The sequence below is a fragment of the Cryptomeria japonica genome, chromosome 1, assembly GCF_030272615.1.
Source record: "Cryptomeria japonica chromosome 1, Sugi_1.0, whole genome shotgun sequence".
NCBI classification, from domain to species: domain Eukaryota; kingdom Viridiplantae; phylum Streptophyta; class Pinopsida; order Cupressales; family Cupressaceae; genus Cryptomeria; species Cryptomeria japonica.
The window spans coordinates 568,061,909-568,133,997 of NC_081405.1; positions in this window are offsets into that span (position 1 = coordinate 568,061,909).

Sequence of the window (72,089 nt, forward strand, 5' to 3'; positions counted from 1 at the left end):
GTCTGGTGCAGGAAACTAGTATGAGCAGTAGGTTACCGGTATGTATACTAACTGGTAGTATAGGTTATGTAAGACAATGAGGTCCAGGATCATTGTGATGCAGAGCATCATACAAACCAAATGATCAATAGGATCCTTTATGATCCTTTCAACATTCATTCAATAATATCTTTGAACAAAGGCAACTTATAAAGAAAACCACAACATTGCTGTCTTCAAGACAGTCTTTAAAGATTGAATTATTTGACCAATCAAAACTCCAAACCAAAATTTCTGGAAAATACAATGTTTGTAGATAACTACATTATCTATCATCTTATAAAATCTTAAGGTCTGATAATCTCATTTGATTCCCCAAACAATTATTTTTTAGACTATAAATTCTGATCCATGTCTCTATCATAATCCAGATTTAAAACTCCAACCCCTGCCTAGGGCATCATATATCTTTCTCAAAACAATTTCAAATGATACCAAACCAATTCCATCTGAAGAATATATGAATCTAGTTTTTGAATATGTAAACTATTTATTTTTACCAATCATAAATAATTATACCATCACAACTCTTTTCCTGCAACTCCATTGAAGAGGGTTTAAAACCAGTCTTCATTAAAAATGTCATAGATTCCATAAATCATCATGAAATTGAACCAAACAAAAATGAAATGAAATATTACTCAAATATCTTTCCAATGAATATAATTAGAGTTCTTTAATCTTCCATATACGTTCTTACCACGCATTTCACTATGACTGTTCTCAAAAATCCTGAATCTGCAAATACTAACTTTCACGAAAAATCTCATAACTTCCTCCATAGTTAATAAAAATTGATCAAACCAAAAGTATAGGAAAGAGGATTCAATATACTATCTAAAAATTACTATATTACATGGTTTCCAGGCCTTACATGGCCATACAAGGCCTGGAAACAACAACTTAACAAAAAAAACAAATCAAAATAAGAGATTCAAATTCACTCAACTGCTCCAAAATGTTCTCCTCTTTCTCTATTCTCTCCAATATGATTTGGTTCGACCAATACATCATATTTATACATATTTAGGTAGTTAGAAACCACTTAACCACCCTTATGACCTTTCATCTTCCTTCTGACAACTTTTAATGCCTTTTTGCATTGTTTCATGCTTTACAATTTTTATGCATTTTGACAACTTTTATGACACTTAATAAAAATGACTCCACACTTTGTAAAATCACCCTAGACATGTCCAAATAACCTATTTAAGACCTTTTACATGATTTTTAGCCTTTATTAGACATTCTTTCATATTTTTGTCTTCTTGATCAAACTAGGACCTTAACATAACAATATTAACAATGTCATATAAATGGCTTCACATAGCCTTACATTTAGACTCAAATACATCACAAATGAATCAAATATATTTTAATACATGATATAAGGACTCTTAAACTCATTTATCTCTTGTACTTTAGGTGCCTCTGCACCACATTGCATTAACTTTGGTAGCATGGCATGAGGAGTTTATGTCTTAGGTGGTGCTAGTGAAGACCTAAATGACATATGTTGGCCTGGTTGTTGATCATGTATACATGCATCTTTTTTGGGCTAACCGGTTTGATTTATGGCATGATAATGATATTGTATGGTATTGTGTACATCTAGGATTATGTCATATGATGTGGTGGAATTTGTGGAACTGATAGATCATCAGTTGATCACATATGCATAGCTCAATCGATATATGGTGTAGATTGGAGCTCCAATTTTTAACTTGACAGGCAATGAGTGAGATCTATGACTCAGGGGGAGTAGAAAACCATGTTTTCTGACCTGTATCAAACTTGCTAGACACAGGGGGTGTGCATGTGTATATGGTTGTACCAGTATGATTGTGTCTCTGGAAGTATTCGAGGTTGTGAGATATTTCAATGCCTATTCAATTGAAATCACAACTAGACCATCAAGAGTATTGCTTGCAAAGAGGGAGAGTTACCTGCACAAGAGAACATATAGTTAGTATCAGAGAAGATACAATTGGTATCAATGTTAGCTTCAATACTTGGTATCGGCAATTTGGGGTCAAATTGGCTTCTGCATATCAAAGGGAGATGATGTAGTCTAACTGGTAGGTATGTTGTATTTATTGACATGTGCCTTCAATTGGTTTCAGATTTGTTTATGCATGTGTTTCCGGTTTGCATATACACTTTGTTGCTGAGCAATTCGTGTCAATTGGTCGTTGAGGTCTCCATCTCAAGTGATGTGATTTGAGAGGATGCAAAGTATGATGGTAAAAGGAGGATATGCATTTGATAGACACAAGGCAGAGAGAAACCCTATCAGTGTCCTTTGCCATTGTTGTCAAAGGAGGAGAGAAATTCAGTAGTATTCCACATACTATATGTGTGAGAATCCATGGAACACACAAAGGAGGATATTGATTATGTAGTATGCCATATGCTACATGTGTTAACATCAATGCCAAAGGGGGAGATTGTTGACATTGTGTTGTCATTGATGTCAACCCGTATAGGATGGCAATCGGTATGGGAGATTGATGTGTACTACTGTCATTGATACATACCAGATGTGATGTCTTTGATGTCACCTAGATTAGCAAGTAACTGGTAAGGAAGAGAAAGTCATCTAGCATAATGGTCATTGGCATCATCGGTACACAAGTTTATGTTGACTTGTGTTGAAGATATAAGGACTGCAGACCGGTAATTGACATGTTGGCAAAGCATAGTTGCCAACCAACAAGAGAGAAAGATGATGGGTTGTTGATTGTGATGAAGATGGGGAAGGTTACAAAAATCATATCAAAATTGGAAGTGAAGTATGTGTAGGACATCGATATATTGTATGTATGTGAAACAATAGGACTCCCATCAAATAAAGATGCAGTCACCAAATGAAGAGATGACTGATAGTGAATGTGCCCAATCAGATCATATGTGCCTATTTGAAGATATGCATGCTCAAATAGGGAAGCCACATTGGTGCAATGCAAGATGACCATGACAAGGATCCAGTCCCACAAGTAAGTGGAGATTATCTCCTATTATGCATAGAATGCATCACAGTCCTCCCAGATAAGACAAAAGAGTAAAAGATAGGTGATTGAAGGCTCCCACCAGATGAACTGGTGAAACACTAAGTTGCCTTAGGTGCATGAGATCAAAGATATGCACCATATCAGCTGGGTAGAAATGATGAGTTGTCAGTATAGAGATTAAAGGTTATGTTTGTAACTTTGACAAACCAATTGATAAGTGAACTGGTCTATTGAATGAAGAAGGAAAGGTTGAGCATTTGTAGATAGAGGATGTTGCCGAAATGTAGATGAAGTTTGGTGCCACCAGTGTGTATGGTATCTTACTAGTATACATGCAAAAGATGCTGTCGGTATAGATGTAGACAAGTAAGATGACAAAATGTAGATGCAGAAGGCTCCCATCTGTTGATGATGTGCATAAGGTAAGTTGGAAAGTATGCAAACCAGGCTGAGTGTTCCACTAGAAGAGAAGCGGAGTGCAAGACTAAAGACATACCAATTAGGGTATAATTGATAGGGTTTGTGAACTGGTAGATGAACCCGGTTGTGTGGTTGGTCGGTGATCCTATCTAAACTAACATAGGAAACTAAGTTGAGGTGGATGCTGAAAAATGAGACACATGGAGGTGAAGTTTCATGCATGAACAGGTCAGTGTGGCGTGTCGGTGAAGTTGTTTGTGATTGGTCCAACATTTATGGCGACTACGAAGCTCAAGGAATGAAGGCAGAGGATTGTGGCTCGAGATCAAGGAAACAATAGAGATCCACTATAGAATGATCTTTCAGATCAAAGAGGGTGAAGGAAATCACTTTATGCACGTGATTGATCAGACAAAAGGCTGAAAATCATGCTACAAATGGCTAAAGATAGAAGACATGATTCGCAAGGAAAACAGTTGGGCGGTGCTCATTGATTGAGTGTTGAACATCGATCAAGGACATGATATCAGATTGGATATGATATGTCACAATTATCAGAGACCAGATTGGATAGAGATACGGTGCATGGTGGAAACCCTAGCATGCCAATGTTCAAAGTCATGTTTTGGCAAGAAAATATGGCTATAAGAGTGTGATCCAAAGATGTAGTTCATGTTTTTGCATGTGAGGGAAAATCAATCAAGTTATCAACACAAATCAAAGAAGAGACTGAGTGAGTGAGTAAGAATTGGGTTGAAGAGTTCAATCAGAGAGAGTGAGGCAACCGCTATCTTGCCATTGAGTCTGATAGAGAAGAACCAATAGAGAAGAATCATAGAAGATTAGAGAGAAGGTAATCTAAGAACCGATGATGGGATGGGGTTTGGGATAGACTAGCCTAGTCTATGCTCTTGGATCCTCTCCTTGGATCACCAGGTGTTCTAACCAACCCTAGGGTCTCTAGGACTTCCTCTACTTGTGGAATCCCCTAACCTTGCCCAACCCACCCACCAACAACTTGAAAAACTACTCCTAAGGTCTCACCTACTCATGAGTTTCAAGGAACCTTTACTTAGGCTAATAAGGGTTTGGCTTGTTCCACACCTCCCTAGGTCTTAGCAAGGATAGATCAGGTCTAATACATGGTTTTTCCACCCATTCATGTGCCCCCAAGAGGCTTCAAGCTTTCAACCCCTTACCAATTTCACTATTTTGTGTTTTCCCTACAAAATAGGGCTACAAGGATTGTGACCAATTAGGCCTCCTATCCGGTCCTTTAGGGCTCCCTCTTGCAAACGATGCATTTGCTTATGAAACCTCCCAAAAGACCTGCTATTAATTTGGAAAGGACTCAAGGATTTTTCAAGTTTTAGGCCTCCAAGTGTCCATACACTACCCTAGGTGGATTTCAAGATTTTTTAAGGGTTTTAAAGAGGGTTTTTAGGCCTGCCAGGGTCACATTGTTGGTCTATTGCTCTTGCCACCTTGTCTGGATTGGTGGAAGCTCCTCCTTCACACCAATGGTGCTCCACTCACCCCTCTACAACTCCTCCAATGGGTGCCTCCTCCTCTGACCTTCCCTGCTCTCCAAGACCTCTGCAACTTAACCCTTCCTAGTCGGGCACTATCTAGTCTCGCCTAGGAGTGGGTCTTTAGATGGCCTCCTTCCATTTTCAAGGGCCCTTCTTGCTTTGAATTATAGTACAGGGTCTATACTCTCATTCCCCATGGTTTCATGGTGATTCCACAATGGGGAATGGAGTTATGAGCCCATTGACACAAACCAGTCCAAAACTGGACAGTGAGAAGCAAGTTTACAAACTATTTACAAACACACACAACCTGCAAAATAAAACCTAATCTAAATGCTCACAATTAAGGTAAATACACCATACAAGACACTCCACATAGTTTTTCTCAAAAATCAATCCACTAACAATCTTCTTTTACTCCATTTGTGCCGACTGGCAACAAAATTGCAGTCATAGTCAAGTCACTTTGCTTGGGTCGTACAACATCTGACATCCAACCCATTACCTTAGGGTTTGTAACTACTTATAATACCCTCTCCTCGATCTATGTGCCCATATTAGGGTTGTCCATGCTAAACTAAAGATTTTGACCACTAGGTGGAAAAGTTGCTTCACAACTTTGAAAAGTTGTCATGCAACTTTTGCAACTTTTGAGCAACTTTCTCAATGTTGCTTTTCTTGACTCCTAGACCCATATTGTGCTAACCTAAGGACACCAACATGCTAAGAAGGACCCCTAAACACCTCAAAGGCACACATACCCTCTATTTCCAAAACAACTCAACTTTTGACTCATGACCCTAGGACCTCAACTAGGACCCTAACTAGGACCAATGAACACATGGCTCTTATTGTATATACAATGGCTTCATAAAGAAGCAAGAACACAATAAAAAACAAATGGTGGGAGTCCTTTGAAGGGTTCTCCTACACCATACTCCCCCTCTGCAACAATCTAAGGAACTAGGGGAGTGAGGAGAGTCGGATCAATGCGAAGCTTCTTGAACTTGCTTTCTTCAACCCAAGTAGCTTCAGACATAGGTTGATCTGCCCACTTTACCAAGTGCTCCATGTAGACCTAGTGTCTAGTAGACTTCTTCACCCTTGACTCAAAGATCTCCTCTGCCATGGGCTACTTCACTTGAGGTAAGGCATTCATATCCAAGTCTTGCAATACCTTGGCTTGATTCTCAGTATGCCCTTCTATCTCACCCTTGTACATGATCAGATCAGCAATATTGAAGATTGGTGAAATGGCTAAGTCTGAAGGAAGTTCAACATTATAGGCATTCTCACCATATTTTGCCAAAATTCTACAAGGTCCTACCCTCTTCATTTGCAGTTTAGTAGGCTTGCCACTTTGCATTCTAGCTTTGCTCAAATGGACCATCACAAAGTCACCCACCTTGAACTGAACCTCTCTCCTTTTCTCATCCATTTTGGCCTTCAGTTTTTGAGTGGATTCAAGGTTGGCTTTCTTGACTTTCTCTTGGACTTCCTTGATGGTTTGAGTGAAGCCCTCTGCCTGGCTACTCTTCATCTCCATGGAACCAAGTTCCCTGAGTTCACACACTCCTCTTGGATGTCTACCACAGACAACCTCAAAAGGACTTCTTCCAGTGGTCCTATTTACACTGTCATTATATGCATACTATGCTTGAGGAATGATTAGGTCCCATGTCTACCCATACTCCTTAGTTAAACACCTCAACAAGTTGCCTAACACCTTATTGATGACTTCAGTTTCACCATCAATTTGTGGATGGTAAGCTGAGCTAAATGAGAGATTAGTTCCAAGTCTCCTCCATAAAGTTTGCCAAAATTGGCCCATGAACTTGTTGTCCCTATTTGAAACAATGCTTAAAGGGAGTCCATGAATCCTAACAATCTCCTTAAAGAAGAGATGTGCAACATAGCTAGCATCATGTGTAGTCTTACATGGAATGAAATGGCTCATCTTGGAAAATTTATCTACTACCACATAGATGTTATCCATACCTATCTTTGTCTTGGGGAGTCCTACTACAAAGTCCATTCTTATACACTCCCAAGGCCTATTTGGGACCGGCAATGGTTGATAGAGACCAGCATTGCTTGATCCTCCTTTTTCTCTTTGACACACACCACATTGCTTCACATACCTCTTCACATCTCTTGGCAACTTGGGCCAATAGTAGTACCTCTGCACTAAATCTAAGGTTTTGTTGACTCCAAAGTGTCCACTTAAACTACCATTGTGTTTCTCTTGGATGAGGTTTTCCCTCATGGACCCTCTTGGCACACACAACTGATTACCTTTGAACAAGAGACCATTTTGGAGAGTGTAATCTGCATACTCACCATGGAAATGGTTCTCAAACTCCTTGCAAACCTTGTAGGCTGATGAGAAGTCTTCATCTCCTTCATAGAGGTCCTTGAAACCTTCTATTCCTATGCTCTGCAATTGTAACTCTTGAACTGTCAATAACTTCCTGCTTAAAGAATCTGCCACCTTGTTGAGTTGCCCCTTTTTATGCTTGATGGTGAAGGTGAAGGATTGGAGGTATTCCATCCATTTCAAATGTCTATTGCTAAGATTCTCTTGAGTGTTAATGTAACTCAAAGCTTGGTTGTCTGTGAACACCACAAATTCCTTTGGGAGTAGGTAATGTCTGCATTTTATTAGAGACTACACTAATGCATACAACTCTAGGTCATATGCTGAGTACTTCTTCTTTGCTTCATTGAGCTTCTCACTGAAAAATGCCATAGGTCTTCCCTCTTGACTCAATACACCCCCTACTGCAATTCCACTTGCTCACACTCCAATGTGAATAGCTTGTCAAAAGTAGGTAGGAGTAGGATGGGTTTTGTGGCTACTTCTTGCTTCAACAATTGAAATGCTTTATCATCCTACTCAGTCCATTTGAACTTAGTTTTAAGGCCTCCTTTTATGGTGTCAAGGACTGGTGCACATATGCCACTGAAGTTCCTCACAAACTTCCTATAGAATTGGGCTAAACCATGGAAACTCCTAACTTTAGTCCCTGTTCTAGGTGCGGGCCAATTTAAGATTGCCTCCACTTTGTTCGGATCCATCTTCAAGGTTCCCCTACACACCACAAATCCTAAGTAGACCAGATCTTGCTTCAAGAAGTCACACTTCTCTAGGTTGATTGATAACTTCTCCTCATGCAACCTCTCTAAGACTAACCTCAAATGCTCAAGGTGCTCCTCTTTGGTTCTGCTATAGATGAGAATGTCATCTAGGTACACACCACAAACCTGCCTGTGAAGTCTTTTAACACCTCATGAAGGTGCTTGGGGCATTGGTGAGTCCAAATGGCATTAAAATCCATTCATACAATCCTTCTGTGGTCTTGAAAGCAGTCTTCCACTCATCTCCCTCCTTAATTCTAATCTGGTGATAACAACTTTTAAGGTCCAACTTGGTAAAATACATAGCACCTCCTAAATAGTCCATCAGATCCTCTATTCTAGGAATAGGAAACCTATACCTTATGTTGATCCTATTGATTGCCCTTGAGTCAGTGCAAAGTCTCCACTTGCTTCCCTTCTTTGATGCTAGCACTACTAGGACTACACATGGGCTGATGCTCTTCTTGATCAGTCCTTGTTCGAATAACTCCTACACTTGCCTTGCTACCTCCTTGTTTTGGTCAGGTGTGAGCTTATATGCAGCTTTGTTAGGTAGGGATGCACTGGGAACAAAGTCTATTTGATGGATTATAGACCTTCTTGGTGGGAGCGTTGTAGGTGCTCCATCACTCACTATGTCCTTATACTCTTGCAACATTTGCTTCACCTCCTTGGGTACCTCTGCCTACAACTTGTCTTCCTCCTCCTTTGGCTTCACAAAGTTGGCACACTTCACTATCTCCTCCTCATGTAGCAAGTGTAAGAACTCTTTACCAGTAGCCAATAAGACACTAGGTGTTCTTGAAGTTCCCTCTTCATTCTCTGTCAAAGACTGAATCTTAAAGGTCTTGCTATCCTTCTTGAAGGAAATGGAGTTCTCCTCTCCATCATAGATCACCTTCCTATCAAATTGCCAGGGTCTACCTAGCAATAGGTGACAGGCATCCATGGATAACACATCACAAAGGATCTTATCCTTGTATCCCCCAATAGAGAACTCTACCCAAGTCTGTTCATTGACAAGAACACTCTGCTCATGATTCAACCATGTCACCTTATATGGGTTAGTGTGGGGTATCCTTGTGAGTTTCAACTTCTCGGTTGCCTTCTCTGATATTATGTTATCAGTTGACCTTGAATCAACTATCACCTTGCAAACTTTACCAAGGATCTTGCATCTCACCCTAAACAATGCTATCCTATGCTTAGGTTCATTCTTAACTAGCTGTCTTATCAAGACACTATTGAACATTAGATTTTCTCCAATCTTTGATTCAATAGGGTCCACCTTAGGTGTCTTTCTGCTTGAAGAGTCTTCATGTGCATAAGCAACCCTCTTTCCACTATTTGATGAGATAGGCTTGTCAGGGCATCTATAGGCTGGGTGTCCCAATTGTCCACAGTTGTAACATTTCATAGTTGCAAAGTAGGAGTTACCGCTACCAGTACCTCTACCCCTACTTGGACCACCTTGTGCCCCTCTTCCTCTAGAATAGCCTCCTCTGAGATTGGGTTCACTACTATGCTCTATCAACTTGGCTTCTCCTTGGTTCCTTTGCTCATTTGCCTTGCCTTGGTAACCATCTCGGTGATTCATTTATTCTCTACCTCTACGTCGACCCCTGGTATTATAGTCTCCTTTCCTTTTGTTCCTCTCTTCCACCTTGGCTGATGACATTTTTGGACAGTGGTAGGAGTCCATAGGCTTATCTCGTCTTGAACGTTCCACTTTAGGCCACTTAGATACCTAGCCACCTTAATAGATTCATCTTCTTGGACTTTGGATCTAAGACAAAGCTTTTGAAATTCTTCGGTATAGGAGGTCACATCAAGGTCTTTTTGCTTCAATCCCTGTCTCTTCTTATGAATTTGGACTTCATAATCCTTTCGTAAGTAGTTCCCCTTGATCTTACTCACCATGGCCTTCCAATTAGCAATGGGTAGCTTCCCCATGCTAACTCTCTCTTCTTGCAAGTACTTCCACCATGTCAAAGCTGCTCCCCTTAATCTTGATTTGGCAACCTTAACCTTTTGAGCCTCTATCACTCCCTCACACTCAAAGTGGTTCTCCATACCCTCAATCCATTCCATGACAATGTCAATGTCCATCCTTCCACTGAAATATGGCAATCCTTCAAAAGCTTTTGTGTTCAAAGCCTTAATAGCCTTTACAAATGGTTCTTCATTGAACAAGGGATCTGGTTCAGGTATACTGTCATCTATGTCTATAGTTTTCTTCCCTTTATCCTAGGTGTCTTCACGCCAAGGTCCTTGTGTCCTCTGATCCACCACTTCCTACAGCTTATCCCTTATCTCACTCATAGCTTCTTCAAGGAGTCTGTTCTTCTCCTTCTGCTCTTCTACCTCCCTAGCCAGCTTTGCATTAGTGACCATGGTGCTCTCCCCTACTGATTCACCAGAGTACAAAGACATACACGGTCCACCAAATCTTTAACTTGCTCTGATACCAATCTAATGGGATGGGGTTTGGGATAGACTAGCCTAGTCTATGCTATTGGATCCTCTCCTTGGATCGCTAGGTGTTCTAACCACCCCTAGGGTCTCTAGGACTTCCTCTTCTTATGGAATCCCCTGACCTTGCCCAACCCACCCATCAACAACTTGAAAAACTACTCCTTAGGTCTCACCTACTCATGAGTTTCAAGGAACCCTTACTTAGGCTAATAAGGGTTTGGCTTGTTGGACACCTCCCTAGGTCTTAGCAAGGATAGATCAGGTCTAGTATATGGTTTTTCCACCCATTCATGTGCCCCCAAGAGGTTTCAAGCTTTCAACCACTTACCGATTTCACTATTTTGTGTTTTCCCTACAAAATAGGGCTACAAGGATTGTGACCAATTAGGCCTCCTATCTGGTCCTTTAGGGATCCCTCTTGCAAACGATGCATTTTCTTGTGAAACCTCCCAAAAGACCTGCTATTAATTTGGCAAGGACTCAAGGATTTTTTAGGTTTTAGGCCTCCAAGTGTCCGTACACTGCCCTAGGTGGATTTTAAGGTTTTTTAAGGGTTTTAAAGAGGGTTTTTAGGCCTGCCAGGGTCACATTGTTGGTCTGATGCTCTTGCCACCTTTTCTGGATTGGTGGAAGCTCCTCCTTCACACCAATGGTGCTCCACTCACCCCTCTACAACTCCTCCAAAGGGTGCCTCCTCCTCTGACCTTCCCTTCTTTCCAAGACCTCTGCAACTTAACCCTTCCTAGTCGGGCACTGTTCAGTCTCACCTAGGAGTGGGTCTTTAGATGGCCTCCTTGTATTTTCAAGGGCCCTACTTGCTTTGAAGTATAGTACAAGGTTTTTACTCTCATTCCCTATGGTTTCATGGTGATTCCACAATGGGGAATGGAGTTATGAGCCCATTGACACAAACTAGTCCAAAACTGGACAGTGAGAAGCAAGTTTACAAAATATTTACAAACACACACAACCTGCAAAACAAAACCTAATCTAAATGCTCACAATGAAGGTAAATACACCATACAAGACACTCCACATATTTTTTCTTGAAAATCAATCCATTAACAATCTTCTTTTACTCCATTTGTGCCGATTGGCAACAAAATTGTAGTCACAGTCAAGTCACTTGGCTTGGGCCGTACAACATCTAACATCCAACCCATTATCTTAGGGTTTTCAACTACTTATACTACCCTCTCCTCAGTTTGTGTGCCCATATTAGGGTTGTCCATGCGAAACTAAAGATTTTAACCACTAGGTGGAAAAGTTGCTTGACAACTTTGAAAAGTTGTCATGCAACTTTTGAGCAACTTTCTCAATGTTGCTTTTCTTGACTCCTAGATCCATATTGGGCTAACCTAAGGACACCACCATGCTAAGAAAGACCCCTAAACACATCAAAGGCATACATACCCTCTATTTCCAAAAAAAACTCAACTTTTGACTCATGACCCTAGGACCTCAACTAGGACCCTAACTAGGACCAATGAACACATGGCTCTTATTGTATATACAATGGCTTCATAAAGAAGCAAGAACAAAATCAAAAGAAAATGGTGGGAGCCCTTTGAAGGGTTCTCCTACACCAACTGACAATAATCAAATAACAGACACCTGACTGAGAGTAGAAGACCAATGGTGGCCAGCAACAATGTGATCAGAGAGCAGTGAGCAGAGAGAAGAACTAGCAAAGAAGAAGAAGAGGCTGAACTAGTAAGGTTGCAACATAAAGAAGGTGAGCAAAGCACCGACATAGATCTGTGTAGAGGTGAACTAGTGGAGATATTTGCATAAGAGTTACAAAGTTCTTTTGTAACAAAGACATTACTTTTGTATCTGACATGTTTACTATAGATCACTGAGTTGGAGCTCAGTGTAGGGGTTGGTGCTCCTTGGGTTGGTTCCCTAAAGAAGGAGTTGTACTCCTTGGGTTGGTGCCCTAAATGTTGTAATTGATGTTTTCATTGTGAGGCTGGATTGGAGTAGTAGTCTCCAACAGTATTTCTCACCAAGGTTTTTACCATCTTGGGTTTTCCTCATACATATGGTGTTATGTGGTGTCCCTTTTATGTGTGGTTGCATTTGTGTTATCCTCCCATCTAACTGGCATGTCTGCTCTATGTTAAATCTATTAACTAGTTTACACACATAGGATAGAAAAGGGTTAAGTTTGGAAATCATTGATTCACCCCCCCTCTCAGTGACATCTTGTGTTCAACAAGGCATACATTCCAGAACATAGCATAGTTCACCAGAGCAGTCACCAAAGACAACAAAATCACTTCTAGACTAGGTAAGGAAAACCAGGCATTCAAAATGATGGGATAGGGTTTGGGATAGACTAGCCTAGCCTATGCTCTTGGATCCTTTCCTTGGATCACCAAGTGTTCTACCCACACCCTAGGGTCTCTAGGATTTCCCCTACTTATGGAATCCCCTGACCATGCCCAAACTACCCACCAACAACTTGAACTACTTCTCCTAAAGTCTCACTTACTAATGAAACTCAAAGAACCCTTACTTAGGCTAATAAGGGTTTAGCTTGTTCCACACCTTCTTAGGTCCTAACAAGGATAGGACAGGTCTAAGACATGGTTTTCTATCCATTTATGTGCCCCCAAGAGGTTTCAACCTTCCAACCCCTTACCAATTTCACTATTTTGTCTTTTTCCTACAAAATAGGGCTACAAGGAATGTGCCCAATTAGTCCTACTATCCGGACTTCTAGGGATCCCTCTTGAAAATGATGCATATGCCTGTGAAACTTCCCAAAAGACCTACTATTCATTTGGCAAGGGCTCAAGGATTTTTCTGGTTTTGGGCCTCCAAGTGTCTGTACACTGCCCTAGATGAATTTTGAGGTTTTTAAGGGTTTTAAAGAGGGTTTTTAAGCCTACCAGGGTCACAGTGTAGGTTTGTTGATTTCACCACCTTGTCTAGATTGGTGGAAACTCCTCCTTCTCATCAATGGTACTCCATTCACCCCTCTACAACTCCTCCAAAGGGTGCATCATCCTCTGACCTTCCTTGCTCTCCTGGACCACTGAACATTAACCCTTCCTAGTTGGGCACTGTCTAGTCTCGCCTAGGAGTGGGTCTTTGGTTGGCCTCCCTACATATTCAAGGGACCTTTTTGCTTTGAATTAATGTACAGGGACTGTACTCCTATTCCCCATGGTTTCAAGGTGATTCCACAATGGGGAAAGGAGTTAACATCTCATTTTCTCAAAACAGTCCCAAACTAGACAATGAGAAAGTAATTTACAAAATATTTACAAACACACCACACTTGCAAAACAAAACCTAATCTAAATGCTCAAAATGGAAGTAAATACACCATACAAGACTCTTAACATAGTTTTTCTTGAAGATCAATCCATTAATAATCTTTCCTTACTCCATTTGTGCCGACTGGTAACACAATTGCAGTCACAGTCAAGTCACTTTTCTTGGGCCATACAACAACTGACATCCAACCCATTATCTTAGGGTTTTCAGCTACTTATACTACCCTTTCCTCGGTCTATTTTCCCATATTAGGGTTGCCCACGCTAAACTAAAGATCTTGACCTACAAGGTGGAAAAGTTGCTTGACAACTTTGAAAAGTTGTCATGCAACTTTTGCAACTTTTGAGTAACTTTCTCAATGTTGCTTTTCTTGACTCCTAGGCCCACATTGGGCTATCCTAAGGACACCACCATGCTAAGAAGGACCCTAAACACCTCAAAGGCACACATAACCTCTACTTTCAAGAAAAAATCCACTTTGACTTATGACCCTAGGACCTCAACTAGGACCTAAACTAGGACCAATGAGCACATGGCTCTTATTTTATATACAATGACTTCTTAAAGAAGCAAGAACACAATCAAAATCAAATGGTGGGAGCCCTTTGAAGGGTGATCCTACACCATACTCCCCCTCTGCAAAAAAATAAGGAATTAGAGGAGTGAGAAGAGCCGGATCAATGCCAAGCTTCTTGAACTTGCTCTCTTCAACCCATTTAGCTTCAGACACAAGTTGACCTGCCCACTTCACCAAGTGCTCCATGTAGACCTGGTGTCTAGTAGACTTCTTCACCCTTGACTCCAAGAACTCATCTACTATGGGCTGCTTCACTTGAGGTAAGACATTCACATATAAGTCTTGCAGTACCTTGGCTTGATTCTCAGTCTGTCCTGCTATCTCACCCTTATACATTATTAGGTCAGCAACATTGAAGACCGGTGAAATGGCTAAGTTTGAAGGAAGATCAACCTTGTAGGCGTTCTCACCATATTTTGACATAATTCTATAAGGTCCTACCCTCTTCATTTGTAGTTTAGTAGGCTTGCCACTTTGCATTCTAGCTTTGCTCAGGTGGACCATCACATAGTCACCCACCTTGAACTGAACCTCTCTCCTTTTCTCATCCATTTTGGCATTCAGTTTTTGTGTGGATTCAAGAATGGCTTTCTTGACCTGCTCTTGGATCTCCTTGATGGTTTGAGTGAAGTCCTCTGCTTGGCCACTCTTCATCTCCATGGAACCAAGTTCCCTGAGTTCACACACTCCCTTGAATGTCTACCATAGACAACCTCAAAAGGACTCCTTCCAGTGGTCCTATTCACACTGTCATTATATGTATATTTTTCTTGAGGAATGATTAGATCCCATGTTTGCCCATACTCCTTAGTTAGACACCTCAACAAGTTGCCTAACACCCTATTAATGACTTCAGTTTGACCATCCGTTTGTGGATGGTAAGCTGAGCTAAATGAGAGATTAGTTCCAAGTCTCCTCCATAATGTTTGCCAAAAATGGCCCATGAATTTGTTGTCCCTATCTGAAACAATGCTTAAGGGAAGTCCATGAATCCTTACAATCTCCTTAAAGAAGAGATGTACAATATAGCTAGCATCATGTGTAGTTCTACATGGAATGAAATGGCTCATCTTGGAAAATCTATCTACTACCACATAGATGCTATCCATACCTGTCTTTGTCTTGGGGAGTCCTACTACAAAGTCCATGCTTATACATTCCCAAGGCCTATTTGGGACCGGCAATGGTTGATAGAGACCAACATTACTTGATCCTCCTTTTTCTCTTTGACACACACCACATTGCTCCACATACCTTTTCACATCTCTTGGCAACTTGGGCCAATAGTAGTACCTCTGTACTAGATCTAAGGTTTTATTGATTCCAAAGTGTCCACTTAAACTACCATTGTGTTTTTCTTGGATGAGGTTTTCCCTCATGGATCCTCTAGGCAAACCTAAGTGATTACCTTTGAAAAAGAGACCATTTTGGAGAGTGTAATCTACATACTCACCATGAAAATGGTTCTCAAACTCCTTGCAAACATTGTAGGCTAATTAGAAGTCTTCATCTCCTTCATAGAGGTCCTTGAAACCTTCTATTCCTATGCTTTGCAATTGTAACTATTGAATTGTCAACAACTTCCTACTTAAAGCATTTGCCACCTTGTTGAGTTGCCCATTTTTATGCTTGATGGTGTAGGTGAAGGATTGGAGGTATTATGTAGTGTCCACCCTTGACTTGACTTGTTTGACTAGAGTTGAGCTTTAATTCATGCATGATAGACACTATTGGGCATAGGCTATTTTAGATGATTTATAGGATGTTGATACTATCATTAATGATCGTTTGATTTATTAGACACTATATGCTTATTATGTGATTGACTATCGAAAGATTATATTGATCATGTGATTTGATGAGCATAATTGTTGATGGATTTTACATGCCTTACTATAATCCTGAATTATACTAATCATGCACTGGATGATGTTTTTATATACTAACCATATTTAATGATTATCTATGATGAGTTGATCTTATGATGTGTTTGATTGTTGTATGACTGTCTTCGGGATAGAGACAATTCCACATCACTCATTGTGAGCGGGATATGTCGTTGCAATTCTCTAACCCTTGTCTGTTATAATATATATATGCATATGTCGTATCGTTTCTTTGTGGGTGCAAGATTTGAAGGTACCAGACACTGACTCTGCCTGGCTCCACAGGTCTGAGTGTGTCTTTAAATCCCAATGGTATGTGGTTCGGAGTTGGCACAATTTCCCCTCACATACTCTAGGTCTAAGTTGTTCACTATGAGTCATCAGTGTCTTGGTGCAAGTCGTCATGATAGTTAATAAGCTGGGTTTCTTCTGTGTTGTGAGTATGTTAGTATTGGTTGATTATTCCTCTTATGTTGAGATTGACTATTTGATTATTGATGCAAGATTAAATAATTCATGATGTTTATTTTAATTATTTTGATTAATAGCGATTTGATTATTTGGTTATCTAATGTTAAATTAAATTTATTGGATTCTTGCCTTTTTGGTTATTTGATTATTTGATATTTAAATGTTTATTTATTTTAATGATGATTTAATATTTATTTAATTTTTATTGTTTAGCTTATGATGTGTTTTATATTTTATTTGTGATTTGACCTTTATTGGTATTTATTTATTTGTTTAATCGCCTATGGTTTAATATTTATTTGGCTTTTAATGTTTATCTAGTTCATTAATTCATTTATGAGCCTTTGGTTTATTTAATTTAATTTCCCCATTTAATTTATTTAATTGTGGCTCATGTTTTATTTATTAGTTTGACTTTTATATTAAGTGGGTTGTATAAATAATAAAATGATAAAACATTCCCACCAAATTGTAAAAAACATGATTTATATTTACCTTACCTACCCTCTTCTCTTATTGGTTGAATTTAAAAAGGGAGGTAAAATTATATTATATGGCTGGGTTGGTAAAATATATTATAGATTGGAATATTTTGATTGGCTGAGATTGAGGCTAGGGTTTTTGGTTAATGTTTGTCTTTTTATTTTCTTTTCCGTGAATTTTTTGTGGGTTGGTTCCTCTCTGGAAAATTTTCTCCAGCAAGTTTTCTTCTTGGTTTTGGTTTTCTTCTCTCTTGCATTTTGGCTCGAGCTTGGGTTGGATTTGGTTTGACTGGTGGAATCTCTTCTTCAGCTTCTTCCATAACACGGGTTGCAGGTTGGAGATGTATTCTACCTTTTTTATATTTTATTTTATGGTTTTCTTGTATGCTCCATGTCTGTAGATTGAATGTGTGAGCTTGGGGAAATAAATCTAAAATTTGTATAGTGAGGAAGAAAATATATGCAGGTATAAATTTGTTGTAAGGTTTTATTCTTTAGTTTGTGGGAAATATTTGTATTTATGGGTTTGCTGAAAGCCTTATGTGTCTTTCTGAGTCTGTGGTGCATAGAGTTTTGATTTAATATTGGCCTTCAAGTGTTTATTATTTATTTAAGGTTGAAGTGAAATTTATTTATTGGGTAATATTATTTCACCCATTAAGTAATTAAAAGGGGGTAATTTGTATTCTTTTATTTAAAAGTTATTTTCACCCCAGGTCAATGGTTTAATTTATTTTACCTACCCTTGGAATTGATTGGCTAGAATTTTATGGTAGGTAGAGAATATATTTTATTTTCTTGAACTTTGGGAAGCTAGGTATGAAATATAATATTTTTGAAATATTTTGATTGGAGCATGGTTTTGCTTGGTTTTGTTTTATTTATTTTTATGTTTGATAAATAGGCCTTCCTGTGCATTCATGGGGGTTGGCATCTTTGGTGAATGAATTTCTGAGATTAATTTTAAGATTGTTGGTGGTTGGATTTAAATTGGATTAAAGGCTTGGACTAGTTTTTCTTGTAGTTTTTTCATGTAGGTTAATTTTCTAGTTGCTTGATTGTGTGGTACTTTTTGGATTAATTCTTGTACCAGAGGCATTGATGAGGGTGTTGATGATTTATAGTTTTATATCTGGTTTTATTTGATGTATTTTGTTGGTTTCAAGCATATTTACCTTCCTATGTTATTGGGGAAAGAATTGTGCTTTCATCCATATTGATGTGCTATGGTTGGTGAGTTGGAAGTGTTTCTATTTTGGGGCAGCAAGTGAGTTGGCCTTGCTATGGTTTTACTTTCATTAATGGCAAAAAATTTAATGGCTTGATATGCCTTTGTTTATTGCTAGCCAAGAGCCTCATTTTGTTATATTGATGGTGTTGTAGCCTTGCATATGTTGTGTGAATATGTGTGGAAGTTATTGGCTGCATTGAGTATTATTTTAATGTATTTATGTTGGTAGAGCCTCTTGTGATGTGTTGTTGGGCCATGTTAGGAGGAATGGGCTTCCTTGTGATGACTAGGGTCATGAGAGATAGGCTGGCATGAGGTTCCTTGTAAGGATGCATGAAGTCTAGACCACCAGGGCATATTAGAGTTTTCCATGATTTGTAAACAATTGATAACATTGATAATGAATTAATTGGGATGGGAAAATTATAACTCACTTAAACAGGATAATGAATAGTTTTGAGCCTCCTGACTTATGTCCTAGGGAGGATGTCTTAGGATAAGCATGAGAAGGCCATGAAGACAGTAAGCTAATCTCCCTTGGTCTCTCATAGGTTGAGATGGCTCCACATGTCCATCAGGCTAGTGCCTTGTGTTATTATGTTATTGTTTTATGAGGATGGCATGTGATGACACTCCACTCCTACATGTGTTCCCCCTATTGATTTATGGTTATGCTTATTGGATTCATTTATGTCCTCATGAGTTTTATGCCTCTGGGAGTTTATTCTTGTGGCTCTATGTGAGTTCTTTCTTAAGAGTCCTTGTTGGTTAGTCTCTTTGGTTTTGAGTGTCAGCCTAGATGTAGAGTGTGTGTTGGGACCTTGTGTCATATCCTACCATGGGGGGTGGTTCCTTTGGTTCCACATGGTCGGGTGGTTGGAGCTTTTAAACCATTGGGATGTTCCTATCTTTAGATTCTTCTTGCGTGGATGAGGATGCTTCTTTAGATGGTTCATGGATAATACTTGCAACAAGAATGTAAATGATGATGTGATTTATGTAATGAAATTCTTATGTAACGGTTGTAAAAGAAGTCATGTATATGAGAAATGACTATGTTGTTCTAGTTATAGTGATATCTTTTGATTATGGTAGATGATTGCAATGATGAACCTTGAGTGGTATTGTAACGCATTTATATTAAATGAAATGGATGCATGAGATATGGATAAGTATTGTTGTTTGAAACTAAATGATGTATTTTGTATTCTTGATGAACCATGTTAAAACTAAATCGGGTAAATGTTATGATAATGATATTAGATTTGAAATGATTCCTTTAACTAATGATTTAAGTAGAAGAAATGTTATGTCTTGATAGGATGTATGAGTTTGAGTAATGTTGGAAGATATCTTAGCACATGTTTATGAGTTGTGATTAAATAATTTGAAATTATATTATCATACTTCGTAGACAATGATCTAATGATTGAATCGAAATCCTATAATGCTTGGAATGTAATTGAAGGTTCCTTATGAAATATTTAATGGATGTTCTTAGTGAATGAAATGCTAATCTTATTAATGGAAATTACTAGTAAGTGTATGGGAAGATGACTAAATGAGTTCTTGTCTTTTAGGAAAGGATTAGAATGTATCATGTGTTATAGTTTAAGAATTATATCTCCATTTGGTGGATGCTATTAGTGGTTATGGAATTAGGATATTGTATCATAGTTTGTATTGAGATGATTTTGTGTAGTTACCTAATTTGTAATAAGATGATTGTTGGTTAATTGATATAGTGTAAGAGATTTTATGAGTATTAAACGAGCTATGGGTTAAATGTTTACGGAGACTTTGTGAGTATTGCATTATGTGCTTCTAGAATCATGATGAAGTAATAAGTATGCTAGGAGCATAGAATTATAAGTGACTATGTAGGAGTTAATAGTAAATTGAAATTGTGTTAATGCAATGAAAGGGTTAATCTTGATATATGGATGATGATGTTTATAGTCAGAGGTTGGTTAATGGTAATAGGAACATTTGGACTTGGTGTATAAAATGAATCTAAGTGAAAAGGGAAATAGATGTGCATTGAAAGATAGAATCTCAAGTTAAATAAAAGATTAAGTAGATTGCATATCATGGGTGTTAGGTATTTCTATGTTACACCTATGTGTGTATAGTGATTAAGATTATGAGGTATTGATCTGGAAGAAAGTAAATGCTTATTGCTTATGTAGGTAGATTAAGTAATGGCATTGAGATACCCTAGGGAGTTAGTAGTATTGAGTTATTTTATTCCGCTTACATAATTGTTTGAATAGCTTGAGTAAATTACTCTATGTTCATAATACTTAAATGTTGTTGTGTGCTCGCTGTATTGCTTATGAGATGTTATGTGTTATATTGTAAAAAAAAATTTAAAATAGTGTGTTTTTAGCTATATTTCTCTAGGGTATTTTGGCAGGCATTACATTTGGTATCAGAGCCCATGTTGCAGCGCTGGGATCTCTGGTTAAGGATATTGCTATTAGTCTTTTGAATATGCGTTGATGTTCCTTTCAATCAAGTTAATCTTCTAGATTTGTGTTAGAAGAAGTGTTATTGGAATTTTTGGAATCTTAGATATCTATGCCTTGTGTTTCTCTCTAATTCTTTTTAGGAATCATAACTTTAAGTAAAGTGTGTATTTATTCCATATGTATGTCTCCAGAATAAGAGAAATGTCTATGTGTTCTTACTTGCTTTGTAAATTTCTAGTGCTTACTTGAATGATTAGGGTTGCTTTCCTTATACATAATTAATTATGTTGTAGAGTGAGAAAAGAATGTGTGTATCCTCTTAACTAATGTGATGATCATAAAATTAGTATGTTATGTTGTTCTTCCTATGAATAGAAGGATGAAGTGTTTGTATTATACATTTAGGAAGAATTTGGTGTAGATCATGATGTGAAAATCGAAGGAATTGTATGTGGTGCTTAATAGAAGTAGTTGGAATGTCTTTTTCCTTATTTTTAATCTCTTATGTGAAATGTAAGGAAGTTAGTTGGTAATGTAATGATTACCCTGTAGAACTATTGGTTGTTTTGGTATATGTGTGATTTTGTATGTAATAAAAGATTGTTTGAGGAAATAATAGCTATCAAAGGATTTGGGATTGCTAGTTGCATGTGCATTGCTAGGAGATCTTATGGAAGTTGAAATTGTATACCTTTAAAAGTGGTAGCTGCATTTGGCATGACTAGGAAATTCAAACTGTGTTTGTATAAATTTGTGTGTATTGATTTGTGTGGCAATATCCCTTCCTTTCTCTTCTCTCCTTGTGGTAAAAGATTCAAATACTTGGGGGTTATTGATATTAAGTAGAAGGATTGGATAATAAATGATGAATATGACTTGTAAACACTAAAGGGAAGATTAGATGAAGTTAATTTGCATTGGAGATGAAATTTAGGTATTGCATTCATGATCCTTGTTCTATAAGGGAAGAATTGATTAAATAAAATATCCCATCATTTAATTAGGAAATGTATCGTGAAACTAAAAGGAGATAAATATGTGTAGTGAAGCAAGGATTGGTGCATTGCATATGTAGAAATTGAAATGATATCATTGTGTCTTCATTTGGTTTGGCAAGATAAAAGTTTTAGCTTTGTGTAGGAATTGTGTGGCATTGAATACATATTTCTCTTAACTAGATGGATAAATTAAGAAAGGTTACTATATCATTGCCTTATTTGAATTTTAAGAAGTGCTTCCTTAGAGAATTCTAATGAGATAAAATAATAATTAGTTATATGAAACTGTGTTGGGATTCTAAATGCCAATTTTTCTTGAAATGTTGAAAATACATAGTCTATGAATGATAGCAATCAAGTAATAATAGGAAGTGATTTTAAATAGAATGATGTGTGTGTTCTTGTAATTTAAGTGTTATTAGATGAAAAGAAAACTAAGTTTTGGAAGTGGGACTAAGATATTCTTAACTTAGATAACTAGAAGTATGTCAGAAGATTATTATTGGTAAGAGTAGAAATTGATATTAAACATTGGATTTTGTAATGAGACCTATTTTCCTTGTTTAAATATATGATTGACTAAATTGCTTAAAGACCTTATGAAGGAATTTCTAATCTTCTATAGGTTATTAGTTGTGCATTAATGGAAATAATGTGTGTTGTAGTTTACTATCAAGTGAGTAATTGAATCTCTAACCTTTGTTTCTGTTATAACTTGGTGAGTACGATCATGGTAGAGATAATATATCTTGATCATTAGTCATGGTATGAGTATATTCCTTGTGCATGTGTGAGTGCGTAGTTTCTTTATCTCTTCCTACCTATGTCAACTTTCATAAAGGATAATTGCCTATATTTTTGAAAATTTGAATTGCTTTAAAAAAATAATGAAAGTAATACGGACATATGGATAAATAGAAGTCTTAAATATGGCATGCACCCTCTAACACATTCAAGGCATTTCACCCTTGGATGTTGTGTAGCGATTACTCCCTTTAGTGTGACTAATGTTGGTCACCTCATGATGTGAGTTGGATGAATCATTTATTTTGCCTTGAGTTAATTTTTTATTTATGTGATGTGTCATAAGGATTAATGTGTATTGTTTTTAGATTTATTTACTTTTGGATGACCGTTGATTTCTTCTTTCTTTTATTTTTCCCTTGTGGTGGCACTTGTCACTTAAATTTTTGGATTGATTTCGCCGACAACTTTTCTTCTCTTTTAATTTAATGAATTGATTTCATGATATTTCCTTTGACCTCCTCTTTTGTTGTCTATGGTGGTCATTTTAAGTGTCGATGTATTTTGGGCCCAATCTTGAGCCAGTGTTGTCTCTATCATGTTCATTTTGAACCTCTAATAGCGTGTGTGAGGGAGGACATCACGGAAAAGTGTGCTAGGCTAAGAAAACAAGTAGATAATGTTGTTATTAGCTGAGTAAATAAAAAGTGTTAATAAGGTGAAATTTATTGGTAAGTTTCTAAAAGTTTATAGTAGATAGAAGTGCCTTGGAATTGTGAAGTCTGAAATTATGGAATAGTTAAATAAAAAGAAGTTGCTGATTTCTTGCCTTCAAATCTTTGTGTACACATACTAGATTAAGGATGCCCTTTGAATGATTTGATTGGATAAGGAATGCATCTAATGTTTGTATAAAGTGTAGCGCAGTGTAAGCATGGTGGAAATTAGGACATTTGAATGTCATGGAATTTGTCCTTTTAAATAAATAGGTTATTTATGCTTGGTTATTGTGTGAGGTCTTGAGTACATTTAATTTGAGGAAGCTTAGTTCTAAGAAAATTTCACTCATTTAGGCTTATGGCATGATTTGTTCAAGCCCAAATTGGACAACTAGTTGTTTCCCAACACGTCGCCTTTTCTGATAACGATATCTCTCCTGATAAGCTCCCTCATAATGATCCATTACATCTCGAAGTCTTTGTCCATAATTGCAAAATCTGACGAGTCTTGATAGATGGCGGAGTAGGTCTTAACATCTCTACCTTGAGAGTGGTCATTGGTCTTGGTTATACAGAAAATGACATTGATTCTTCCAGAAGGATAACAATCAAAGCATATGATGATGCTGAGTGCCCATCTAAAGGGGTAATTTCATTTCCTATCAAAGTCGGTCCAGTGACAAAACACTTTCTTGCAGGTCCTAGACCTCGATCTCCCTTACAATATGATTCTTGGCCGTTCGTGGATCCACGCAATGAAAGCAGTTCCATCTACTTATCATCATTGTTTAAAATATCCTTACAATGGGACTGAGATAACAATTCCAGGAGATCCTAATCCATTTCAATTTTGTGCTAATCTAAAAGATTCCCTAAAGCAACAAGTCCCAGTCAATAGAGAGGCCCACTCACATAATTATGTGGATCCTAATGAGTTGTTAGATGTTGTCAAAGGAAAATTGAAGATACAGGACCAAGGATGCGGAGAGTATTCAATGGCTCAAACATTCCTTATTGGGAATTTACCAATATCTCCAAAATCACATGGCAAACCACATTTGTTGCAAAAGGAACCTAAGATAGTCATTCAATATCAGCCCCCCACTACATTTACAAGGTGGGGTGAACTTGACAAAGAAACTTTGGATGATGATGTCATAGATTGGCTTTATAAGGATCCAACCGAGACACCACCTGTCAGGTTACCGGTGGAGCGGCATGGCAAAGGGTTTACTATGCTATAGAAAAAGGGATATGATGGCTGCAGTGGCTTGGGCCCTGACAAGAAAGGAAGGCTAGAACCTATTATACCCAAGATGCGACCTCCAACTTTAGGGTTAGGTTTTGTACCATTGCGAATTGGACCCTCGTCTACCAAAGTGACTATGTGTGGAAAGGGGCATGACTCTGATGATGAAACAACACCTGAGGATACCGGACCCAAAACTGATTCCAATGAATGGGAGTGGAGTTCCTTTTCTTCTAGCTCCTATGCCCTTGATAATGTTTTCCTTGACCCCGAGGATTTGCCCATGGAAGACAAACATGAAATAACTCCCCCTCCTAAAACATGTCCTAATGCTTGGATAGAGTCATTCTGGGACCTAAGTTCTAAATTAGATACGAGCAGTTCAGACAGTGATACCACAGACATTTACATTTTTACCATCTCGGCCCTCTCTCTCCTTACAACCGATGATGAAATGCCTCTTGTCTATCCTCAACTTATCCAACATGGCCAACAAGAACCACTCACATTAGATTTTTTTCAAAATGACAAAGCAATTGCCGAATTTCTGGGACTCCGAGAAGGCATACCACAAGGAGATCATAAAGCAGGATTTACTATTGATCTAGATTCCACAACACATTTTGGGGAGTCAACTCCATCTTCTAGTCATAAGAATGAAAAAGAAAAAGTAAAAAATCAAAAGAATAGGTCTTTGAGTGAAAACTGTAAGGCACTCTCTGATCATGAAAAAGTAAAAATAAAAGACGTACCTGCGGGTGAAAACCTCTCTGAGGCACCCAAAGGTGGAAGATTGGACATACCCCTATCAAGTCAGGATAAATCAACATTGCTTGTGGAAATGACCGAAGAAATAAATTTGGCTACACCTGAAAACCCTAAGGTTATTCATTTCGCTGCTTCTCTATCAAAACAAGAAAAGATAGATTTTGTCAATTTCTTTCTTGAGAAAAAGATCAGTTTTGCGTGGTCCTATGCAGATATGCCCGGCCTTGATCCAGAATTAGTCCTTCATCACTTGCCATTAAAATCAGATGCCAAGCTTGTCAAACAGAAACTCAGAAAGATGCATCCCCAGGTGGCTCTCTTGGTCAAGGTAGAACTAAAAAAATTATTAGAAGTGATCTTTATCAGACCCATTGATTATGCAGACTGGATTTCAAATTTGGTACCAGTTAGCAAAGTAACTGGGGGCATCAGAATCTGTACGGACTTTAGGGATCTCTATAAAGCATGCCCTAAAGATGACTTTCCACTGCCAAATATAGACATCATAGTTGACATGATTGCTAGATATGAGATGCTATCATTGATGGATGGTTTCTCTGGATATAACCAAATTCGCATTGCTCCTGAAGATCAACATAAGACTGCATTCACTTGTACTTGGGGTACCTACTGCTGGAATGTGATGCCCTTTGGTCTTAAAAATGCTAGAGCAACATATCAAAGAGCTATGACAACAATTTTCCATGATTTTATGCATACTTTGATGGAAGACTATGTTGATGACTTATTATGCAAATCCGTCACAAGAGATAGTCATCTAGCCATCTTGGGTCCAATCTTTGACCGAATGGAAACCTACAAGCTCAGACTCAATCCAAAGAAGTGTGTCTTTGGTGTCACAGCCAACAAATTATTAGGGTACATTGTTTCTCACAGAGGCATCGAAGTCGACCCTGCCAAGGTTAAAGCAATAATGGATATGCCTCCTCCTGCCAATCTCTGTCAACTAAGAAGTTTGCAAGGAAAGCTATAGTCAATCCACCGGTTTATAGCTCAATTGGCAGACAAATGTCATCCCTTCCAGCATTTATTGCATAAAGGAGTCACTTTTAAATGGACTGAGCAATGTCAATCAACATTTCAAACTCTTAAGGATTATTTGCTGTCACCACCTATTCTAATGCCTCCTATAGAAGGGAAGCCATTCATATTGTATATTTTTGCAACTGAAACGGCACTAGGAGTTCTCTTGGCCCAACAGGATGAGAAAGGCAAAGAGTGGGCTATTTATTATATCAGTCGGATACTAGTGGGCTATGAGTTGAATTATTCAACTATTGAACGAGCATGTTTAGCAGTGGTCTTTGCAACACAGAAGCTACGACACTATATGTTAAATCATCAGACACTGTTAGTTGCAAAAATTGATCCCTTGAAATACTTGCTTAGTAGGGCAGCTTTGACAGGTCGCCTAGTAAAGTGGGTTATGATCCTCAGTGAGTTTGATATTGAGTACATGGAGCGAAAGGTAATAAAAGGACAAATCATAGTGGATCAACTTGTCGAGGATCCTATTTATGATCATCATCCCATGTTGACCAATTTTCTGGATGAATCAGTCTTTGCTCTCACATCTTCTAATGAATGGAAGTTATATTTTGATGGATCCCATACCAAGTTCGAGTCCGAAGCAGGTATATTGTTTGTCACCCCTCAAGGTGATGCTATTCCAAAATCCTATAGAATAACTTTCCATTGTACCAATAACAGTGTAGAATATGAAGCTCTGGTCATAGGACTCCGAGTAGCAGTCCACTGGAACATCACACATTTACAAGTCTATGGAGATTCTTAGTTAGTCATCCATCAAGTGAATGATGACTACGAAACAAAAGATGAAAAGCTTATCCCCTACAAGCATATGGTAGATTTCTTCAAGACAAAATTTATGGCTATCCATTTCAGTCAAGTTCTAAGAATTCAAAACAAATCGGCAGATGCTATGGCAATGATTGCTTCCATGTTAAATATGCCCCACAATATGGACAGATGTGAATTTTTGGTCGAACAGTTGCTTGTCCCTTCCTTTGAAATTTCGACGACAGATGTGATGTGTGTTCTTGTTGGTCCTAATTCCCCATGGTACAATGACACCTATCAATATTTGAAATCCCAAACATTACCACCTAATCTTTCCTCTAACCAACGCCGAGCCTTCATCCGACAGACAACCAAATATATCATCATTGCCGACACCCTTTACCGTCATTCCTTTGACCATACCCTCCTCAGGTGTTTGGATTCTGATGAAGCACAAACGGCTTTACGCGAGGTTCACGATGGTATATGTGGAGGCCATTTCAATGGTCTGAGCTTAGCCAAAAAGTTGGTTCATGCTAGGTATTATTGGCCCACTCTGGAAAAGGATGTTCATGATTTTGTCAAGAAGTGCTACAAATGCCAAATCCATGGAAATTATATTCATGATCTTCGTGGCCCTTTCTCAATGGGGATTGGATCTTATTGGCAAGATTCACCCGACATCTGCAAATGGACACAAGTTTATCATTACAGACATAGAGTATTTTACAAAATGGATCGAGGCTATCCCTATGACCTATATCACTGGTGTGCAAATTTCAAAATTCCTACTAAATTATATCATATGCAGATATGGGGTTCCCCTTGCAATAGTCACAGATAATGGCCGTCCATTCAAGAACAAAGATGTCAAGGAAATTTGTGAAAAGTTTCACATCCAACATCGTTTCTCCAGTCCATACTATCCATAGGGTAATGGTCAAGCCGAAGCATCAAATAAAACCATTATCAAGATCCTGAAAAAGGTTGTCAATGCCATTGGTCGAGATTGGCATGTACAGTTGAATCTAGCACTATGGGCTTATCGCACTTCTATCCGCACACCTACTGGTGCAACACCTTATTCCTTGGTGTATGGTGCTGAAGCCATTTTACCCTTGGAAGTGGAGATTCCTTCTTTGCGTGTTTCCTTGCAACATCTGATTGATGATGAAATGCACAGAGTCTCTCGGTTGCATCAACTTGAGATGTTAGATGAGAAACATCAGACAACCCTAACACATTTGCAAGCATATCAAAACCGTCTCCGTCGCTCTTATAATAAGGAGGTCAAAGGGTGACACTTTGAAGTGGGAGATCTGGTTTTAAAGCCAAGCCCCAAGAATGCACAAGCTACTGACATCATCAAAACAAAGTTTGAACCTAATTGGGTTGGGCCTTTCATAGTTACTGTAGCCTATGGCTCAGGGGCATATCAGCTTACAACCCTAGAAGGTGAACCTTTGTCAGATCCAGTCAATAGTATGCACCTTCGCAAGTACTGGGCATAGTTTTCTATTAGCAGTTCTTCAAATATGATCCTGAAAAAATACAAAAAAAATTCAAAAAGTTCAAAATACAAAAAAAAAAAAAAGTGAAAAATTGAAATATCAAATAAAAAAGTGAAAAATTGAAAAATCAAATAAAAAGTGAAAAATTGAAAAGAACAAAAAAAAAAGTAAAGAAAAATAATTTGCCCTCTAGTGAAAACCTGACAAACAGGCGCTTTGGGCAACTACCATGGTGAAAACTTGGCAAACAGGCGCCATGTGTAAAAGATTATTGCTCCGTCATCTATCATGACCCTATAGCTTTAGCATGCTTATCCTTGTCCTGACCTAATGTTCTGTTCCAGGCCTGTGCATGGTCAACATCATTGTCTTTCATACTTAGTTTTCCAGTCCTTGTGCATGTGTTTCGGTCCTGGTCACTATATATATTTTTCAAATGTTCATTGGGTGCGCGCCCCTTGTCATGATCAATTACTGGAGCTTTCAACTCGCATAATGTCTTGAAAAAATCATAAAAATCAAATAATGTCCTAAAAAACTCATAAAAATCAAATAATGTCTTGAAAAAATCATAAAAAAATCACATAATGTCTTGAAATAATCCCTAAAAATAAAAAAATGTCTTGCAATAATTCAAAAAAATCAAATAATGTCTTGAAAAAATCCCTAAAACGTCAAATAAAGTCCTGAAAAAATGAACAAAAAAAAGGTAAAAACTCAAAAAAATAAAACATAAATGATCCCTTTGTGCATAGACAGATCGCTGAGCATACCTCCAATGACACTCGCTTCAAACATTGTGCTTTAATGAAATCACACATTCATAGATGAACTGTTCAACCAAGCATTCAAATTGATCAACATTGTCTTATCAATCGAACATCAGCATCAACATTATCTATCCTTGTCACATTATCATGGGTCTTATATAGGGTGTGGTATACTCGAAACCAGACTATGTCTTGTCTTAGATGGGGTACCGCATTCCCTGAAACTAGACAACATGATTGTCCTATCAACACTTTCAACTTTTGACAATGAAGATCAAGATGTTTGTTTGACTTGTTGAAATTAGTGAGTCTTATCATTTATTGATTTATCTTTGATCATGTTCCTATGTTGCTCGATGATGTCACTGAGTGATTTAGAGTGACCGGGATGGTTCATGGTCCCTTTTGTTTTTTTTGTTGTGTTTGCTGTTTGTGGAATGTTTGTCACAAACTGGGGCAACTATATCATTGGGTGTCTATGATAAGTACATTCGCTCTGTGAATGCCACACATACCTCGACCCTTGATGTATGCACCCTAGGATGCTTCACTCATTCCTTGTGTGTGATGTGTCTATCTTACACAAAGGGATTGCATTATTGCTCTGCCCTTCATTGCCATGTTGCGCCGCATCCATTTTGCCATATCAAATAAAGGTTCTCACCTACTTCTGTGCATTGGTGAAAGCAAGTTTTTCTTCATCTCTAACTGTCCCCTGTCTGATTTCTTCTTACTAACATTTCTTCCATCAGTTTGGGCAGTCAGTTCGGTCTAGTGCTCCGATCTCCAAAAACATAAGCAACATCCTGCATTCATTGATTAGTACATTTGCATTATACACAACATTTTATCTTTTTCATTTTATAAATGCATCAAAAGCACATAAAAGTATATTCATACATGTTCCACAATGGTACATAAATAGTGCATAAGCCATCCATACATGGAAAGTAACCATAAGCCATAACACATTGCATCCCATCATATAGCTGCATATCATATCATATTTCAAAAAGTATCAGAGTACAAAATTGGACTGTCTGTCTTAAGTATGGCCCACGGGATGAATACATAATGTCACACTACATATGTCTCTATCATAAGGAGCACGTGCCTCTATCACTGGGTGCTTCCTCTATCCTCCTCATCCCTACCATGTCTCAAGGATGATGTCCCTCCTATCCCTGGTCCTGGTTGTGGTGGTTTCCTAGGTCCACTCACCCCCATGCTGCTCACTGACCTCCGAGAGCATGGCCTGCTCTCTGTCCTCGACTGTGACCGATATGATGTTGCTCTCTGCTCTGGTGGAACTGCACTCTCATATAGTGTCCTCAACTAGCGTATCTCATCTCTGGTCTCTACCAACATCTGTGCCATCTCACGTGCACTAGCATCCCTAATCGACCCAATATACTCCGTCACTCTCTGCTCTGCTTGCTGTGCCTGGGCTATTGCTGTATCTTGAGCCGCTGTCAGTCTAAACTGATCCTGCTCTGTTCTCAAGATAACATTCTATCTCTCTAATGTCACAATGTGATCATGCTAACTCACTATGGTGGCCCTACATATCTCCATCTCCTCTATGCTAGCTATCTTCAGCTTTATGGGTATATCTTGCAATGACTCCTAATCGGCTAGATCTGGCTCATCCTCCTCATCCTCATATCCATCCTCATCATCCCCTCCATCCTTGTCATTCTCATCACCTCCATCCTCATCATCCTCCTCATCCTCATCATCTCCATCCTCGTCATCCTCATCATCCTCATCATCTCCCTCCTCCTCTCCAGCGAGTGGGAAGTCCTCCTATCTCCTAGGTACCGGAATATCAGGATCTATCAATGGTACAGGCCACCGTCGTGCAAACCATCGCTCATACTCCTCTGTCATCCTGGCATCCACAACATTTGATCTCCAATCCCACTATCTCTGTTGTAGTTGTGTGAAGTCGGCATATGCTATGTGTGGCTGAATCATCCTCCCCCACTGACTCGTCTCTCTGTGAGATTGGGCAAAGTGTGCAGTCCCTCTCGGTACATCCTACCTCTCTCCAAACTGTTGTCCGACTCTCTCTGGCAGGTACATCTCAATCACTCTCTGGTGATTCACTGGTTGCCCAATCAGGTATCTCTCCTGTCTGCAATACTGTAGCTCATCACTATCATCTGACCATACAGGGCAATCTTGATATGGCCTCCATGTGAACTCTCTCAATCTGTCTAGCTCATGTCGCCAATACAGTATGTATCCGAACGGACGCTATCTCAACGTACCCCCATAGCAGTACACATATGGTCGATGTGGTACTACCTATCTCTCTGCAATCAGTCGACATATGGCTATGTGCTCAAATGCCCATACCTATAACAGTGTGACTCCACAGCTCAATGTTTGCACCCTCTGATATGCTATCCGATGCAGCTGAAAATATAGCATAGCAAGCACGCATGGTCCCCATGTGTACACAGTCCCCTCTATTGCCATCCGCTCTAGCACTCTTCCCCAACCAATAGGGAATCCATGTCCTCATCTGTCCCCTGCTAATAGGCATGCTATAACCACGACTATCACCACATATCGCTGATCGTACTCTGTTGCCATGGTCTCCCAGCCAATCTCCCTCTCTATGATATCCAGATCATCTACGTCGCACTTGAATAATCTGCACAACACATCTCTCCCTGTCGCTGGATCATATTTTATCATCTCCCCATGAATCGGAATGCAGAGGATACGCCACACGTCCTCTAGTGTCACAGTCGCCTCTCTAGTCGCCAGATGGAAAGAGGAAGTCTCTGAATGCCATCACTCTACCAATGCGGTAAATAGTCCTGTGTTTGCCCTAATCTCGAGCATGAATGTGATATAGTATAATCCAAGTCCTGCTAATGTGTCTCTATCCGTGCTCCTGAGTCCATGTCATAACATGAAGCATTCAGGTCGGTTCTCTCGTGTAATCAATGGATACTGTCGACTATGCATCACAATTGGGGCACACTTTGTCAGTTTTAGGGTATTCTCCTAAGGGCTGCATTTCCTTGTTTCATGCACAAATCAGGGTGTCTCTAATCTATTTTGACCTATCCTATCCTTATCCCCCTTTTCGGGATCATCCGCGTGCTGTTTTCGGTAAAATTAGGGTCCTCAGTGCACAACTGTGCCTGTGCAACATCAATTTGCGCCTGTGTACCCTACACAGGCATAAATGTCTAGTTTTGACTTCCCTGTGGGCCCCACAATGTCCCGCAAGCAAGTAAAATTGATGAAATTGACAATATGGGTTTTTGAGATACATACCCCTGCTCCCGCATTGTCTGGTTGTCTGTAGGTGCATACACGTTCCCTGAGGTGATTTGCCATTGGAATGTTTGCCATCTCTCTGCAAGGGTCCTTTTTCAGAGCAACAAATCCTCCACTTTGGCTAGTGCAAATGAGCTATTTTCCTTCTCCTTGTCTCCTTTATAGCACTTTGTCAGTGCATAGATGGACATGCACCCTCTCCATCTTCTGCTGGTCACGGTCTTTTGCACCTTCAACTGCTTGTCATTTGTGTATCTGATCCCCGATTTTCAAACCGTTTGATCTTATCATTTTTTATCATTCTTATCGATCAATTGGCCTCTTTTCTGGATGTTTCCGGCGAATTCCTCGAGGGGGCATGCATATGTCATCATTATTATCTGGGGCATTTTCATTATTGTTCTTTGAAACAGCGCTTAGAATCACATTGCCTCAAAGAGGGGCAAAATGTAGACATCTAAAAATGGTCAACGCTTGTAGAGTCATATTTTAACATTTGCGCAATGCCTTATTTTAGGGTTTTTGCATCGCATTAACATTTCTTCTATGTTGCGCACTTGGTCTTTATCATTTGTGAGCATCGAGTCCTTCTTCTGCATTCTTCATTTGTCTCAATTTCGAATTTGGTCTTGTTGATAATAATTTTCAATCATGATTTTGGTCGATCTTATCCTGTCGCATCAATGTGCGTGCTCATTTGGCATATTTTGACATCGTCAATTCGATTTCATTTTGGACATCATCAATCCTAATCGATGATAGAATTAGGGTTTTGTCCTCTTGTCGATATCATCATCTTTGCGATCGATTTGTCATCGATCCTTGTCCTTGTCAATCTCGTCAATTTTGCGATCGATTTGTCATCGATCCTTGTTCTCTTGCCAATCTTGTCATTTTGCAATTGATTCGTCATCGATCCTTGTCCTCTTGTCAATCTCATCAATTTTGTGATCGATTGTCATCGATCGTTATCCTTTTCAATCATGTCAATTTGGATCAATTATTGTTCCTCGTCAATTGATGCCTATCAATTTGGTCTCCTTGTCAATCTTGGTCAATTTGTCATTGATTTTTGTCACCCAATCTCAATCATTTATCAACATTGGTCCTTTTTCAATCAGAATCATGATCGAACCTACATCAATTATCTTTTGTCAAGACCTAATTGTCGTCCTTGCATTTCTAATTCATCTTCTAGGATTTTATGATTTATTCATTTAATCTTGTTTGTCATTTTCCCTCTAGGTTAAAATAATTTATTTATTTATCCTAAGTCTTCTTGTCACAATTAAATATTTATTTAATTGGCTAATTAATTCCCCTCCTTTTTGTGAATTAATTAATGAATGAAAAATTATTAATTAATTTACCTAATTTTCCAATTTACTAATTTCTCCTAATTCCTAATTTTCTAATTTTCATCAATTTCTAATTTCCTAATTTCCAGTTCATCTAATTTTCTATTTTCTCCTATTTTTCTAATATTTCCCCTAATTTCATGGGAATGACATAGCAATTTGTCATAATTTGTCAATCAATCAATTTTGACATAGCAATTTGTCATAATTTGTCAATCAATCAATTTTGCATAGAAAGTGTCAATTTTGTCATAATTTGTCATATTTGTCATTCTTGATTTGAAATTTCCTTTCAAATCTCTTGATGCTAATCTTGTCATTTCTCCAATTTGTCTATAAATTGGATGAATTTCTTCAATCATGGTCCCTGATCAATCAATCACGCTTCTAGTATCTTTATGCTGCCTTGTCAATCTTGCTTTCATATTATGCTTATGCACTTGTAGGTGATATTAACAAACAAAGCAATTTGAAGGAGAAAGGACGATGAAGAATTATAAGGGAGATATCTGCATTTGGTTTGCTTTAATTTCATTTTGAAGATCTTGTCTTCATGTTTTCTATTGAGTGTAATAGGATTTCTTGTCATTGCAATTGAGTTTTCGTGATTGAGCTAGGCTAATATTTATGTTGCTTTGATGGCTTCCAAATTCCTATCTACAAATATAATAGGTGGATATGTGTAAGATATTATGTAAATGTATATATATATATATATATATATATATATATATATATATATATATATATATATATATATATATATATATATATATATATATATATATATATATATATATATATATATTGCATGCAACTAGATGTTGAGGGAGTATTATTATGAATACTAGTGCAAAATGTAGTGATTTCTTCTTATTGATGCTTGAATCGGTGATTGAAAGTACAACTTTGTATTGCAAGTGTGGTTAAAATGAAGTTCCCTTGTAAGTATTTTAACAAATTAGTTTACATATCATAATTAATAACAATTGGTGATTCATTTACCTCTTGTATAACATGTTTATTTCGAATAATTGAAGCATAAAGAGGAAATTTATTTGTCGTTATCTTTCTTGGAGTTAGAAAATATTATAATATGTTTCTATTAAAAGAAAGTTTTTGATTTATGTGTGCTAGTTGTCACCCTAAATCTTATGACTTCTAGGAGTAAGTTGAGTCTAAGGAGGGGAGGATGTAGTGTCCACCCTTGACTTGACTTGTTTGACTAGAGTTGAGCTTTAATTCATGCATGATAGACACTATTGGGCATAGGCTATTTCAGATGATTTATAGGATGTTGATACTATCATTAATGATCATGTGATTTATTAGACACTATATGCTTATTATATGATTGACTATCGAAAGATTATATTGATCATGTGATTTGATGAGCATAATTGTTGATGGATTTTACATGCCTTACTATAATCCTGAATTATACTAATCATGCACTGGATGGTGTTTTTATGTACTAACCATATTTAATGATTATCTATGATGAGTTGATCTTATGGTGTGTTTGATTGTTGTATGGCTGTCTTCGGGATAGAGACAATTCCACATCACTCATTGTGAGCGGGATGTGTTGTTGCGATTCTCTAACCCTTGTCTGTTATAATATATATATGCATATGTCGTATCGTTTCTTTGTGGATGCAGGATTTGAAGGTACCAGACACTGACTCCGCCTGGCTCCACAGGTTTGAGTGTGTCTTTAAATCCCAATGGTATGTGGTTCGGAGTTGGCACAATTTCCCCTCACATACTCTAGGTCTAAGTTGTTCACTGTGAGTCATCAGTGTCTTGGTGCAAGTCGTCATGATAGTTAGTAAGCTGGGTTTCTTCTGTGTTGTGAGTATGTTAGTATTGGTTGATTATTCCTCTTATGTTGAGATTGACTATTTGATTATTGATGCGAGATTAAATAATTAATGATGTTTATTTTAATTATTTTGATTAATAGCGATTTGATTATTTGGTTATCTAATGTTAAATTTAATTTATTGGATTCTTGCCTTTTTGGTTATTTGATTATTTGATATTTAAATGTTTATTTATTTTAATGATGATTTAATATTTATTTAATATTTATTGTTTAGCTTATGATGTGTTTTATATTTTATTTGTGATTTGACCTTTATTGGTATTTATTTATTTATTTAATCACCTATGGTTTAACATTTATTTGGCTTTTAATGTTTATCTAGATCATTAATTCATTTATGAGCCTTTGGTTTATTTAATTTAATTTCCCCATTTAATTTATTTAATTGTGGCTCATGTTTTATTTATTAGTTTGACTTTTATATTAAGTGGGTTGTATAAATAATAAAATGATAAAACATTCCCACCAAGTTGTAAAAAACATGATTTATATTTACCATACCTACCCTCTTCTCTTAATGGTTGAATTTAAAAAGCGAGGTAAAATTATATTATATGGTGGGGTTGGTAAAATATATTATAGATTGGAATATTTTGATTGGCTGAGATTGAGGCTAGGGTTTTTGGTTAATGTTTGTCTTTTTATTTTATTTTCCATGAATTTTTCGTGGGTTGGTTCCTCTCTGGAAAATTTTCTCCAGCAAGTTTTCTTCTTGGTTTTGGTTTTCTTCTCTCTTGGATTTTGGCTGGAGCTTGGGTTGGATTTGGTCTGACTAGTGGAATCTCTTCTTCAGCTTCTTCCATAAAACGGGTTGCAGATTGGAGATGTATTCTACCTTTTTATATTTTATTTTACAGTTTTCCTGTATGCTTTGTGTCTATAGATTGAATGTGTGAGCTTGGGGAAATGAATCTAAAATTTGTATAGTGAGGAAGGAAATATATGAAGGCATAAATTTGTTGTAAGGTTTTATTCTTTAGTTTGTGGGAAATATTTGTATTTATGGGTTTGTTGAAAGCCTTCTGTGTCTTTCTAAGTCTATGTCGTGCATAGAGTTTTGATTTAATATTGGCCTTCAAGTGTTTATTATTTATTTAAGGTTGAAGTGAAATTTATTTATTGGGTAATATTATTTCACCCATTAAGTAATTAAAAGGGGGTAATTTGTATTCTTTTATTTAAAAGTTATTTTCACCCCAGGTCAATGGTTTAATTTATTTTACCTACCCTTGGAATTGATTGGCTGAAATTTTATGGTAGGTAGAGAATATATTTTATTTTCTTGAACTTTGGGAAGCTAGGTATGAAATATAATATTTTTGAAATATTTTGATTGGAGCATGGTTTTGCTTGGTTTGTTTTTTGTTTTTTTTAATAAATAAGTCTTCCTGTGCATTCATGGAGGTTGGCATCTTTGGTGAATGAATTTCTGAGATTAATTAAAAGATTGCTGGTGGTTGGATTTAAATTGGATTAAAGGCTTGGACTAGTTTTTCCTGTAGTTTTTTCATGTAGGTTAATTATCTAGTTGCTTGATTCTCTGGTACTTTCGGGATTAATTCTTGTACCAGAGGCATTGTTGAGGGTGTTGATGATTTATAGTTTTATATTTGATTTTATCTGATGTATTTTGTTGGTTTCAAGCATATTTACCTTCCTATGTTATTGGGGAAAGAATTGTGCTTTCATCCATATTGATGTGCTATGGTTGGTGAGTTGGAAGTGTTTCTATTTTGGGGAGCAAGTGAATTGGCCTTGCTGTGGTTTTACTTTCATTAATGGCAGAAAATTGAATGGCTTGATATGCCTTTGTTTATTGCTAGCCAAGAGGCTCATTTTGTTATATTAATGTTGTTGTAGCCTTGCATATGTTGTGAGAGTATGTGTGGAAGTTATTGCCTGCATTGAGTATTATTTTAATGTATTTATGTTGGTAGAGCCTCTTATGATGTGTTGTTGGGCCATGTTAGGAGGAGTGGGCTTCCTTGTGATGATCGGGGTCCAAGAGATAGGCTGACATGAGGTTCCTTGTAAGGATGCATGAAGTCTAGACCACCAGGGCACATTGGAGTTTTCCATGATCTGTAAACAAGTGATAACTTTCATAATGAATTAATTGGGATGGGAAAATTATAACTCACTTAAAAAAGATAATGAATAGTTTTGAGCCTCATGACTTATGTCCTAGGGAGGATGTTTTAGGATAAGCATGAGAAGGCCATGAAGACGGTAAGCTAATCTCCCTTGGTCTCTCATAGGTTGAGATGGCTCCACATGTCCATCAGGCTAGTGCCTTGTGTTATTATGTTATTGTGTTGTGAGGATGGCATGTGATGACACTCCACTCCTACATGTGTTCCCCCTTTATGATTTATGATTATGCTTATTGGATGCATTTATGTCCTGATGAGATTTACGCCTCTGGGAGTTTATTCTTGTGGCTCTATGTGAGTTCTTTCTTGAGAGTCCTTGTTGGTTAGTCTCTTTGGTTTTGAGTGTTAGCCTAGATGTAGAGTGTGTGTTGGGACCTTGTGTCATCTCCTAGCATGGGGGGTTGTTCATTTGGTTCCACATGGTCGGGTGGTTGGTGCTTTTAAACCATTGGGATGTTCCTATCTTTAGATTCTCCTTGCGTGGATGAGGATGATTCTTTAGATAGTTCATCGATAATAATTGCAGCAAGAATGTAAATGATGATGTGATTTATGTAATGAAATTCTTATGTAACGGTTGTAAAAGAAGTCATGTATATGAGAAATGACTATGTTGTTCTAGTTACAGTGATATCTTTTGATTATGGTATATAATTGCAATGATGAACCTTGAGTGGTATTGTAACGCATTTATATTAAATGAAATGGATGCATGAGATGTGGATAAGTATTGTTGTTTGAAACTAAATGATGTATTTTGTATTCTTGATGAACCATGTTAAAACTAAATCGGGTAAACGTTATGATAATGGTATTAGATTTGAAATGATGCCTTTAACTAATGATATAAGTAGAAGAAATGTTATGTCTTGATAAGATGTATGAGTTTGAGTAATGTTGGAAGATATCTTAGCACATGTTTATGAGTTGTGATTAAATAATTTGAAATTATATTATCATATTTCGTAGACAGTGATCTAATGATTGATTCAAAATCCTATAATGCTTGGGATGTAATTGAAGGTTCCTTATGAAATATTTTATGGATGTTCTTAGTGAATGAATTGCTAATCTTATTAATGGAAATTACTAGTAAGTGTATGGGAAGATGACTAAATGAGTTCTTGTCTTTTAGGAAAGGATTATAATGTATCATGTGTTATAGTTTAAGAATTATATCTCCATTTGGTGGATGCTATTAGTGGTTATGGAATTAGGATATTGTATCATAGTTTGTGTTAAGATGATTTTGTGTAGTTACCTAATTTGTAATAAGATGATTGTTGGTTAATTGATATAGTGTAAGAGATTTTATGAGTATTAAACGAGCTATGGGTTAAATGTTTACGGAGACTTTGTGAGTATTGCATTATGTGCTTCTGGAATCATGATGAAGTAACAAGTATGCTAGGAGCATATAATTATAAGTGACTATGTAGGAGTTAATTGTAAATTGAAATTATGTTAATGCAATAAAAGGGTTAATCTTGATATATGGATGATGATGTTTATTGTCAGAGGTTGGTTAATGGTAATAGGAACATTTGGACTTGGTGTATAAAATGAATCTAAGTGAAAAGGGAAATAGATGTGCATTGAAAGATAGAATCTCAAGTTAAATAAAAGATTAAGTAGATTGCATATAATGGGTGTTAAGTATTTCTATGTTACACCTATGTGTGTATAATGATTAAGATTATGAGGTATTGATCTGGAAGAAAGTAAATGCTTATTGCTTATGTAGGTAGATTAAGTAATGGCGTTGAGATACCCGAGGGAGTTAGTAGTATTGATTTATTGTATTCTACTTGCATAATTGTTTGAATAGCTTGAGTGAATTACTCTATGTTCATAATACTTAAATGTTGTTGTGTGCTCGCTGCATTGCTTATGAGATGTTATGTGTTATATTGTAAAAAAAAAATTAAAATAGTGCGTTTTTAGCTATATTTCTCTAGGGTATTTTGGCGGGCATTACATATTTCATCCATTTCAAATGTCTATTTCTAAGCTTCTATTGAGTGTTAATATAACTCAAAGCCTGGTTGTCTGTGAACACTACAAATTCCTTTGGGAGTAAATAATGCCTCTATTTTTTTAGAGACTGAACTAGTGCATACAACTCTAAGTCATATGCTGAGTACTTCTTCTTTGCTTCATTGAGCTTCTCACTAAAAGATGCCACAGGCCTTCCCTTTTGACTCAATACACCCCCTACTGTGATTCCACTTGCATCACACTCCAATGTGAATAGCTTGTCAAAAGTAGGTAGGAGTAGGATGGGTTTTGTGGCTACTTCTTGCTTCAATAATTGGAATGCTTTATTAGCCTGCTCAGCCCATTTGAACTTAGTTTTAAGGCCTCCTTTTATGGTTTCAAGGACTGGTGCACATATGCCACTGAAGTTCCTCACAAACTTCCTATAGAATTGAGCTAAACCATGGAAACTCCTAACTTCAGTCCCTGTTCTAGGGGCAGGCAAATTCAAGATTACCTCCACTTTGCTTGGATCCATCTTCAAGGTTCCCTTAGACACCACAAATCCTAAGTAGACCATCTCTTACTTCAAGAAGTCACACTTCTCTAGGTTGATTGATAACTTCTCTTCATGCAACCTCTCTAAGACTAACCTCAAATGCTCTAGGTGCTCCTCTTTGGTTCTACTATAGATGAGAATGTCATCTAGGTACACCACCACAAACCTAGCTGTGAAGTCTTTTGACACCTCATTCATCAACCTCATGAAGGTGCTTGGGGAATTGGTGAGTCCAAATGGCATCACAAGCCATTCATACAACCCTTTTGTGGTCTTCAAAGCAGTCTTCCACTCATCTCCCTCCTTAATTCTAATCTGGTGATAACCACTTTTAAGGTCCAACTTGGTAAAATACATAGCACCTCCTAAACAGTCCATCAAATCCTCTATTCTAGGAATAGGAAACCTATACCTTATGGTGATCCTATTGATTGCCCTTGAATCAGTGCAAAGTCTCCACTTACCTCCCTTCTTTGATGCTAGCACCACCAGGACTGCACATGGGCTGATGCTCTTCTTGAGCAGTCTTTGTTCCAATATCTCCTGCACTTGCCTTGCCACCTCCTTGTTTTGGTCAGGTGTGAGCTTATATGTAGGTTTATTAGGTAGGGATGCACCGGGAACAAAGTCTATTTGATGGCTTATAGACCTTCTTGGTGGGAGTGTTGCAGGTGCTCCATCACTCACTATGTCCTTATACTCTTGCAACATTTGCTTCACCTCCTTGGGTACCTCTGCTTGCAACTTGTCTTCCTCCTCATTTGGCTTCACCAAGATAGCACACCTCACTATCTCCTCCTCATGTAGCAAGTGTAAGAACTCTTTACCAGTAGCCAATAAGACACTAGGTGTTCTTGAAGTTCCCTCTTCATTCTCTATCAAAGACTGAATCTTAAAGGTCTTGCTATCCTTCTTGAAGGAAATGGAGTTCTCCTCTCCATCATATATCACCTTCCTATCAAATTGCCAGGGTCTACCTAGCAATAGGTGACAGGCATCCATGGGTAACACATCACAAAGGATCTTATCCTTGTATCCTCCAATAGAAAACTCTACCCAAGTCTGTTCATTGACTAGCCCACTCTGCTCTTGATTCAACCATGTCACCTTGTAAGGGTTAGTGTGGGGTATCCTTGTGAGTTTCAACTTCTTGGCTGCCTCCTCTGATATTATGTTATCAGTTGACCCTGAATCAACTATCACCTTGCAAACTTTACCAAGGATCTTGCATCTCACTCTAAAAAATGTTCTCCTATGCTTAGGTTCATTCTTAACTTGGTGTCTTATCAAGACCCTATTGAATATTAGATTTTCTCAGATCTCTGATTTAATATGGTATACCTCAGGTGTCTTACTTCTTGATGTGTCTTCATAAGCATAAGCAACCCTCTTTCCACTGTTTGATGAGGTCAACTTGTCAAGGCATCTATAGGCCGGGTGTCCCAATTGTCCACAGTTGTAATATTTCATGGTTGCAAAGTAGGAGTTACCCCTGCCGGTACCTCTACCCCTACTTGGACCCCCTTGTGCCCCTCTTCCTCTAGAATGGCCTCCTCTGAGATTGGCTTCATTGCTATGTTCAGTCAACTTGGATTCTCCTTGGTTCCTTTGCTCATTTGCCTTGCTTTGGTAACCTCCTTGGCGATTCATTTGATCTCTACCTCTGCCTCTACCCTTGCTATTAGAGTCTCCTTTTCTTTTGTTCCTCTCTTCCAACTTTGTAGCAAGCTAATGAAATTTTTGGATAGTGGTAGGAGTCCATAGGCTTATCTCCTCTTGAATGTTCCACTTTAGGCTACTTAGATACCTGGCCACCTTGATAGATTCAACTTCTTGGACTTTGGATCTAAGACAAAGCTTTCGAAATTCTTTAGTGTAGGAGGTCACATCAAGATCTTTTTGCTTCAATCCCTGTCTTTTCTTATGAAGTTGGACTTCATAATCCTCTGGCAAGTAGTTCTCCTTGATCTTACTCACCATGGCCTTCCAATTTGCAATAGGTAGCTTCCCCATGCTAACTCTCTCTTCTTGCAGATACTTCCACCATGTCAAAGCTACTCCCCTTAATCTTGATTTTGCAACCTTAACCTTTTGAGCTTTTGTCACTCCCTCACACTCAAAGTGATTATCCATACGCTCAATCCATTCCATGATAGTGTCAATGTCCATCCTTCCAATGAAATGTGGCAATCCTTTGAAAGCTTTGGTGTTCAAAGCCTTAATAGCCTTTACAAAAGGTTTTTCATTAAACAAGGGGTCTGGTTTAGGAATAATGTCATCTATATCTATAGTTTTCTTGCCTTTATCCTTGGTGTCTTCACCCCAAGGTTCATGTGTCCTCTGATCCACCACTTCCAGCAGCTTATCCCTTATCTCGCTGATAGCTTCTTCAAGGAGTCTATTCTTCTCCTTCTGCTCTTCTACCTCCCTAGCCAGCTCTACATTAGTTACCATTCTACTCTCCCCTACTGATTCACCAGAGTATAGAGACATGCATGATCCACCAAATCTTTAACTGGCTCTGATACCAATTTGATGGGATAGGGTTTGGGATAGACTAGCCTAGCCTATGCTCTTGGATCCTTTCCTTGGATCACCAGGTGTTCTACCCACACCCTAGGGTATCTAGGAATTCCCCTTCTTGTGGAATCCCCTGACCATGCCCAAACCACCCACCAACAACTTGAACTACTTCTCCTAAAGTCTCACCTACTCATGAAACTCAAAGAACCCTTACTTAGGCTAATAAGGGTTTAGCTTGTTCCACACCTTCTTAGGTCCTAACAAGGATAGGACAGGTCTAAGACATGGTTTTCTATCTATTAGGGTTCCCACAGATACTGAGAGGGGGGGTGAATCAGTATCTGACCGGTTATGAGATTTTCTAAAACCTGAATATGCAGAATATAAAGTAACAGTATACCGGTATGCAAGAATTAATGCAAACAACAAAATCAAAAGCATCCACATGAAAAGAACACCATAACACAAGATGTTTAGCGTGGAAACCCAGTGCGGGAAAAACCTCGGTGGGATTTGTGACCCACAATATTCACTTACTAGCCAATAAGAGAATATTACTTACAATAGGGGCCTGCACATGCAGGAAGGCCAACTGCCTAGAGCTCACTGCTCAACAAGAAGTCACACTGACTTACAAAGAGGATTTACACAAATCCAATATTCTGTACTACTTTACATTAGCATCTTCAATGCCAGATTCAGTACCAGTTCTTGCTCTATTCTTTACATATACCCTTGACCTACAATTCGCACATTAGGTCTGCCTTATATTTTTTTTATTACATACTCTCTATATCCTACAAATGCCTACAATGATCTCTTTTATATACAAGAGTCATTTTACAATTTGCCAAGTTGGCTTACAATGATAAACAAAATATTACATATCAAAAATCCTGTCGGCCTCTATGCCGGTATACATATTTCCTTCTGTGCTGGTGTACATCTTCTGTGCTGGTGTCGATGTACATTGATTTTGTTGATGCCAGTGCACTGTTCTGTTTGAGTAATGCTTAGCCAGTATAATGTCTTTGTCGGTGCCATAGGATTGCAAGGTTGCCTATGTAATGCTTTGCCAGTATAATGTCTTTGTCAGTGCCATAGGATTGCAAGGTTGCCTGTCTAATGCTTTGCCGGTATAATGTCTTTGTCGGTGCCATAGGATTGCAAGGTTGCCTGTGTAATGCTTTGCCGGTATAATGTCTTTGCCGGTGCCATAGGATTGCAAGGTTTCCATCAATGACAAAACCTTCAATCACACACAATGTCTCATTGGAGTGGCCATATGCCAACAATCTCCCCCTTTGGCATTGATGGCAACACTCATGAGAAATTTCAAAAAGAAATCCAAAAATGTGTTTACCCAAAAAAATGTTACCAAAAATATGAGGGCTCCCCCTGAGCATGTGATCCCTATATTTTGAATTTTCTCATCTACTACTCCCCCTTTGGCATCAATGACAAAGGTTAGTAGATTTGTAGTTGTACCAATACATAACCTCAACCTTGTAGTTGGGTAGTTATTAGCTGAAGAATATCTCCCAAAATTAAGTTTATACCATCCATAAACTTCTTTCTCTCCTTTATTGCTATCTCAGTTCTGTGTACTGTACCGGTGAGATGCTGCAAGTGCTCTATCGGTGTTTTGCTACCCTGTTTTAGTGATCTGAGATTTCCTTACGCAGAGATGCTAAATAGTCCAATCTTGGACTTAGTTTAGATCTCAAAATTTTTGCCTTGTTTATTATTTTCTCTTTTTCTCTTTCTAATTTAAGCAATTCTTCCTCAAAATTTGTTATCTTTTCCTCAAAAACTGACAATGTATCAGGTGAGTTAACAAAATTATCAGCAAGTTTATTGATCTCTTCCTGTACCTTGCTCATCTTTTTATCTACATCCGTGGTCAAAAAGCTTATCTTACAAGTGTCTTTATAAAGAGTTTTGTGCTCTTTCAATATATTGCACAGTTCTGGTAGAAGTGTGTCAAATTCCCTGATACACTTCTTTATTCCTTCCTCAAAGAATTTTTGTTTTTCTTTTTGTACACTTTCCTTTACAGTTTCTACCTTTGATTGCTCAAAATTTCCAAAAATATATTTACAAAGTGTATCCAACTAGCCTAAAGAATCTTTGTTGGCTATATTACAATTTGGAGCTATTAATTTCAAAATTGGAATTGAATCATCTATTGCTTTATATGCTTGTGAGCTATAATCAGTTATTTTCTTGATAGAATCGAGCAATACCTCTGTTACATTTGATGATGACCCAGTAAACTGAGTGCCGGTGGAAGGGACCATGCTGGTATTGACCTCTGGTAGGTCTGTTTGTGTCTCCACAATTTTCCTTACATCATTTCTTACTGGTGGCATCTATGCTTGAGCCTTTAGCTTTATTGGTTGCTCTATTTGTGTTCCAGATTCCTTCTTTTTCTTTGAATCTGCTACTGGTTGCTCTTGGTTTCCTGTTGCCGGTTGCTCTTGGTTTCCTGTTGCCGATTGCTCCTTATTATTAGATTTCTCTGTGGTATCCTTATCTACCACTATGTTGATTTCTTGAGTATCAACATTCACAGTATATAGGAGTTCAGGATTAGGATTGTTATCCTCTGTGTCCATGCTCTCAGCTACCGGTTGATCTTCTGCAGTTGTTTTTACCGGTGGAGTATTTAAAGGAGGTGGGGGTAAGTTGTCTCTAATCTTGATACTTGGCGGTGCACCAACTTTACCTTTCCCTTTGTCTTATTGATATACCAGAATGGGCTTGGGATTCATATATTCTTCTTGTTTTTCTTTTTCAACCAAGAATCTATCCCAACCATCTTCTGTTTTGGTTGAGACTTTAGTAACTCTACCTGCCATTAATGATATTTGCCGGTGTGCATTGGAAAAGACTGTCTGGTTGGCTTGAGCTATCAAATCATCAATTTCCTTAGGTGAGTTGGCCGGGTATACTGCAAGTAATTTTTCTATTTTTATTTTCTTATCCAACTCAATTATTCCTTGCCTTCTGGCCTCAAGTCTCTTATATAATTCATCAAGAATTTCATTTAGGACTTGCATCAAAAACTTTTTATACATGTCCATGTGTAGTATAACACTTTCCTCAATTTGTCCTTTCTCATCTTCTGATAGGGTGTCATAGATTTTCCCTATGTTTTTCAATTTTTCTTCCACTGTGATTTCATCTAGTAATATGTCAAAAGGGGCCAAGTCAGTGTCTATCTTCTTCTTCCTTTTAGGGGTCAGCTTTTTCTTAGGTGTGGCTTTCTTGACTAGAGACCTCATAGCTTGTCCTTCTAGGTGAAGGAGTGGATACTGGTGAGGGGTCTCTTTTCCTCACAACTCTTTTGAAAGTTGCTGGCATATCTCCTTCTAAGGAGGTATCTACCGGTGATAGATGAGTTTCAGGCTGTTGGGCTGCCAACTCATCTTCTGTTATGCCGGTTTTCTTTAGTACATCATCTTTTAAGGCTTTTGCTTGCCTGCTTCCTTTCCTCATAGATGCCTCAACTTTCTTTACTCTCTTTTTGGATTGAATTTGAATTTCAATGTGCTCAGCACTACCAAATACTTCTTCCTTTGGTTCATGGGGGGCTTCCAGAAGTGCTTTGGCATAGGTTTCCACTATGTGGTCATCTATTTCATACCCCATTTCTGTAACCCAAATTGTTCTTGGGATGACTGCTTCCATCCAGATTTCATCCTTGTATTTGTTGACAATTTCCTGTGATAGTCTGATCCTCTTATTCATTTTGACCTTTAGTGCTTGAAAATACTCATGGATATTCTTTTCTTTGTTTTCACCGATGTTGTTGAATAAGTCAGACAATTGTTTTCCTACCGGTATGTCAAATCCAAAATCCTTGTTGCCTATACCGGGAGCCTATTTGGTTATATGTAGCATTAAGAATACAAGCAAATTTCCAAATCTAAAGGTTCCTTTCTTATCCTTCTTGATTTTTGCTAAGTTATCAATTAACTCATCTTTCAACCATTCACAGATGTCAATTTTTACATTGTTCTTAACCATGTCATAAGCACTTTTTATGCATAAACTGGAAAGAAAATTAAGCCTATTTGCATGAGTATCTTTGTAACCTAGAATCATGCTAATGAATCTTACATTTGTATTGGTTACATCATTAACCCTCAATGATCTTTTGTCTGATGTTGCACCAGTTAGTTTCGTTACTAGGTCATTGGAGACCTTCTTGGTTTGGTCGGGTCTGGTACCAATGGAAGGTAACCCTATTACTGCTTTCACAGCTACCTTTGTAATTTTATGTACTGAGTCAAGCCAAAAGAATGAGCCATGTACCCTATTGAGAACTATCCTAATCACTTCCTTGGGAAATTTAGGAATGCAGAGGATTTCAGTGAATCCTAGGGTTTCAACAATTTGGTGTTCAGGTTTCACATTTCCAGCATTGTCACATATAACAGATTTGTACATGTCTTTGATTTCTTCATCACCTAATTCCTCTATGTTGCAATGAATGTACATTCTAGGGTCTTCTGCATAAACAACACCCTTTGGAATTTGGGAAAAAGCATCTGTGTTGTCATCTTTCTTAGCTACCTCGGGAACTAGCTCAAACACGGGCCTAGGTTGTTTTATAACCTCGACTATTGTAGGGTTTGCTATGAATTCAGGTGCAGAGGAGGATGCCATGATGATAAATACCTTTTACTGCCTTTGGATGGACTGATTGCTGAAGTGCTTTTGCCTCTCTTCTTGGAATGCCTTAGCTCAGAAATCTTCGTGCTCTCTGGAAGTTTGAATTCACAGTGAAATGAAATGGAGCCAAAAACTTAATTTATAAAGCCTTTTCTACCACCTACCACATTAATTGTCTGCCGGTGATGTATTAACTCAACTTTATTTGCCGATAATGAAGGATTTTCAACTTCTTTTCTCTAACCAAGGGAATAATAGCACATGTGTCATTAAATTGCCAAACCCTCAAGATAATTTTCTTCAATTTGATGAAGAACATCCTGTCGGTAGAGCATTGCTTTGTCCTGTCGGTGGAGCATCATATCGTCCTTCCGGTGAAGTATTTGTTGGTTCTACCAGTGGAGGAGTAACCCCAATATTTAGATTACCTTTTCTAATCCATTGCTTTGAAAATTCTTGCTTAACCTCTTCAACCTTTTCTTTACCTTTCAAGCTAGTACTTTTGTTATCTACCGGTGTACCTTTGCTTCTACAGAATTTTGCAATATGACCAATTTTGTTACATGCATAACAAGTTACATTATTTTTCTGAATAGCTTTCCCATAACCTATGCCGGTTTGTGTTCTGCATTTATTTGATAAATGACCAAATCTTCCACAAACATAACATCTTACATTCATTCTGCAATTTTCAGAGTTATGACCAATTTTGTTGCATTTGGTGCATTGACCGGTGGGAGGATTGATGTTCTGATAATTCCTAGATCTACATTCATTTGTTTATGACCATATATATTACAGTTAAAGCATTTTCCATTGAATTTGTAAATATTAGAGGGTCTTAACGGTTTGCTTTGATCCTAGGTATTTGCAGTACTGGAGCTTTCTCCAACTTCAAATCCAACTCTAGAAGTATCACCTTTGGGTTTTTGATTCTTCAATAAGGTACCAAGTTCTTTTGAGCTTTTCTTGAATTCTTCTTTGTGTTGCTTTGCAGTTTCCAATTCCCTTTCCAAGATCTCTTTTTGTCTCATTAGTTCATTCGAGTCATTTTGAGTATGCATCAGATCTATCTTCAACATATCATTTTCATAGCTAAGTCTTGTGTTCTCATTTGCTGCATCACTTAGTCTTCTGGTCAATTCTTCTTCATTCCTCTTTCTGTCCTCAATCTCTTTGCAGAATCTCATAGTCATATCCTGCATTTCATTTTTTGTTGTCATGATCTCTTGTTTCAATTTGCTCATCATATCATTTAATGATTCCTTTTCATCATTTTCATTTTGCAACTTTTCACAAATTTCTCTTCTCTTGTTTCTTGTAATAGTAAGATTTTCTTGAAGTGCCTGAATAATGTCCTGAGCTGCTTTTAAATCATCTTCTAATTTGATATTTTTCAACTTCTCTGCATCATAGTCAGTAAGAGCTCCTTCAAGTTACTTCATCAGATTTTCCATCTTTATCGGTGTCAAGATCTTCCTCAAGCTATTAGGCTTCTGAAAGTAGAGGACCAAGCTCTGATACCAATTGTTAGGGTTCCCACAGATACTGAGAGGTGGGGGGTGAATCAGTATCTGATCGGTTATGAGATTTTCTAAAACCTGAATATGCAGAATATAAAGTAACAGTATACCGGTATGCAAGAATTAATGCAAATAACAAAATCAAAAGCATCCACATGAAAAGAACACCATAACACAAGATGTTTAGCGAGGAAACCCAGTGTGGGATTTGTGACCCACAATATTCACTTACTGGCCAATAAGAGAATATTACTTACAATAGGGGCCTGCACATGGAGGAAGGCCAACTGCCTAGAGCTCACTGCTCAACAAGAAGTCACACTGACTTACAAAGAGGATTTACACAAATCCAATATTCTGTACTGCTTTACAATAGCATCTTCAATGCCAGATTCAGTACCGGTTCTTGCTCTATTCTTTACATATACCCTTGACCTACAATTCGCACATTAGGTCTGCCTTATATTTTTTTTATTACATACTCTCTATATCCTACAAATGCCTACAATGATCTCTTTTATATACAAGAATCATTTTACAATTTGCCAAGTCAACTTACAATGATAAACAAAATATTACATATCAAAAATCCTATCGGCCTTTATGCCGGTATACATATTTCCTTCTATGCCGGTGTACATCTTCTGTGCCGGTGCCGGTGTACATTGATTTTGTTGATGCCGGTGCACTATTCTGTTTGAGTAATGCTTAGCTGGTATAATGTCTTTGTCGGTGCCATAGGATGGCAAGGTTTCCTATGTAATGCTTTGCCGGTATAATGTCTTTGCCGGTGCCATAGGATTGCAAGGTTGCTTGTGTAATGCTTTGCCGGTATAATGTCTTTGCTGATGCCATAGGATTGCAAGGTTGCCTATGTAATGCTTTGCTGGTATAATGTCTTTGCCAGTGCCATAGGATTGCAAGGTTGCCATCAATGACAAAACCTTCAATCACACACAATGTCTCATTGGAGTGTCCATATGCCAACACTATCCATTTATGTGCCCCCAAGAGGTTTCAACCTTCCAACCCCTTACGGATTTCACTATTTTGTCTTTTTCCTACAAAATAGGGCTACAAGGAATGTGCCCAATTAGGCCTCCTATCCGGACTTTTAGGGCCCCCTCTTGCAAATGATGCATATGCCTATGAAACTTCCCAAAAGACTTGCTATTCATTTGGCAAGGGCTCAAGGATTTTTCTAGTTTTGGGCCTCCAAGTGTCTGCACACTACCCTAGATGAATTTTGAGGTTTTTAAGGGTTTTAAAGAGGGTTTTTAAGCCTGCCAAGGTCATAGTGTAGGTTTGTTGATTTCACTACCTTTTCTAGATTGGTGGAAACTCTTCCTTCTCACCAATGGTGCTCCATTCACCCCTCTACAACCCCTCCAAAGGGTGCATCCTCCTCTAACCTTCCTTGCTCTCCTGGACCTCTGCACTTTAACCCTTCCTATCCAGGCACTGTCTAGTCTTGCCTAGGAGTGGGTCTTTGGTTGGCCTCCCTGCATCTTCAAGGGCCTTACTTGCTTTGAAGTAATGTATAGGGATTTTACTCCTATTCCCCATGGCTTCATGGTGATTCCACAATGGGGAAAGGAGTTAACATCCCATTTTCTCAAAACAATCCCAAACTAGATAGTGAGAAAGTAATTTACAAAATATTTACAAACACACCAAACTTGCAAAACAAAACCTAATATAAATGCTCACAATGGAAGTAAATACACCATACAAGACTCTTAACACAGATTTGCTTGAAGATCAATCCATTAATAATATTTCCTTACTCCATTTGTGTCGACTAGTAACAAAATTGCAGTCACAGTCAAGTCACTTTTCTTGGGCTGTACAACAATTGACATCAAACCCATTATCTTAGGGTTTTCAACTACTTATACTACCCTTTCCTCAGTCTATGTGCCCCTATTATGGTTGTCCATGCTAAACTAAATATCTTGACCTACAAGGTGGAAAAGTTGCTTGACAGCTTTGAAAAGTTGTCATGCAACTTTTGCAACTTTTGAGCAACTTTCTCAATGTTGTTTTTCTTTACTCCTAGGCCCACATTGGGCTATCCTAAGGACACCACCATGCTAAGAAGGACCCTAAACACCTCAAAGGCACACATACCCTCTACTTTCAAGAAAAACTCCACTTTGACTTATGACCCTAGGACCTCAACTAGGACCAATGAGCACATGACTCTTATTTTATATACAATGGCTTCTTAAAGAAGCAAGAACACAATCAAAATCAAATGGTGGTATCCCTTTGAAGGGTGCTCCTGCACCACAAAAACACACTGAATCATCATCCCATATCCTCTAATCAACACCATGTGAATTTGCAATCAATTCTATAACATAATATTATAAAAATAGACATTCAAACCATCAACCAGATAAACCATACTTCCACTAACAATATTCAATAAAATACATATCCATATCATCAACGCCAACTAGACCACCATACATATCCAAATATTCAATAAAATACTAAAATTTATATGTGCAATAATATCCTCCTTTGTCATTGATGGAAAAACAAAAACTTCCTCAAGTAGTATTCCTCCCCGTTTGACAACAATGAAAAAGGGAAATTTCTCAAACTAAAAAAACAATACTGAGCAAAACAACAACTCCCCCTAACAAAAATCTCTAGAAAGAGAAGGAAATAGGAATATATGGAAAATGTTTCCAAGACAAATATCCTTGTATCATTTCTTCAATTCAATAATATAAGATTTTAATGAACAAATTATGGTACATAGAGTCATGCTTTGACACTCACAATCAATATATAAATTGACTACAACATCAAAGACATCAATATTAACCACACTCTGCTCAAATTTCTCTGCATCAACCAATATTCTAAAAAAAAGTATACAATAATAATCCCATGGTATCCTTGGGTCCACAAAACAACCTCACATATTGTTCTATCAACTTTTGTCACAATGACAACTGAGAATGGAGATCCCGAGCCTTGGATCTCACATCATTAGAATCTTTGTAAATATTGAAGGACTAGGATAACTTTGTAAGTTGAGACTCAATAGAGTCTATTTCATCGTTAAATAGTTTTCGTTAAATAGTTTTGTAGTTGTTGGCCAGCTCAAGCAATACCTCTACAACTATGCTACATTATCCATCAATTTTTTGAAATTAATCAAATTCAACTTAAGATCATGATGTTCCTTTAGGCACTTTTATGTCACTCTCTCTGCTACATTTCTTTTTGCGCAAGGTTCACTAGAATCATTTTCATCACCAAGAACTGTAGGCATATACTCAATTAACAACTCTGTCAATACTTTTGGAAGAAGATCAACAACATTTGTGGGAACAAGATTTTTCTAGAGCAAATACGTTACACATGCATGTTCAATGGTATCTTGATCATAAGAGGGTACAGTGAGATACAACTCACCAACACTTTTTAAGCCATCTAGTCCCCCAAGAATCTCAAGCATTTTATCTTCATCAAAATATACTCTCTAAAGAAGAAGGAGAAGCAGTCAACATGTTCCTTGTTGTAACACTTTTCTGCATACTAACCTTCTCTAGTTTTTCTTCATCACTTTCAACAATAACAACCTCTGCAGATTATTTTGATACATGTTTAGCTCTTGACAAAGAAGAAGAAGAACAAGCTTCTCTAGATGATTTCCTTTCTCTCTTTCCATTCGTCATGTATTCTTAATTTTCTTGGGTCTCTTTCCAACACTTTTACCCATAATCTCATCTTATATTCCAAATATTTCTTCATTCACATTTTTGGCATTTGAAGGATTATTTCCACAGTACTCATTCATTTATTTTATAACACTTCATAAGGAAGCTTAGCCACCCATAAATTCCTCAAAATAACAACTTAACTAAAACAATTGTCCTTGTTAGCTAAGAAAGTAATATCATCCTTGTACCATTCAACAAATTTTGGAGGTGTTGTCGTTGAATTTAAATCAATGGAATCCCATGGTTTCATTGAAGCTACGTAAGTTTTCTTAAAACAAAAAATGAAATCAAGCATGCCCTTAAGAATTTTGATAGAACCCTTGGCATTTCCATCGATATTAGAATCCTAAAAATTATTGCTCAAACCAAGGCCACCGGATATACATAGTAATCTCTCACCAAAATGACTTCTATCGAAGAAGCCTACCATTATCCTATTGATAAAGTGACTTATCGAATAAATCTTGGCCGCGATGGACTTCCAAAAGGATTCACTGAAAACATTAGTTCCCTCAACATAAAGTACATTGAGGAAATTAGGAGTGGTCCCCGCCGATGAAATAGAGTTTTGATGAAACTACAGTATCAATGAGACATGTGAACAACTCGTTGAGCGAAGAAGTTTGGCTAAAAGAGTGATATCAAAGGAAGCAATGGATATTTTATCGATGAAGCTATTTCTGGGAAAAGAGCATTTTTTTAGGCACAAAAGATGTTGACCGAAGATAGCTTTCTCATCGATAAGACTTTTTGAGAAAAGAAAGGTGTCGAAGAGCTACGAAAGTAACTGGCCAACGATCATAGTTTCATCGAAAACAAAAATCCAATAAAGATTAAATCGACATAAACATGTGAGGTTGATCATTTCTATGAAAGTGAAGGGATCAATGAAGCCACAAAGCTCCTTAACAATAATGGTAGTTTCATCAAAAATAAGGAGACATCGATGAAACATGAAATTTTCAGGAAAGATAAAGTTAAAACACCGAAGTACATGATTCCATCAAAAAAAGGTGCGGCCATAAAATTGATGAGCATCGATGGACAATATGAAGTACTGCTAGATGAATGATTACTTTTTGCCACAAGGATCAATAAAAATATTAATAAAGTCACTTCATCATAAATTCAAATAAATGCCTCTGTGACCGTTGTGCCACTGGTAATGGTAACTGCTAAAGTTTCCATGAATTCTTGATAAATTGACAAAAAAAGAAACACTTCTGACCAACACTTGAAGAATTCACAGCGAAGCTCGGAGAGCCGAGACAATTTGAGATCAAATTCACGAGTGGTCTACCCAGAATTCAAGTAAGTTTCTTCACTCTCAGAGATCTATAGTGATAATGGAGGGGTCATCTTCTAAAAAGAATAGGGCTAGGAAAGTTAAAGAGACCCAGTCCTTAGAAGACAAACCTAAGAGGCAGAAAAAGGAATTTGCACAGATTAAGGAGAGAGTCATGGCTAGATTTAACCAGGATGAAGATATAGCCCCACATGTCAACTATGAAGTGTTTGATCTATTTTTATTGGAGACAGATATGAAAAGAAAGAGTGTGGTCATTAAATGCTATAAGAGTGACAGTTATATTAATCATCTTGGCATGCTTAATCTCTTTATCTTTCACTTTGTTAAGCAATTGCAATCAAGTTATTAATGATGAAGGCTCATGACTTCTCATAGAATAGGTGTTGCTCGTTTATTTATATGAGCATATTTTGTAAAATGAAGACATTATTAGAATAGAATATACTAGACAAATACTATAGCCTCTGGCATACTATTATACCATTTTGAAGATTTAATAGAATCAATCATTTTTCTGTGCATATGTGTTGTGGATTATCTCATTTTCTGTAGGTAGTTGTTTGTGATATTATCTAAAGGAGATAAGGTTATTCGTATTCTTACAATGAAGTTTATGTTTCTATGTTATAAACTTGGATTAAAAGGATCTACTTGTGAATTGTAATTTTTCTTGTAGTTCTTTCTTGGATAGTCCTTTAAGGTTAAGGTTAAATTCATTCAGGTGGTTTATGATAGAAACATTTAGCAGATCTCATAAGAAATAATAATTGACAGATTTACCAAAGGGGTAGGTTTAAAAACTGTCTCACAAATCATACATTAAGTCCTAGGGAAATATAAGACTTTGTAGCCCAAATAATAGGAAAGACACTGGTCATTCACAAATCACAACCTTTACCATATTAATTACCTTTACATTAAAGCAATAGAACTAGTTGAGTAGGACACATAAAACCAATTAGCAATAGTGTACATAATTATAAATTTCAAGTAGAAAGATCGAATAGTTTTCACAACAACAATCTTGAACTCATCTAAAATCCACCTATCCTAGGAACCTATGCCATTCTGAGGTAGGAAATAATCTAGATCAAGATACTCAATTTTCTATAAAAAGCATTAGTCATCGAAAGCCACTGGTGAATAGGTATACCCGCCTAGGTCTTGCAAAGCCTAAAGTGAGGGAGTTAGTAACCAAATAGGTTTACTCTATAAGCTGGCCAAATCAATTGGAGGGTTTGATCATAGGAGTTGGAATTTCCTTAGAACCAATCCAATCTGTTGATTTGAGATCCAATAGATTGGCGACTCTGTTGGGGACAATATTCATTTAAAAAGACTTTGTTGTGGGAGAGAACTCAAATAAAAAATAAACAAATTTCCTCTCTAGGGAGAGGTGGCGACTCTGAAGAAAAGAGAAGATTTTTTATGTATGAGAGGAGGTCAATAACACAAGGTCATCCAACAATACAATTGAACTTTGATCAGAAAAGAAACAAGAAAAAAACCAAACAAAGAATCGATCGACAATCCAATGGAACATGTGAATGATTTCATGAATGAGGTATAACCATTATTACTCTAAAAATAATTCACAGTCAGCTTGGAATAAATAGAACCATACAATTCCTTCATACCCAAGAAATGAGGACTTGGCAGTTGTAGATAAAGAATGAAAAGGATAATTCCCTCCTGGTTTTGAAAATCATCACCCAAAGTCGAGAGCAAATACATCAAGTTCCTCAAGTTCAAGAAAGATGGATGCACCAGATTGTTTTGCAGATTTGATGAAACAAATGTTAGATGTGGCCACCGAAATGAAAGATACTGGAAGAACAAGGGAGTGTGTGGAATTATGTGCTAGGCTGGGTATCGCTGTTAATGAAAATGATATTGATCATGACTTGAATAAGTATAAAAAAAGATGTGAACATGCAACCCAAGGGTTGGACAAGGGAAGAAATCATCAAGTTGAAACCAATGTAAATAATAATACCGATAAGATAACTAGAAACCCCTTATATGATCATGAGAATGGTAACTGTGCATACACCCATGTACCTCCTGAATATTAGTACAATCATTATAACAATTTTGCATATCAAACTCAATTCCAACCCCGAAACCAATTTCCCCATTATAATAACATGAGTCGGAACCATGGGAATTTCTTCCAGGGAGGATATGGATTGATGAATACATAGCATATCAGACAATTTGACTTTTTAGGAATGATGATGTATCCTCATCCCATCCCAAATGAAATCAGAATTGCAGTACCAAAATTCACTGGGAGTAATGCTATCATAGGAGAAGCACATTGCAAAGCTTTCGATACAGTCATGGAAGATTTCGGCCACCCATATGAAGATGTTAAAATGAAGTTATTCATGCAGTCTTTAACAGATGATGCACGAGATTGGTTTAGAACATTACCTGATGCTTCAATAAGAGGCCTTGCAGAGTTTAAGAGACTTTTTCTCAAACAATATGGAGATCAAAATAGCCCTCAGTTTGCACTACATGAAATCATAAGTATCAAGAAAGAACCTAATGAGACAGTAGTCAATTTCAATAAAAGATTTAATAGAGTTATAAACAAAATTCCTAATAGGATAAAACCAATCCCAGAAGTAAGCATCTTGTACTACATAAATGCCTTTGACATCAAGACAAATTATGAACTCAGAACAAAAAACACTACAACTCTTCAAGGAGTTATGAAAGCTTCCATAACTATAGAAAACAATAGAAAAGTTATTGGGAGAATTGGGAAGATAAAAGATACTAGGTTGTTCAACCCAAAGGCTCCCAAACAAACTAAAGATGAAGATAAATTAGACAAGGTATTAAATGTTCTAAAAGATTTATCTTTGAAGGTAAATAAAATAGAAAAAGAACATTTCTTCCATCATGATAGACCCAGACTACACGATATGCTTACAACACTACCGGGAAGGATGGAAAACTAGTCGAGAAGAGTCAAAAGGATAATATGCAAACACCATATCCTCTGAAAAGAACTGTTAATCAAGTGTCAGATGATAACCTATGGTGCTTTTCCTGTGACATGCCACATTCTCCTTACTAATGTATAGTGGCAAAGAAGCTGCAAGAAGAAGAAGAAGAATGTGAAGGGTATATAGATGACCACGCCATAAATTTTCTATCATTAGAAGAATACAACTCATTTGAGGAAGAGGAGGATGGTGATGTAAGTTCCAGATGGATCAATTAGCACTATTGTATGCAACAAATATTCTCAGATGAGGAAGAAGAAATCAAACTCAGGGTCCCCACCAAAGAAGAAACGGAAAGAATTACAGCAGCTGCAGTGAAACAAGCCAAAAGAACCTATGCTCTTAGGAACAAAACCATAAACCCCGAGCAAGGAAAGCCCTTCGAAATGTTCATGAAAGAAGTCAATAAAATATCTAAACCAATAAATAGAATGAGTAATATCCAAGATAAGGACATAGGCAAAACCAAAGAGAAAGAGGTTCAAATAACAAAACTGCAAAAGGGAGAGAGGGAGAATATGGAAGCTACTTCCCCAATACCCATTGTCACATCGTTTGACATTGTCAATGCTTTGACACAAAGGAAGGTCTTTGTGCCATTGCTTGAGATAATGAAGTTCCCAGAATACAAAGAGAAGACTCTAAGGATGATCACAGATGTTTCAGGAGATAAAGTGAAAGAACACAAGAAGGGTGGTCAAGACAATAATGGTGAACATGATCCAACTCCAACCATTTATTTGGGGTCAACAATAATAAAAAATCCTTCCCAAGTAGATCCCTTTCACCTAACTCTAATGATCAATAATAAGATGATTAAAAACTACATGATTGATTCAGGAGCAACAATAAATGTTTTGCCTGTAGGAGTCATGTAAGAGCTTAGAATGGGGGTGGATACGACATTCAACAAGTGTTACGCTATGGATAATAGACTTGTTCTAGTAGTGGGTGTTATGAAAGATGTAGAGTTCAAGCTAGCAACATGCCCTGAAGCATCCTACAAGACAAACATCATGGTGGTGGATGTCCCTCCAAGTTATAGAATGTTATTATCTAGACAGTGGTCAAACCTGATAGGGGGACATGTCCAATTGGATTTGTCGAATGCAACCATACCAGTGAATGGACATGAAGTGAGAATTGAAAGAGAGCCTCGTTCCTCATATATCATTGAGGATTGGAAATGCCTGAGCGAATATGTTTTATTCAGTCAGACATGGATAATTTTAAAGTACAATTGACAAATCCAAAGACTGAGGATTTGTCTCCAATTGAGTCTTGAATCAAAGAAACAAATGATCAGGTGTGACGCATGTACTTTGATGGCTCATGTAGTAAGGAAGGAAGTGGGGCTGAGATTCTATTCATTTCACCAAGTGGAGAAACATTGAAATATTCTTTCAAGTTAATATTTGAATGTACCAACAATATTGTTGAGTATGAGGCTCTAATCATAGGACTAAACCTAGCGGTTAAGCATGGAATTAAAATCCTTAGTGTATTTGGGGACTTAGAGTTGATAGTGTCCCAAATTAATGAAAAATATACCTCTAAACACATCAGATTGAAGCAATATAGGAATGAAATGTGGGACACCATCGAATTGTTTGATGCCTTTCAAATAAATTGGGTTGATCGGTCAAAAAACATAATGGCTGACTTTCAGAAGTGGAGATAAAAGTTAGACCTTCTATCCCTGATAACCTATACAACTGGCAAATTTTTCAAGATGATACTAAATTGCTAAACTTCTTGCAGTGTGTGGATCATTATCAGATACAGGCTATTAACTTTAATGACTTTGTGGAAGAGACTGATGGGAAAGAAACCTTGTTTGGACAGGAAATCATATAGCTGAAATCAAACAAAATACCAAGAGGTTTGGTTACATTAGAAAGAACTTTCAATGCATAGGATAGAATGGAAACTAAAGTAACTGCAGCTAGAGAAAGTGGTGTTGAACAAGTTAACATGGGAAATGAGGAGTCACCAAGGCATGTGTTTGTTGGAAAGAAATTAACCCCTAAAATGAAGCAAAAACTGATAATATTGCACAGAAAGTATAGGCACATTTTTGCATGGTCATATGATGACCTCAAAGCCTATAGAGAAGATCTTTTCCAGCATGAAATACCCCTTAAACTTGATGCCAAGCCATTTAAACAAAAACAAAAACCTATAAATCCAACCTTTCTACCTAAGATGAAAGAAGAAATAATAAAAATGAAAGATGTAGGGAAATCAAACCTTGTAGGTATTCCACTTGGGTTTCAAACCTAGTGCCTATTAGAAAAAAGAATGGAGACATAAGACTCTATGTAGATGTGAGGCCCTACCCCGAGCCGTCATAGCATTTCAGTTATTTCCATGTTGGACCTATTATTGATACTATGTTTTGATGCATTATGGACATAGATTTTATATGATCCAGTGTTTGGATAACATTGATATGATTATGTCATTTACTTTGATTTGCAGTACTTTATTTTGATGCTAGAAATTATGGATGCATGCTCTATAAATGATTTAATTCCATGATTATAATGATGATGCCATTTAGTAGATTATTTTATGTAGATGTTATTAGATAATTGGATACTTGATTATTATAATTGAAATCGTAGGCAATGTCTGAATTGTATTCTTTTTATATGATAATATTATATGTGATTTTTGGAATTACTAATGTGCAAGTGAGATGTCCTGGAAAATTATTCCATGTGACCATGGAAGCTATTCAGAGAATCAAGCCTAGACCTATGTGCGTTTGTGAAGCCAAGGGTTGTCTATTTGGAGAGACAACACCTCATTTGTAAATGTGTTTTAATTTGTAAATGTTATGCTTGGATGTGTGTTTAATTTGGAAATTATTTAATTTATAAATTCCAAAAAAAGGACATTTTCCATGTGTATTTTAGTGATCTGTAATTCTTTTTGTAGTGTCACTTGACACATGTGTCATAGGATGAGTTGGCAATGACATGTCCCTTTGGAGGAAATTTGTTTTACCAATGCATATTTTTTCAATGATCCTAGTATGGTCCCAAGAAAGTCTTGGATAGGGAGCCATTAGAAAGGTCAACTCAGGGTTGACCCATAGGTAAACTTTGGGTGGGTTTCTAGGGTTTTAAACTAACTCCTAGGGTCAAGTTAGGGGTATTTTTAGTGGGACATATGATTTACCTATGGATGAAGGCCAGCTTTAGCTATGTGTCCACTTCCTAGGGCCTGTTTAGCCACTCCAAATATTGAGTTTCCCATGTTGGCCGAATTTCAACTTTAGAGGAGTCTTCCTAGGTTAGACAACCCTCTTCATGAGTGACATTGCTCTTCCCCATTCCTTTTACCTTTTTGAGGTGCCTTGGCTAGAGATTTTAAAAGGTGTTGGGAAGACCAACCAATGAACATCCTTCACCCTTCCCAAGTGGGTCGGAAAGAGTGAGGAGTGTCTTCACAGGGAATAGTTTGGGAGGGAGAAGTTTGATCACCCACTCTCCATTTTGAAGACTCGGATTCTTGAGTAGTTTTTTGGTAAGTTTTTGGACAATTTTTGGCTAAGTCTTGAGGGGAAAAGATAGTGGATCTGGGCAGCTCTTCTACAAGATTCATCATCCCTTTTAGCAGATTTAAGGTTGGTTGTTTTTCTAGCTCTTGTATGTTGTTGTACATTTGAAAAGATTGCTTGTTATACTTGTTTTCATTGTTGATATCTTAATGTGCTAGGAAGATGTTGAGTTCTTCCCTATGTGTTCTTTTATTTTGTTATTGTGATTTTTGAGTTTTGTTTTGGGAGTTTTCAAGGCCAAACTCACCCTTGGGAGGGTAGAGTGGCCTTGGGGTGAAGGGTTGTTTGACAACCTATGAGTGTAGAGGCTCTCTTTGGAAGAGAGTGATTTACAAGGGGTTATGGGACCCTTGTTGCATAGTATTCTGTTTATGCAATGGGGGTCATAAGGGGAGTTTGTTGGCTTGTATGCCTTGGGGGACATAAGGAATTGTAGTTACAAGTTTGGAACTTGTGAATGTGTTTATTTTGTAGCCTTGCAATGTCATTGTGTTCTCCTACTTGCAAAATTCTCCTCTAGGTATATGGTCCACCTTCACCCCACTTGAAAAGTGACACAAGTGACATTGTTTATCAATGGAATGGGAGTGTCAATGTTGTTATGAGTTTTCTTTCTTGTATGTGTTTTGAATGTGTGTTTCCCGTCTAGCCTTCGTTCTTCTAGCTCGGGGGTGGCTTCTTTTAAGACTAGGTTGGGAGGTGAGCGTCCATGGTCACAACCTAGAAGCTTTTATTGCAGGTTTGCTTAGGAAAATATTGGAAGGAAAATCTTTGACTGGATCCTATCTTTATTTGTATTAAGAAAATAAATGTATTTGGGAAGCCCTCATTTAGCAGAAATGAGAGGCTAGTTTTTGTACCTACCTATTTGTAAAAGAAATACCATGATGTATTAAATGTATTTATTTGATTAAGTTTTATCATGAAACAAGATGCATTCTTTTTATTGGATTTTGATCTTGCAAAGAAAGAATAAAATTTGAGTTTTTTCCCTATAGATATTTTAGTTATTTCTTTGTAATTATTCATTGCAAAAAAAAAAAAGAATGGAAGGAAATCTGTTTTCTATTTTTTAATTGTTAATAAAGTGTGTGCATGTTGGAAATGGAAAGGAAATAAATAGTTGTATATCTAAGTTGTTCCATTCCATTTTCTTTTATTATTCTGCAAATATAAGTGTCAGAAATGCAGATAAAAATAAATAGAAAAAAAGTTATTTTTATCTATAGTTTTGAAAGCAAATATAGGGATGATACTTTTATGTGTTAGTTTTAATCCTACTTAAAATATTGATCCTACTATTTTTATTTAGTTATTTATCAAAATAAAGAGAAAGAATTAGTGTAGTTGTTAAATAAGTTATTCGTGTCATTTATACCTATTTCCTGAGTTAAGTGTACAAAAAGTTAAAGTGCATATATATATCTATGCATGCAAGTTAAATATTCAAAAAAAAGGGGAAAATCTACTGTTTTGCTTCAATGTATTATGTTGTTGTAAGAAATATTATATAGAACATGTGCTGCATCTAATTCAAGAAAAAAGAGGGATCTCATATACATTATATTTTGGAAATGAAATAATGTCATTTTATTTAGATTTATGGTTCTTACCAGAGTTATGTTGCCCTCATAGTTAATAATATATTCACACACACACACACACACACACACACACACACACACACACACACACACACACACACACACACACACACACACACACGTATAGATATATAAATATATATAAATATATTTTTAAAACATTTTAATATTTTCTATTTTTAAATAAAACTATTTAAAAAAATAGACAAAAAAAAATTAACCTTTGCCAAAAATCGGGATGGGGGAGCCAAGGGCTCTACCCCACCCTGCCTCCTCATGGGTTGCTATAGTGCGGTGCGGCCGCCACTACGGGTTAAGCCATAGTGGTCGGCTTGGCCACCATTGTGGTTAAACCGTAGTGGTCGGTTTCAACCGCCACTGTGGTTAACCACAGTGGACGGCCATGGCCGCCATTGTGGTGAGCCACAGTTCGATCACCACTGCCCTATTCAACACACACAAAAAAAAAAAGGGGAAAAGAAAGAGAAGTATGTAGAACAAGCAGTCCTAACCCAATTTTTGGTTAGGGTTAGCTTGATAAGAATAAAAGATAAAAAGAGAGGAAAGAGTTAGAATAAAAGAATAGGGTTAGGACATAAAGAAGAATAAATCAACCCTAGATAGGGTTTGTAATTAAAATAATGATAAAATAAAATGAGGGAGAATTCTTTTTAAAATTTGAAAAAGAATTTCCCCCCCATTTGTCTATTTTCAAAAAGTAGAAATAAATAATTTCTATTATTGATTAGGGTAAAGTTAGTTCTTATATAGGCTAGTTTGCATATTTAATTAAATATTGTTGTTTGGGTTAAAATTCTTTTGGGGACTTTATTAATGAAATTTATTAAATGCATAATGTAAAATTTTAACCTATGAGGTCATTGTTGACCAAATATCTAATAGTTGAGATTTAAATATCGAAGGGGATTTAAATTCGATTTTAATATAAAATGAATTTATTAATCTAATATTATATCTGATTTGGTTAACTTTATTAATTTAATTTAAAGGCGTTTTTGCGTTTTCTCAATTAATTATTTTTAATATGAGTTAACATTATTTTTATTTAGTCTTGAGTATTTTAATACTGTTGAGATATTTAATATCTCTTGATTTATTATTGGAGAAATTTTAATTAGAGAAAATTAAGTAATTTAGTTTAATTAATTAATTAAGTTGTCACGACCCCTTTTAGGGAATAATTAGTCTACTCTAAATATTAGCACTATAATGACAGAATTGAATTAAATCAACTTAGTAAACCATTCTATTTAACCAAGAGTTAACCCTTAGTTAAGACAAAACTTATTTATTCCATTTTAAATGTAGATTATTTAATGTATTTGTAGCGTCCTAAAATTGCGACACTTGCAATTTCGACTGCATTTCGGTCTTCACGATGGCGATGCAACACGCAACCTGAATGGAGACCCCGAAACCTGAGTACGACACTGAAAACTGCATTTTTCAAGCACCTTGGCCTGAACCTCCTTGCACCCTGCTGTCCCGGGAGGTGGGACCAGAGCCCCCAGCGCCCTGGTCCTTCAGGACCAGGGCACCCAGCGCCCTAGTCCCCAGGACCATGGCGCCCAGCGCCTTGGTCCCTGGGTCCTATTTTGGGCCCGGTCTCTTTTGGACTTCGGGTCTTTATGTTTGCAAATTGGAAATTAACTTTCCTAGTCAGCCTAAGGTCGGGAAAATCAGTCTATCAGCCCTAATTGACAAGTATATAAACTACATTTTCCTCTCTCATTTGGATAGAGACACACATGATGAAAAAGGCGTGGAAATTATACTCAAGCATTCAAGCATTCAAGCATTCCTTCAAGCAATTGATCATTTCAAGTCTCCATTCAAGGCTAAGTGTTGCGTTCAAGACAAGGATTCAACCATTGAAGAGGAGATCACATACAACATACTACAACAAACATACAACATCTATACCTTTGCACATAAGGATACAAACATCCTTAGAACAAGGTATTAGTACTTGTTTTACAGTCATTTACATTTACAGCACTTGCTCATTTCTTGGTTAATTCCAAAACCGGGGTTTGACCTAAAGGCAAACCCCTAATCCCTAACCCCCCAATCGTCTTCGCTTTTCTGTGTGTAGGTTGTAGGTACGCGGCTGAAATTGAAGATCTGGAATCCTTGTGCAGAGATGAACAGATCCCCCTTCGTTTCGCGGATTTTTCGGAGGACCGTGGCGCCGGGCGCCATCGTCCCGACAACTTTTGCTCAAATTTGCAGGATAGCGCCGTATCGACATTTTACTGCTAATTCCAGGTCTGCAGCTTCATACTATATCCCTAACTCAGTTTATAAGCGAATCTTTGTCACTTTCTATGCATGCTTAGCTTAATTCTTCTATGCACATTCTTTACAAGAGAGGGTAGCCTTACTTTCTTAACCCTTGAAACACATTTAGCATCCAATCTTGCATTGTGTGGGATTGGATCTTGTGGGTTTCAACCCCTCTTTTGAATGTAAAGTCTCTCCCCTAAGTGAAAACCATCGAATCCAAGCGAACCTCCCTTCTCTCTCCTTGGAGTTGGAAGAAGGGAGAGCAACTAGGGTTCGATCGCGATTTTCTGCTTTACATTTTGGTGAACCCGACGTGAACATCCTTTCTGATTTTTCATGCTTAGATCTGAAAAAATTGATTACATTTCCATGTTTGATCTTTTGCAAAATTTTAGAGGTGATTGCATTAAAACCCTAAAATTTCTTTTTAGTAATTGAACTTGCGAAATGTCTAAATGTTAATGCTTGTTTCAGATCTGCCCTTCTATTACAAATTATCAATTCATATCTATGCTTTAATTTTGAAAATTAAGTGGTTAAGTGTCAAAACCCTAATTTTTGAAACCCTCTTGATTCAACCTTTGTCCGACAATTTCACTGATCAAAACATCTCCAAATCAGCTGTAACTTTGGATTCCGCAATAAAATCACAATATCTTTCATCCCTGAAAATTTGGAAAAAAGTTGCGAGGACCGTGGCGCCGAGCGCCATCGTCCCCGACATTTTTTCCTAAATTTCGGGAGCTAGATCTTACTGTATTTTCCTGCTAAAATCCAGAATTTTGGCTTATTTTATCAATTTTAACACCTTCAAAATTACAGTCAAAGTTGGTCTTGTGATTGCTTGGATTAAGGCTTCTAAACATTCAAAAATCATTGAAATTGAAATTTTGTGTCAAAATTGTGTTCTTACTATCCTAAATCTGAAAAGTGTGTTTGCATTCATTCGAAATTTCAGTGCTTTATTCAAATTCTTGCAATTTGTGACTTTTGAAATTAAGTGCTTAATTACAACAACTTGGATTTCTGCTTTCAAAATTGAATTTTGCGTGAAATTGAGTCAACTTTTGAATTTCAAAATTTGCATTGCTCTTGACATTCCCTCTAAAATCATAACATTCAAAATTTCAGTTTCCCTCTTTTTTTTTTCAAAATTCAAATATTTGCATTTTTCGACGATCTTGATAGGATTCAATTTTGAATTTGCAACTTTAATTTGGCCTATCTACAGATCGTAAAATCACTCAATTTTTTCAGATTAGCTTTAAAATCATCATACCTTTCATCCCTGCAAATTTCGAAAAAAGTTGCAAGGACCGTGTTGCACTCCGAGCGCCACGGTCCCGGACATTTTTTCTGAAATTTCGGGAGACTGTCGTGATTGCATTTAACAGCTTAAATCTAGAAGATTGGCTGATTTTACTGAAAATTGCTACCTCTAAATTCAAAATCTTCTCTCTCTTTCTAGTGCATGAGTTTTACAACAATAAGCCCTACCTACACTATTCCCGTTAGACGAAGCCGTAGAATTAAGTCTTTCCAAGGTTTAACTACCAAGGAGATGGAACCTAATTTGAATAGCCTTTTTAACGAGGACATGGGTAATTCCTCTAATCCTCCTAATGATGAAGAAGCTCTCCATGAGGTTTCTGTAGAACAACTTTCGAAATTGGATAACCAATTTGACGATTTTCGACAATGGATGTCTCAAGAATACCCTGATAGTCAAGCTCTTCCTTTAATTGAGGGTCTAAAACGTATGCTTCAAAGTGATAAGAATGGAATTGATATTTTGCGTGGTATTGCACACATTGTGAACTCGAATGTGATGCCTATGAAGAGTTGTGCCGAAACTCTAGGTTATACACAACCTCCTACTCAAGTCAATCATTCTATTCCTTTGATGACTTCTATTGCTAGCATACCTACTTTTACATCAAACATAATGGCTACTTCTACACAAGACATTCCTCCTGTGATCACCAATCATGGGGGCAACCCTTCTTCTTCAATTAACCCTCTTCCTTCATTTAATCCGACTTCTTCATACATTCCTTCAATGAGTGTTCCTATTACATCTTCACAAATGAACATGACGCAAGGGGGCAATTCATTTAACCATTCTATTCCTCCTTGTAGTGTTCCTCCTATCCAATCATCCCCTATGATTGACTATCATAGAGTCCCACCACCTTACTCTCTACCTTCTTTCAATAACATAACACCTCCATCTCAATCTAACACATCTAATATGAATTCTTCGACTGAAGCGACCATTAACAATCTTGCACAAATTGTCTCCTCTTTACAGCAACAAATTGCCTCTATGAATCAATCTAAGTTTAGTGTGCCCACATTTGATGTTGCGAGCCCACTTTCTCTTGACATTGTTCGAGCTATCCCTCCTAAACATGTTGAAATCCCGCATTTGGAGCTTTATAATGGTAAAGGTGATCCTCTAACACATGTTAAGACTTTTCAAACAATATTAATTGATTTTGCTTATGACCAAAGGTTGCTTGCAAAACTGTTTACTAGAACATTAAGAGACAAAGCCCTACAATGGTATTGCTCGTTGCCTTCCTATTCTATTACTTCTTTCAAACAACTTGCAAATGCTTTCATTCAACAATTTCAAAACAATATAAGTCCTAAAGTTACTTTGATTGATTTAATGCATTGTAAACAAGGTGTTAAAGAAAAAGTGACTGATTTCATTGGTAGATATAAGCATTTGTATGCTCAAATTTCTTTTCCAGTACCTGACAATGATATTCAAAGAATCTTTATTTCTAATTTACAAAAAGATATTCGAGACAAACTTCTGTTTTCTGAGTTTACTTATTTCCAATAGTTGTGTGCCACTCTTCACAATTATCAACTGACTGTGAGTCAAATGGAACAATCACATCCTATGGCTCCGAGTGATAAGGGTGATAGCAGTCAACAACCATTTGGGAAGTTTAAACCGAACAGAGATTCCATCAAATTCAATGAAAACATCATCAACAACAATGTGAATGCAGCATCAGGTGTGCCTCCTATTTCTAAATTTTTCAAGAAAGAAAGAAAGTATACTCCTTTGAATGAATCATTGCATAGTATTATGAATAAATTATTGGAACAAAATGTGCTTACTCTTCCTCCTATAAGGCAAATTGATCCTGCAAAGATTACTTCACCTTATTTTGATAACAAAGTCTTTTGTCAATTTCATCGTCAGCCTGGGCATGATACTGAAAAATGTTTTTCTTTAAAGGGTAAAATTCAAGATTTGATTGATAATAATACTATTTCTGTTTCTGGAGTGAATGATAAAGGCAATACATCTGTAGCTCCTCCTAATCAAAATCTTCAGATTTTCACTGATCCATTACCTTCTCATACCTCTAATGCGATTGAGACTAATGATTCCTCTTTTTCATCTGATGGTCTTGTGTCTATGGCTCCGAATGTGATTAACTTTGTAGAGCAGCAAGAAAACCCTAAAGAACCTTCCATCAAATTTGATTCCAGTGAAACCATTAGGGCACCTGATGGTCCTTTATACATAGTTGCAAAAGTCAAGAATACACCTTGCCGTGGAGTGCTTATTGATCCTTCATGCATGATTAATGTTATTACTGAAGAATTTCTTTTTACTTTGCAATTGAATCAAGTGATCTATGACAAAACAGATGTGATTGTGAAACTATTTGATGCATTTTCTTCTCCTGCAATTGGTTCTATTACATTGCCTATTGAGGTCCATAACAAATCCCTTGATGTGAACTTTGCTATTATTCCATCGTCCGAACAATTTCGTGTGAAGCTTGGCTATCCTTGGCTATCTTCCATGAAAGCTATTGCTTCTCCTATCCACAAGTGTTTAAAATTTCCCCATAATGGTGAAGTTGTTACTGTCAATCATAGTCTCTTTAAACCAGCTGAAAGAACCTCTAGCGTTCCTATTGATTACTTTTGGCCTAAACAATTCCAATCTCTTCCTCCGCGCAGTGATCATCTTTTCAAATTTTATGAAAAGTGGAAAACAGATATGATCCTATCTCTAAGTGAACCTAGAACACCTAAGCTTGATATTCCTATCATTCTTGAGAAGGAAGTTCTTCCTTTGAAAGATAAAACTAATGTCTTTCCTCAAGAAGATTCCCAACCCATCCCTATGGATGTAACTATGTCTATGCCTAATAAACCTCCTAAAAGTAGACCTATCCCTCCTCGTCATGATGGACTTGGTCTCCTTCCTAAACCAAAAATTCCTCCTTTATATGGAGCAGTTCCTCCTCCGTCCTTTTATAGAGAGAAGAGACCTTCTTCTTCTCCTATTATCCAGCCTAAGAGACCACAACCTAAACACCCAAGTGATAGGGATGAGAACATTCCTCCTCCTCAATCTTCTTCACTTCCTACTAAGACTAGACGAAATCGTTCTGCACGTGAATGCCGGTGAAAGCGTCGTCTTAGAGCTCAAACTTTGCAATCCCCAAAAACACCTTCAACAAGCATTATTCCATTTTCTCCTCAGCCAGACATTGAGCCTAAATCTCCTAAACATAAGATGCATGATGGTCTTGATCCTGTGTGAGTTAAAGATCCTATTTTTATAAATCTTGATGATGATATAGATGAAAATGTTATTCATGATGAAAATGTTATTTCTCTTGCTTCTGATAGTGAATATGAACTTGTTGATATTGATAACCATTTATCTAATGAATTTTCTAAAGCACTTATCCTAGCTCCTAGACAAGAACACCGCGGCTTGGGATATGAACATAGCCCTTGTTTGGATCTAGTGATAGCTCCATCTGCTGTGTTGGATGTTCTTCCTCTAGCATGTTCCCTGCCTTCCCGAAACATTGATCAGCAAGATCGGGGGGAAGATGACGTGCTAGACTAGTTACATTAGCATAGCAGATTCTCTCCTCCTCTCTTGTGTTACTTCTTCTATATGTTATTCTCATTCTTCTATTTCTTGTCCTTAGTGTTGTCTACTTGAGGACGATGCAAAGCATTGAGATCTCTCGATCTCTCTCATGTTGACTCAAAAGACACATGTGTTCCCTTCTTCTAGGTGTCCTTCCTTGATTGGGGAATGAAGAACAATTATGCATACATACATATGATATATATACATGAATTATCATACAGCATACTGACCCCAAGGAAAGTGAAGTCACCTTGTGCTTTGTGTTTTGTGTCTATTATCCTTGGGTTTATCTCACACTTGGGGGCTAAATCCTTGTGATAACGTGCTCCTTTCCTTTCTCATTCTTATATGTATCACTACATTAAAACAATCACCCCCGGTGAGGCGTGTGCGATCGCTTTAACGTAGGGGGGCATACATCCCGTTCATATCTTTTCAAGATACTTGAGAATTTCTTGACAAATTTAACCTTGCCTTGAAAATTTTTGATATCTTTCTTGCATGACTCATAGTGAGGGAACCTTACTACTGACAGTCATGGTTCTCCCTCGTGATCTTCCCTTTTGCTTTGTCAATCGAAGTCGTAAGATCCTTAGTCCACTGGGGGCTTGGTGTATCTTGCCTCCTTGACGTGGTGAAAGTCTTTCAATGTTGTTTCCTTGTACTTTACTGGAAGTATGAGCATACATACTCTCGCTAAAGTGGGGGCTAAATGTAGCGTCCTAAAATTGCGCCACTTGCAATTTCGACAGCATTTCGGTCTTCACAATGGCGACGCAACACACAACCTGAATGGAGACCCCGAAACCTGATTACGACACTGAAAACTGCATTTTTCAAGCACCTTGGCCTGAACCTCCTTGCACCCTGCTATCCCAAGAGGTCCTTCAGGACCAGGGTGCCCAGCGCCCTGGTCCCTGGGTCCTATTTTGGGCCCGGTCTCTTTTGGACTTCGGGTCTTTATGTTTGCAAATTGGAAATTAACTTTCCTGGTCAGCCTAAGGTCGGGAAAATCAGTCTATCAGCCCTAATTGACAAGTATATAAACTACATTTTCCTCTCTCATTTGGATAGAGACACACATGATGAAAAAGGCGTGGAAATTATACTCAAGCATTCAAGCATTCAAGCATTCCTTCAAGCAATTGATCATTTCAAGTCTCCATTCAAGGCTAAGTGTTGCATTCAAGACAAGGATTCAACCATTGAAGAGGAGATCACATACAACATACTACAACAAACATACAACATCTATACCTTTGCACATAAGGATACAAACATCCTTAGAACAAGGTATTAGTACTTGTTTTACAGTCATTTACATTTACAGCACTTGCTCATTTCTTGGTTAATTTCAAAACCGGGGTTTGACCTAAAGGCAAACCCCTAATCCCTAACCCCCCAATCGTCTTCGCTTTTCTATGTGTAGGTTACAGGTACGCGGCTGAAATTGAAGATCTGGAATCCTTGTGCAGAGACGAACAGATCCCCCTTCGTTTCGCGGATTTTTCGGAGGACCGTGGCGCCGGGCGCCATCGTCCCGACAACTTTTGCTCAAATTTGCAGGACAGCGCCGTATTGACATTTTACTGCTAATTCCAGGTCCGCAGCTTCATACTATATCCCTAACTCAGTTTATAAGTGAATCTTTGTCACTTTCTATGCATGCTTAGCTTAATTCTTCTATGCACATTCTTTACAAGAGAGGGTAGCCTTGCTTTCTTAACCCTTGAAACACATTTAGCATCCAATCTTGCATTGTGTGGGATTGGATCTTGTGGGTTTCAACCCCTCTTTTGAATGTAAAGTCTCTCCCCTAAGTGAAAACCATCGAATCCTAGCAAACCTCCCTTCTCTCTCCTTGGAGTTGGAAGAGGGGAGAGCAACTAGGGTTCGATCGCGATTTTCCGCTTTACAGTATTTATGTTGTTTAAAAAAAAAAATTGTTGCTCCGTTTTTGCCCAAAAGTTTGGGCATGACAGTAGACTTCAGTAGCTTGAATATATCATCTTTGAAAGATAACTACCCATTACCAAATATGGATAT